General features: G+C 42.1%; 2 protein-coding genes across 4 annotated transcripts in view; one reads left to right on the forward strand and one right to left on the reverse strand.

The window, feature by feature from the left end:
• Nucleotides 1-14,273: 14,273 nt before the first annotated feature.
• Nucleotides 14,274-42,734, forward strand: LOC122545916 (procathepsin L-like). The gene is made up of 8 exons (XM_087976243.1): nt 14,274-14,376; nt 16,974-17,115; nt 18,632-18,754; nt 23,702-23,854; nt 28,842-29,057; nt 29,256-29,421; nt 38,180-38,285; nt 42,246-42,734. Exons 2-8 carry the CDS (start codon nt 16,975-16,977, stop codon nt 42,364-42,366), a joined length of 1,026 nt encoding a protein of 341 aa, XP_087832369.1. The 5' UTR covers nt 14,274-14,376; nt 16,974; the 3' UTR covers nt 42,367-42,734.
• Nucleotides 42,735-52,982: 10,248 nt separating this feature from the next.
• LOC122565183 (procathepsin L-like) overlaps nt 52,983-72,089 on the reverse strand; it is a 20,848-nt gene continuing 1,741 nt past the window's right edge. The window contains exons 2-8 of one of the 3 annotated variants that reach the window (XM_043720890.2): nt 69,293-69,421; nt 66,041-66,163; nt 60,991-61,149; nt 60,230-60,454; nt 57,401-57,569; nt 54,271-54,388; nt 52,983-53,670 (exon numbers count right to left, since the gene is read on the reverse strand). In XM_043720890.2, the coding sequence (XP_043576825.2) occupies nt 53,571-53,670; nt 54,271-54,388; nt 57,401-57,569; nt 60,230-60,454; nt 60,991-61,149; nt 66,041-66,163; nt 69,293-69,418 (1,020 nt within the window). In that variant the 5' untranslated portion in view covers nt 69,419-69,421 and the 3' untranslated portion in view covers nt 52,983-53,570. Of the gene's footprint in view, nt 53,671-54,270; nt 54,389-57,400; nt 57,570-60,229; nt 60,455-60,990; nt 61,150-66,040; nt 66,164-67,565; nt 67,739-69,292; nt 69,439-72,089 lie in introns of those variants that run through there. The other 2 variants (XM_043720891.2, XM_043720892.2) reach the window with 2 other exon arrangements.

The following is a 72,089-nucleotide window of genomic DNA, read 5'->3' on the forward strand; positions in this document are numbered from 1 at the left end:
TTCTCTCGCCTCTTGTAGTATTCTTGGATATCTCTGGTCAGGACCAAGAGAGTTATCCACCTTCATACATTTTAATACATCCAACATCTCCTCGACTATGATATGGACTGTCCCAAAGACAACATCACAAATTTCCCAAAGTTCCCAAGTCTTTTTCATGTCTTTCTCCATGGTAAACACAAAGAAATATGTATCGAGAACCTTGCCCAACACCTGCGGCTCTACACATACGTGTCCACTTTAATCCTTGAGGGGTCCTATTCTCTCTCTGCTTATTCTTTTTCCTTTAATATTTTCAAAATGCCTCTTTGGATTCACTCTAATCTTCCCAGCCAATACTATCCCGTGCCCCTTTCATCCTCCTGTTATCCTTCTTCACTAAACTCCTGTATTCCATGTATACCTCCTGGGATTCCCTTGATCCCAGCTGCCTATACCTGATCCATGTCTCTTCCTTTTTTCTGGTCAAAGCCTCAGTATCCCTTGTCATCCTGTGTTCCCTATTCCTGTTAACCTTGCCCGACACCCTCTCAGCAACATATAGACCTTGAACTCTCACTATCTCACTTTTAAAGGTCTCCCACTTGTCAGAGGTCCCTTTTCCTGCAAACAGATGACTTCAATTGTCCCCTGCAAGCTTCTGTCTAATTCCATTAAAATTCACCTTGCCCCAGTTTAGAACTTGAACCTCTGGACCAGTTTTGTCCCTTCCATAACTGTTTTAAAATGAATGTACTTACAGCTATTTCTATTACTGGAACACAGCATTGGTGGATCTATGCCATCCAAGCGGTCACAAGCAGAGTTATGGAGGTTCTGCAGGTCTCTGCCATTTTAGTGCAGACCGTGACAGTGGAACTTGGATTCATTGTACAATGCTGTCGGCTGGGGATCAGGCTCACAATGCAGGAATGGAGCTGAAATGCTTCATGAGGAAGACAGAGTTTTAAGCACTTTGTGACCAAGATTAACCTATGTGTTAAGTAGACTGCTTCACCAATTACTGTCCAATTACTGGCAATTAATATGGAATTTATATTTTGTAATAAACCATTGTGTGGCTATTAATTCAGTACTAAAAACTGGATTCTGGGTTCCTGATGTCAGAGGTTACATGAGATAGTACTTAATGTGTGTGTCTGGTTTAATTATTGTACAATAACTTTAAAAGCATGAATTGTGTGACATTGTTCTTTTAACAACTAGAGCTTTGGATTTCTACTATTTTTATAAAAACAAAGTTATACAGTCTCTACTGAGATTTTCATAAATGAGAAATTGCTGGCCCCTAAACAGAGGACACCATTAACAGCTAAAGGGAGAACCCAGAGGAGAGGCTGAGTGGTCAGAATAGAGCCACAGGAGCAGGAAGTTGATTGAATGTAAAAGATCAACTTGTAAATGGCATGACAGTAAAACGGACAGAAGTTAGAAAAAGATGCAGGTTAGGGCGAGCGAGGGAAGGGCATTCAAGGACATTTTACAATGTGGGATATTGGAAGGGCGGGATGTAGCAGAGCGAGCTGTTTGGCCAGTCTCGATCTTAGTGACAAGGAAACCCATGAGCTCTCTGAACATTATATTCACTATTGTCCCTTTGTTACATGGACAAACTGCCAACAGTCTGGACGTGTGAACAAAGAATGGTTATATGTTTGGGGCTTGTTGCACTACCCATTTCTTTAAGAAAAAAATCACACAGTCACCAACTAATTTCTGTGGTTTCATCAGTACGTGTAGAAATTATCTTATGGCTAAGACAGTGTGTGCTCACAAGTGTGAATGTGTGACTGGTTAAAGATTTCATCTTGTCCTTTACAGATCATAAGATAATTACAAAAGCTCATGTGGCCATTTAATTCACCTCAGCCTCCTAACCCCAGCAGGACACAGATGTTTCAAGGTTTTTAGCAATGCTACTGCAGTGAAAAATGTAAGGTTCTTACATTGATGCAACCTTGAAATCCTCCGTGGAATTTAATGAGCCCAGCAAGTTGGGGGTCGGTGATCAGGTAGAGAGTGTGGGATTCTGCCACTCAGTGACCTCCCTCCATTCAGGTCCAGAACAGGATGGCTTGCTGGCAGCCTTTCTGCCCAGGGCCAAATTGATGGTTTCAGCTCTCGGTTTAAGGGCCTAATTCTGCTGGTGCTGGTGATAACTAGTGCTGTGGAGGTGATTCTCCTTTGAAGGAAACAACATCCCCCCCCCCCCCCCCACCCCACACTCCCCTGCACCCACTACCATCCCAGCAAAACTACCATGTAATGAGATAGAATTAAGTAATGACCTCATACAAAACAATCCTGTCAGTGACAGGTCTCACAACATGATAGAATTGCACATTCAGTCTGAGAGTGAATGGAGGTCTGAAACCAATGGTTTAAATGAAATAATTACAAAGAGTATGAATACACAATTTGTGAAAGTGCAGTGGGAAAATAGGTTCGAAGATATGGTTGTAGATAACTAATGACAGACATTTGAGGAAATAGCTAGGGTTGGAAGATTGAGCTGTAGGGAGAGGTTGAATAGGCTAGAGCTGTTTTCCCTGGAGGGGTGACCTTATTGAGGTTTATAAACTCATGAGGGGCATGGATAGGATAAATAGACTAAGTCTTTTCCCTGGGGGAGTCCAGAACTAGAGGGCATAGGTTTATGATGAGAATGGAAAGATACAAAACAGACCGAAGGGGCAATTTTTTTACCGGGAGGGTGGTGCATGTGTGGAATGAGCTGCCAGAGGAAGTGGTGGAGGCTGGTACAATTGCAACATTTAAAAGGCATCTGGATGGATATATGAACAGAAAGGGTTTGGATGGATATGGGCCGGGTGATGGCAGGTGTGGTTAGATTGGGTTGGGATATCTGGTCAGCATGGATGAGTCAGACCAAAGGGTCTATTTCCGTGCTGTACATCTCTCTGACTCTATGCCATGTTCCTCACCTCCCTACACTCCAGGCCCTGCACCCTGAAGCTACAATCTGGGTTCCCATGCCCCTGCCGAGTTAGTTTAAACCCCCCCCAAGAGCACTAGCAAACCTCCCCCCAAGGATACTGGTTCCCCTCAGGTTCAGGTGTAGACCATCCTGTTTATAGAGGTCCCACATTGGCACCAACGACATAGGTAGGAGGAGTGCTGAGGATGTTAGACAGGCTTTCAGGGAGCTAGGTTGGAAGCTCGGAGTTAGAACAAACAGAGTTGTTGTCTCTGGTTTGTTACCCGTGCCACGTGATAGAGATTCGAGGAATAGGGAGAGAGAACAATTAAATGCGTGGCTTCAGGGATGGTGCAGGAGGGAGGGGTTCCAGTTTTTGGATAACTGGGGTTCTTTCTGGGGACGGTGGGACCTCTATAAACAGGATGGTCTACACCTGAACCTGAGGGGAACCAGTATCCTTGGGGGGAGGTTTGCTAGTGCTCTTGGGGGGGGTTTAAACTAACTCGGCAGGGGCATGGGAACCCAGATTGTAGCTTCAGGGTGCAGGGCCTGGAGTGTAGGGAGGTGAGGAACATGGCATCAATTTCCAAGGAGGGTGCCTGTAAACAGGGAAGTGGCTTGAAGTGTGTATACTTCAATGCAAGAAGTATACGAAATAAGGTAGGTGAACTTGCAGCGTTGGTTGGTACCTGGGACTTCGATGTTGTGGCTATTACGGAGACATGGCTAGAACAGGGACAGGATTGGCTGTTGCAGGTTCCGGGATTTAAATGTTTTAGTAGGGTCAGAGGTGGGGGTAAAAGAGGGGGAGGTGTGGCATTGCTTGTCAAAGATAGTATTACAGCGGTGGAAAGGACAATGGATGAGGACTTGCCATCTGAGGTAGTTTGGGCTGAGGTTAGGAATAGGAAAGGTGAGGTCACCCTGTTAGGAGTCTTTTACAGGCCTCCTAATAGTCCTAGAATCATTGAAGAAAGGATAGGGAAGGTGATTCAGGAGATGAGTGACAGTAATAGGGTGGTTGTTATGGGGGACTTTAACTTTCCTGATATTGATTGGGAAAGCTATAGCTCAAGTTCGTTAGATGGGTCAGTGTTTGTTCAATGTGTGCAGGAGAGTTTCCTGACACAATATGTAGACAGGCCAACAAGAGGTGAGGCCATACTGGATTTGGTTCTGGGTAACGAACCAGGCCAGGTGTTAGAATTAGAGGTAGGTGAGCACTTTGGGGATAGTGACCATAATTCGGTGATTTTTACACTCGTGATGGAGAGGGATAAGTGTGTACTACAGGGCAAGAATTATAGCTGGGGTAAGGGAAATTATGATGCGGTGAGGCATGACTTAGGATGTGTGGCTTGGAAAAGTAGACTCCAAGGCAAGAGTGTAAATGATATGTGGAACTTGTTCAAGGGGCAACTATTGAGTGTCCTTGATAATTATGTACCTGTCAGACAGGAAGGAAAGGGTCGTGCGAGGGAGCCGTGGTTTAATAAGGAATTGGAATCCCTTGTTGTGGTGTAAAATTCCAAGCAGTGGAATGTGGTGAAACGGTTAAAAATTATGTCCCAATACATGTGTGAATCTAACCGGAATGGAGGTGTTGCTTAGTCCCGTGTGAATCTTCTTATCTGTATGTAACCAGAATGGAATGTGTTTTTTAGCCTTGCTCTGCTGTTATTATCTGTATGTAACCAGAATGGAATGTGTTTTTCTGCTGTTCACATGAATGTTTATATCTGGAAAAGAGTATATCAGCCGGAAAAGTCTCCAGTTCGGTGAGTCTGCTCCGGGGTTACGTTTAACCGCCGAGCGTGGGTTGTTGGCAACCGCTCTACGAGAACTGACGGCTCCCAGTTTTGGTAACATGTAGAGTGAGTATAAGCCAGACCCGTTCTGGCGACGCTGCGGGGAATAAAATGCCCATATTCTAGCAGACTCGCCTCTTGGTCGTTTGTTCTGTGTCAGACTACTCTCCTACGAACCTGACCTTGAGAATTTTTTAAAACATTTGGCGTAGTCGGCAGGATCAATCGCAATTGAGGAGAGATTTTGATACAGAACAATGTTTTGGAAAAAGACTAAGAAACCAGAAGAACAAACTGTGGAGGTCCCGACCGTCCCGGGATGGCATGGATGTGGGCATGTACGTGGCAGTTTGTTTGAGAAAGGATCCCAGTCCTGCCGAAGAACCCCTTGCCTGGGGTACAGCGGAGGATGTGGGCATGTCCAAAAAGCTGAAGCGGAGTTAACAGAATTGAATGGGATTGAACTGAACTGAACTGAGTGGAACTGAAGTGAATCAAATTGAACGGAACAAAATGGAACTGAGCTAAATTGAATTGAAATGGACGGAACTGAATTGAACACAATTGAATTGAACTGAACAGACCTGAACTGAGCTGAATTGAATTACACTGAATTGACTGAACTGAAATTAACTGAAACGAATTGAACTGAATTAATCATAATGTAACACATGTATTGGGCCAAGCAGTGGAATGTGGTGTAAAATTCCAAGCAGTGGAATGTGGTGAAACGGTTAAAAATTATGTCCCAATACATGTGTGAATCTAACCGGAATGGAGGTGTTGCTTAGTCCCGTGTGAATCTTCTTATCTGTATGTAACCAGAATGGAATGTGTTTTTCTGCTGTTCACATGAATGTTTATATCTGGAAAAGAGTATATCAGCCGGAAAAGTCTCCAGTTCGGTGAGTCTGCTCCGGGGTTACGTTTAACCGCCGAGCGTGGGTTGTTGGCAACCGCTCTACGAGAACTGACGGCTCCCAGTTTTGGTAACATGTAGAGTGAGTATAAGCCAGACCCGTTCTGGCGACGCTGCGGGGAATAAAATGCCCATATTCTAGCAGACTCGCCTCTTGGTCGTTTGTTCTGTGTCAGACTACTCTCCTACGAACCTGACCTTGAGAATTTTTTAAAACACTTGTTAAATGGAAGAGGGCGGCCTATCTCAAGATGAGACGTGAAGGTTCAATTGGGGCGATTGAGAGTTATAGGGTAGCCAGGAAGGACCTGAAGAGAGAGCTAAAAGCAGCAAGGAGGGGACATGAAAGGTCCTTAGTCGATAGGATTAGGGAAAATCCTAAGGCTTTCTATAGGTATGTTAGGAATAAAAGAATGACTAGGGTAGGAATAGGTCCAGTCAAGGATAGTAGGGGGAAGTTGCGTGTGGAGGCGGAAGAGATTGGGGAGACACTGAATGAATACTTTTCTTCAGTATTTACTCAGGAACAGGGAATTGTTGTCGATGAGAATACTGAGTCACAAATAAGTAGAATGGATGGCTTTGAGGTATGTAGAGAAGAGGTGTTGGAAATCCTGGAAAAGGTGAAAATAGATAAGTCCCCTGGGCCTGATGGCATTTATCCTAGGATTCTCTGGGAAGCAAGGGAGGAGATTGCAGAGCCATTGGCCTTGATTTTTATGTCCTCTTTGTCTACAGGAGTAGTCCCAGAAGACTGGAGGATAGCAAATGTGGTTCCCTTGTTCAAAAAGGGGAGTAGGGATAGCCCTAGTAACTATAGGCCGGTGAGTCTCACTTCTGTTGTGGGCAAAGTCTTAGAGAGAATTGTAAGGGATAGGATTTATGCACATCTGGATAGGAATAATGTGATCAAGGATAGTCAGCATGGTTTTGTGAAGGGCAAGTCGTGCCTCACAAACCTTATTGAATTCTTTGAAAAGGTGACGAAGGAGGTTGATGAGGGGAAAGCGGTAGATGTGGTATATATGGATTTTAGTAAGGCGTTTGATAAGGTTCCCCATGGTAGGCTACTGCAGAAAATACGGAGATATGGCATTGAGGGTGAGTTGGAGGTTTGGATTAGGAATTGGCTGGATGGAAGAAGACAGAGGGTAGTAGTTGATGGCAAAGTTTCTTCATGGAGTGCCGTCACTAGCGGTGTTCCGCAAGGATCTGTTTTGGGACCATTGCTGTTTGTCATTTTTATAAATGACCTGGAAGAGGGGTTAGAAGGTTGGGTGAGCAAGTTTGCGGATGATACGAAAGTCGGAGGAGTTGTTGACAGTGAGGAAGCATGTGGCAGGTTACAGCAGGATATAGAGAAGCTGCAGAGCTGGGCAGAAAGGTGGCAGATGGAATTCAATGTAGCTAAGTGCGAGGTGATTCACTTTGGGAAGAATAACAAAAAGATGGGGTACTGGGCTAATGGTCGGATACTTGGTAGTGTGGATGAGCAGAGGGATCTTGGTGTCCATGTACACAGATCTCTGAAAGTTGCCACCCAGGTAAATAGTGCGGTGAGGAAGGCATATGGCGTACTGGCTTTTATTGGTAGAGGAATTGAGTTCCGGAGTCCTGAGGTCATGATGCAGTTGTATAAGACTCTGGTACGGCCGCATCTGGAATATTGTGTGCAGTTTTGGTCGCCATACTATAGGAAGGATGTGGAGGCATTGGAACGGGTGCAGAGGAGGTTTACCAGGATGTTGCCTGGTATGGAAGGAAAATCGTATGAGGAAAGACTGAGGCACTTGGGGCTGTTTTCACTAGAGAAAAGAAGGTTTAGGGGTGACTTGATTGAGGTGTACAAGATGATTAGGGGGTTAGATAGGGTCGACAGTATGAACCTTTTCCCGCGTATTGAGTCGGGTATTACAAGGGGGCATAGCTTTAAATTAAGGGGGGGTAGATATAGGACTGATGTTAGGGGTAGGTTCTTCACTCAGCGAGTCGTTAGTTCATGGAATGCCCTGCCAGTAACAGTGGTGGACTCTCCCTCTTTATGGGCATTTAAGAGGGCATTGGATAGGTATATGGAGGATAGTGGGTTAGTGTAGTTTAGGTGGGCTTGGATCGGCGCAACATCGAGGGCCCAAGGGCCTGTACTGCGCTGTATTCTTCTATGTTCTATGTTCTATGTTCTATGACTCTAAAGCATACTCCATTGAGAAAGAAAGATGTACCATCTTTGGTGAACTCGGGATCTAAGGATTGCATCCAACTGAAAGTAAAGACCTATAATGCCACAAAGATTAGTGATAGTCTGAGTAAAGAGAACATTTTAGAAACCAGATAATATGACTTTTGAAAAGGGAGAAAAAAAAAGTTAGAGGATTGCAACAAAAAAACGTAAAAATGGATAGTGAAAGCTTTGACACATATGTATAATGGGAAAGTATAGCCAAAGTGAGCACTCGTGTCTTGAGTTGAGGTTGGTAAATTGGTAATGGGAAACAAAGTAATGTCAGAGAATGAAACAGTATTTTAGATGTATTTTCACAATATAACATGGAAAAGTCAAGAGGGAGAGAGAAACTCAAAACAATCAAGATCACCCAAGCAAATGCGATGAGAAACCTAGTTCCCCTGTTCATGGGTGTTCTCTGCCTAATCAAGGGAACAGACATCAGGACACTGGTTTCAGCTGGAAGGAATTCCCCTCCTCTTATTACTTAGCCCTCTCCCTCAACTTGCTCTTCTGCCTGGCCCCTATTTCTATTTCCAATAACCCCACTCCTTGCAACTTTCACCCAAGTAACATTTGCCTCTAACTCAGGAACAATCAGCTCTCGCACTGTAGTACCAATAGTGGCCACATCTTCCTGTGGCACTGCTGGTACTGGTGAACTACTGATGTTTAATTTAGAACATAGAACAATACAGCACAGAACAGGCCCTTCGGCCCACAATGTTGTGCCGAACATTTGTCCTAGCTTAAGCACCCATCCATGTATCGATCCAATAAAAGGTCACCAAAGATTCTGACTCTACCACTCCCACAGGCAGCGCATTCCATGCCCACACCACTCTCTGGGTAAAGAACCCACCCCTGACATCTCCCCTTCCACCCTTCACCCTTCACCTTAAATTTATGTCCCCTTGTAACACTCTGTTGTACCCGGGGAAAAAGTTTCTGACTGTCTACTCTAACGATTCCTCTGATCATCTTATAAACCACTATCAAGTCACCCCTCATCCTTCGCCGTTCCAACGAGAAAAGGCCTAGCACTTTAGTGACAGCTTTCACGATGTAGGGTTTCTGCTTAACTGGAGCTTTATCAGACTTGAGGCTGGTGGAACCAATGCTTTTATTCCTACTTTAGTCTACTTCTTAACAACATAACCCAAAATGAATGGATGAATGTCGATGAAACTTGGTACACATGAGTTATGGCCCAATGAACGTTTGGTCAGTTTTAGTTATTAGTTTTTCACTAATATGCCAATTTAATTGTGGATTTTTTAAAAGAATCTGTTAATATCATGTAATAGATCACTGTTGTGTGTTTTAAAGAATTTACAGTGTTGTTTAATTTAAAATGTTGTTTGTTTTAGAATGATGCTGGATGTTTCAGCTGTGAAAATGAGAGGGGAGGTTTCATAGCAGGTTGTTAAATATGGATTAACATAAAGCTGTTCCAGTGCAATGTGAAGTTCTTGATAAAGAGACTTCTTTTTGTAGTTATAGAACATCAACCAGGCAGTCAAAGGCCTCAATGAAGAGATCCATCTGTCTAATAATATTGACACTGTTGATGAGCTCACACAGTATGGTCAGTGTATGTGTTCTGAGGGCTGTCTTCACTTGATACTTGCTGTACCTGATTTCTAACATTTTGTGATTCAGGTAAAGATGCCCAGGTTTCTCAGTACCACACATTCTCCCCATCAAATATTATTCTGCAAATGGCAACCTCATATTTTCCCATATTATGCTCCATTTGCCCAATGTAGCCCATTCACTCTTTGTATCCTCATCACAACCGAACCTCAACTTTCCAATCAATCTTTGTATCATTTGCAAATTTGGTTACAATACAGGAGCTGCCTTCCTCAAATTCAGCAATATAGTCGCTTGAGGCTTCAATAGTGATTTCTGCAGGGCTACATAAGTTACAATTTCTCAAGCTGAAGATGAGCAGTTTATCCCAATTTATCTATTACAGATCAGCTAACTAATCTTCTATTCTTCCTAATACATCTTCCTGAAACTTCAGAGACCTTACCTTGTACAGGAACCAATTTGTGAAATGTCCTTATTAAATGCCTTTTGAAAATCCAAATACACCATATTTAGTGGTATTCCTTTATCTTTCCTGTTTGATATATCTTCAACAAAGGACTCTACATTTTTGCTTGGTAGTATGGAATTTAAATGTTAGTAAAAGGAGACAAAATGTTGAAATGCTTCAACTTGTACATCTCAGAAGGGGGATGCAAGAATCAGGCTTGAATAAAGGGACACCATTTTATACAGCATGTGAACAAAATGCTGATTGGTTAGGTCATCATTGGCATGATGATGCCACAAGAGCAGTTATCTGTCAATCTTAATTCTCAGTCCAGGCAGAGAGATTCTATTGGGTCAGAGTGTTACCTCAGGGATATTGCAGTGATTGCCTGTCACCGTGAAAAAGGTGCAATGCATCCACAAATTCCTTTTGTTTTCCCTTCCAACTTCTGTGTGAGACATAGACAAACTTTTATGCAAAATAAGATAGAACCGATTGGTAGCAGGATTACTGATCAACATCATGGTCTACACCATATTCAGGTTGAGGTGCACAAAATTCTTTGGATTTAATCCATTTGTGCCACTATATTGCCTCCTCAGACAACAATATAACAGACAATACTCACTTAGAAGTGGTTTGTCAGCATAATTAAAGATACCACTAAACATGTGATAAATCTCTCTGAATATGTTCACCAGTGAGGCTCAGTGCAAGCTTAAAGAACAGCGTGACATTTTCCACTTGAGGCTCCTGCAGCCTTCAGGACTCATTATTGAGTTCGATAATTTTAGAAGCTGACCCCTTCCTTACGTGTCTTTGATCATACCATGGGTTGCTTTTAGCCAATTTCGCCCACTCAGTCTCCATTATCATCTCTCCAGACTTTCTTCTTCCCTGGCTTACTTTCAACCATCTTTTTGCCGACTTCCCTTCCTCTCCTCCCTCCTTCTCTTTCACCTTCTCTCTCTCTCCTGCTCTGCCTCTCTCTCTCTTTCTCTCCCTTGACCTATCTGCTCACTATCCCTCCCCACCACATCGTCCATCATCGACATAAAGATCATTTTCCCTAGATACCATCAGTTCTGAAGAAGAGTCACTGGATTTGAGATGTTAATTCTGTTTTCTCTCAGAAATATTGCCAGACCTGCTGAGTTCCTCCAATGATTTCTGTTTTAAACAATTACTCTCTGTTTCCAATCTGCATTACTGCTGGCCCTCTTATTCCAGATGTTATAATTTTGCTCACAAGTCTGTTGTGCAGCACAAACACCTTTTGAAAGTGCATGTGTAGCCCATCAACAACCTGCCCTTCATCAACCTGCTGTTATTCTCTTCAAATTCCAGTGAGTTAGTTAAATACATCTTTCCATTAAGAAATCCATGCTAGTTTAGTTAACCCACATTTGTTCATGTGACTGTTCATTCTGACCCAAACTATTGTATTAGAATATCCAGAATCTCAACATGACCTACAAATCTTCTCAAAGCTCACTAATTTGGATAGGTACATGGATGCGAAGGCTTTCGAGGAAATGGATCAAATGTGGGCAATTGGAACTAGCTGAGTGGGCACCATGGTCAGCATGGATCAAGTTGGGCTGAAGGGCCTGTTTCCATGCTTATTTCTCGATTATTCTATTGCTCTATAATATTCAAGCTACTGACATTAAACTGCTCTGTAACTGCTAGGCTTATCTTTACATCATTTTGTTTTAAACAAAGGCATAATGTTTGCAATTCCCTGTCCTTTGATGACATACTTGAGTCCAAGGAAGACAGAAACATTTTGGACAATATCTCTGCAATTTCCACTGTCACCTCCTTCAATATCCTTGCTTGTATTTCATCTGATTTTGGTGCCCTATCAGTGTTAATGCAGACAGTCTATCCAATATCTCTTTCTTATCGTTTTGAATTTCCTTCTGTCACCATAATCTGGGTAGTATCATCTTCCTTGGAACAGATGGAGATTTATAAAGTCATGAGGGACATAGGTAAGATGAATGGCAAGGGTCTTTGCCCTTGGAGGGGGGATTTCCAATCAAGGGTCATATCTTTCAGGTCAGAGGAGAAAAACTTTAAAAAGACATGAAGGGCAACCTTTTTTACATAGAGTGTTCCTTGTGTGGAATGAACTTCCAGAGAAAGTGATGTATGTGAGTAGAGTTACAACTTTTGGATTCGTACGTGAAGAAGAAATGTTTGGAAGGATATGGGTCAAGCACAGGCAGGTGGCACTAGGTTAGTTTTGAATTAAGGTCGGCCTGGACTGGTTGTACCGAAGGGTATGTTCCTGTGCTGTCTGACTCTATGACTCTATCGATGAAATGTATTAATATTATATCTTAGCTATGCCTTGTGCTTTCACATGTAAAATCTATTTTCTGTTTCTAATTATCCCCACTCCTTATCCCTCACTCCTTTTAATATGCCAGTAAAGCCTTTGGGATTCCCTTTTCTGTGAACAGCCATTCTCTTTTCACAATGGCTGTTATCCTTTAGGGAAGGAAATCTGCCGTCCTTATCTGGTCTGAGCCATACGTGGCTTTAGACTCAGATAAAGTGGTTGCACACGGGCAGTAAGGGAAGGGCAATAAATCCTAGTCTATGCAGCATGCCCATGCTCTGTAAATGAAGAAAAGAAATCCCACATTTGCCTTTTACTAAGTTGAACTCATGTCCTTTGCTGGTTTATAATTCAGTTTGAGATACTTTTATCAATGTACCTTTCCCATTCAAATATGTTAAGCCTCAGACTTTTCCAAAGTTTCCATAGACTTCATTAGGTTAGAGATGAGCTGAATGGATCTTCTCACTAACCAGATCAAATACCATTTTTTGTAGATCTGGTCTGATCAGGGATCTGTACAGTTCAAATCTCCTCAAACTTTTTTTTATGCTTTAACAGGATGAGGGCGTCGTGGCGAGACAGCATTTATTGCCCACCCCTAAATGCCCAGAGGGCATTTGAGAGTCAACCACTTTTTGTTGTGGGTCTGGAGTCACATGTTGGCCAGACCAGGTAAGGATGGCAGTTTCCTTTCCAAAAAGACATTAGTGAACCAGATGGGTTTCTCCAACAATTCACAATGGACACAGAGTAGTATTTCAGAGTCTTAATTCCAGATGTTTCTTGACTTCAAACTCTACCATTTGCTGTGGTGGGATTCAAACCCATGTCCCCAGGACATTACCTGGGTCTCTGGATGAACAGTCCAGTGATTGTGCCACTAAGCCATTGGCTCTCCTTGAGTTCACTATTTTATTTGTAAAGTTCAACATTGTGTTGACTAAATTGATCGCATTGGTTAGCTATGTTAACTGTTGAGTCTGGAACAGCTCAGCCTATTTTCTTCAGTCATTTCAATTACATTTATGTCATAAATATCTACCTCTCTCATCATCTATCAAGAGTGATTAGATTACTTACAGTGTGGAAACAAGCCCTTCGGCCCAACAAATCTATACTGACCCACCAAAGCGCAACCCACACACACTCCCCTACATTTACCCCTTCGCCTAACACTACGGGCAATAGCCAATTCACCTAACCTGCACATTTTTGGACTGTGGGAGGCAACTCACACAAACACAGGGAGAATGTGCAAACTCCACACAGTCAGTCGCCTGAGGCGGGAATTGAACCCGGGTCTCTGGTGCTGTGAGGTAGCAGTGCTAACCACTGTGTCACCATGCCATGCTGTGGACTGGAGTGCATTGTGAATACAACAATGACTAAATTGCAAAATTAAAGGTATTTTCTTTGTCTGAACTTAAATGTAGGGAAAGGAAGGAAACTGAGTCCAAAATCTTTATCTGGATCAGTTGTGTCTTTTAATTGAATTCATATCCAAGTATTTTGTCATATGTTACAACACTATCCATTTCAACTTTCTAACTTCCAAAAATCATAACATTAATTTGCATAGTTGTAAATTAACCCCAGGATTTTGTTTTATTTCTCTGACCTGCCCCTTGCAAATCTTTCATTATCTCTATCCACCCTGTTCTAATTAAATGGCACCAATTTTTTCAAAGCTTCTCTCATTTTTGTATGTAGCATTATTGCATAAAGTGCTTCATTGTGCTTAAAAAGTGGAGCTGTGAATTTAAGTTCCGTGTTGTGAGAAAGCCCAATGCATTGTCATTGTACGATGCAACATTTTGCCTCAAATATAAGAATGATTAATCCCATTATCTATAGCCAAGATATTGCATTCCTGTGAGAAAGCAATGTGGCTTTAGTGTTAGTGCTGACAAAAGAAGTCATTTACATAAACATAGTCCTTCTTGAACCTGTCAATCACTGACTATTTGCATCATGTTCAAAGGGGGACGATCCAAAACATTAAGATGTGGTATAAAATCACAGATCAGCCCACTCTGAGTACACTTCTTGAGGAAGACCAGACTAGAAGAAGACAAACTGTTGAGGTAAGGTGACAATAGGGAGACTATATTAACTATTTTAAGGCAAATATCATGCAAACTGATAGTAGAAGCAATTGAGAAGAAGTTACTAGTAATTTAACAGAGAATGTGATGCACACAATATAACGAGTGTGAACCATTCACTGATTTTTGGGGATGATGAACTACCCTGTGAATTGTGATCCACCATAACTTGCTCGATGTTTTGTGCCACTCTGCTGATGGCTCTGTATAAACAGCAGCTCATTGTGACCTCCCTCTCAAGTTTCACAAAATTACTGCACGTTTTGCTGTAAGTTAAAGCTAGCACTTAACAGAGCCAGGGCTTTTTTTTTAAATGAGGTGCAAATTCTTGAAATGCCATTCAATATCTAGCCCAAAATGAGAACAACTGAAACTGTTGGGTCTCCTTCTTTTCAGAAATTGTTCCTTAGAGATTTTTAAAACTTACAAGCTGCAAATGTTTTCTGTCCTTTATCACTTTCATTCTTGCTCAGTCGTTTTTGCTTTCTCTACTTTTCTGGACCTGATTTGACTCTTACTCACTTTATTTCCTCCTCCATTGTCCCTCTGTTTGTTGATCTCTAAGTGAATTCATCAGGAAAGTTAAGTTTGACCTAGACATTCCTATTTCCAATTATTTGCAGCACAAATAGTTTTTGAGCTGAACAATAACTGGGAAAAGTTAAGAGGAATAACCTATCCACTTACACCCATCATGTCCTGTAAGAGAAAGAATGAAAATCAGAAACAAAAACGGAAATTACTGGAAAGGCTCAGCAAGTCTGTCTAGTTTTGTTGAGGGAGGTCATGTCCGAACAACTTGATTGAAGTTTTCGACGGGATGACCAGATATGTAGGTGAGGGCAAAGCATTTAATGTAGTCAACTTGTACTTCAGAAAGGCTTTTGATAAGTTCACTTATGGGAGACTGATAGCAAAGGTAAGAGCCCATGGGATCCAAGCAAATTTGGAGGGTGATATTCTAGAGGTGTTTTTGTGACTAGAAACCTGTGTCCAGTGGGTTCCTCAAGGATCAGTGCTGGGGCCCTTGATGTTCATGGTATATACAAATGATTTAGATTTGATATGTAGGAAGGTTCATCAGTAAGTTTGCGAATAATTAAGAAAAATTTGAAGGTGGTAGATAAAAGCGTGGCCTTAGGTTACAAGAGGGTTTAGATTGGCTGGTTAGATGGACTGATCAGTTGCAAATGGAATTCAGTTCCGATATGTGAGAGACACTTGTGCAGGACAAATAAGGCAAGGGAATACACGATAACCAGTAGGAGCCTGGGAACGGCCAAGGATCAGAGGGAACTTGGTGTGCACGTTCATCAGTCCCTTATGGTAGCAGGACAGGTGGATAAACTGGTTAAACAAGCATCTAGGATACTTACCTATATTAGACAAGGCATAGAGTTTAAGAGCAGGGAGGTTATGTTCTAACATAAAACATTAGCTATACCACAGCGAGAGTATTGTGTGTATTTCTGGAATCCACATTACAGGAGGATGTGATTGCACTGAAGAGGGTGGAGAGGTTTACTGGGATGTTGCCTGGGCTGGAGAGTTTCAATTATTGAAGAGAGATTGGATGGGCTGGGGTTGTGTTCTCTTGAGCAGAGGAGACTGAGGGTGTACGTGATTGAGGTATATAAACATCCAAGGAACATTGACAGGATAGACAGAAAAGAACTTCTCCCTTTGGTGGAGAGATCAATGATTGGGGCATGACATAGATTGAAGATAAGGGGCAGCAGGTTTAGAGGGAATGTGAGGAAAATATTTTCCCTCAGAGGTTAGTGGATGCAGAACTCCCTCATAACATTTAAGGAGTATTTAGACGTACACTCGTGATGCCAAAGCTGACATGGCTATGAGCCAAGTGCTGGGATAATGGTCAGATGGTTGTTTTTGACTGGCATAGACTCGATGGGCAAAGGGTGTTTTTGTGTAGACTTCTCACCAAAGATTCTTCAAAACTGTAACAACAGTCAAGGTATCTTCAACCTCTCATCACAAACAATCCTTCAATCCCAATGATTAAGAAAGTAAATATCCATTGAACTTCCTGTATGGAAAGTATATTCTTCCTTTGCACGAGACTCAAGCTGTACACAGTACTCCAGGTACAGTCTCACAAAGACTCTCTACAATTACAGCAAGACCACTCTACACCTGTACTCTAATGCCCTTGCAATGAGGGCCAACATGCTATTTATCTTTCCCACTCTTTCAGCATTTAAGAGTCTATCAAGGTAGATATTCAGCCCACCTGAATTCTCACTAAACTCTTTACATTGAACTGATGCCATTAAATACTGCAGACCTGTCTGTGGTCTATTTTCTCCCAATATTGACTCTCTATCCTTTTCCTGCTTCCCTCTTGCCTTGACACTGTAGCTGCCATCTGCCCGTTGTCTTTTCCTTACTGTTCCAAATTGAATGGTGATTTCTACAGAGGGGGAGATTGAAAGGAGCCACAAGAAATTAGGAAGAAATGTAACATCCTAGTTTTAAAAATTTAATTGGTTCAGATGCAGATTTCACAAATTCTCCATTTACTGAGAATAAGGTTGAAGGTTTTGTTCCATCAGAATGCCCACCATGAGGTGCTCTCTGCTTGTGGACTGGGTTTTGGTCTCCATGTTGGCTGCAGCCACTGTTTCCACATTTGATTCAACATTGGATGAAGCCTGGATCAACTGGAAATCATTGCATGGGAAGCAATATAAAATGGTAAGAGCTGGGCGACTGCAGTTCCACTGGGCAATTCAAAGCAGAACTTGTTTCTCAAGTTTTAGACTGTTTTAGAAAGGCCGCTTTTTTGTGGTAAAACTGGTTTGTGCTCCCCAGGAAATGGCTGTATTTGCTTCATCTTTTATATCAAAAACTTCTCTTCAGTAATTCTTAACTCTGTGTAAAAATGAACGTGAGAATTATTTGCCTCTTTCTTAAGTTAATTTTTTTCCCTTTATTACTGTCACACATCACTTCTAATTGCTCTTTCTCATTCACCTCCTTAATTTGTTCTTTCTTAGTCAAAATTATTTGTTCACTCCTCTTTATCTTACCTCCCTCAGGCTTTCCTTCCTCCTCCTTTCTAGTATTTGAAAGTGCTGGCGTGATGATAATAATTCATTTATTTTGTCTTTTGCCCAAATTGATTCAATTGTTTCCACTGTGCTGAATGCATGCCTTCCACTGCTCCTGGGATTCTTAATTCAGAAACACTGACTTTCTAAAATATTAATTGAAAATTGATAAAGAGGCAGATGATTTGATGGTGAATGTGTGCAAATCCCAAAAACCCATTACAGTGTGGGGTAGTTGATTTCCAATCTAGATAACACATCTTCTAATCTGCACAGGTCCTCTGTACAGATGTAATATCAGTTCTGGTCACCACCCTACCAGAAGGATCAGAATTCTTTGGAAAGGTTTACCAGGATGTTGGCTGGCATTTTAGCTGTGAAGAAAGGTTAAATAGACTGGGTTTGTTTTCACTGGAATGCAGGAGGTTGAAGGGCAACCTGACAGAAGTTACAAGGTTGTGAATGGCATGAATAGAATGAAAGTATGAGGCTTTATCCCAGAGTTGGGGGGGGGGGGGGTGTCAATTACTAGGGGACGCAGGTTCACAGTCTAAGAGGAAAGTTTAAAAGAGATGCGCGAAGCAAGTTTGTCGCACAAAGAGTGTGAGTGGAACGTGTTGCCAGTGGAGGTGGTGGAAGCGTACACAACAGCAGCTTTCCAGAAACCTGGACGAATACATGAATAGGAAGGGAATAGAGGGATACGGATCCTGTAAGTGAAGACAGTTTTAGTATGGAAGGGCAAAGTGTGTCGGTGCAGGCTTGGAGGGCCGAAGGGCCTGTTCCTGTGCTACATTGGTCTTCGTTCTTTGTTCTTGTTCTTTGTTCTGAAAGTTAGAGCATTTTTCATCAACACTAAACAATTATTGTCAACAATTGGTGTAAAAATGATGTTCCTTGGATTTCCATAACCCACGTATGGAAAGCTTGATGTATATTCACTGTTTGTGGGCATAATTATAAATTGAGGTAATTAATTAATTGCCCGTGTTCCATCTGCATCTACCTGAATCTAGATTGTTTGTGTCTGAACAATCTTTACTGCCTGTGAGCTGGAGCCCATCAGTTCATGGTCAGAGTTCAGATGTAGCACCGTCTTTGTACTCACAGTGACAATAACAGTTGGGTCTTCAGTTGACTTGATGTAACCTTTATTTCAGGCTGAGGAGGCCTACAGAAGAGCATTGTGGGAGGACAATGTGAGATACATTGAACAGCACAACATGGAATATGCAATGGGAAAGCACACATTCACTGTGGGATTGAACCAGTTTGGAGATCTGGTGAGTATAAATGTGTCTGGGATCTGTCGTGACTGGTCACTGAACAAACACTTCACCTTGATAAATGGTTTAATTAGTTTGTATCACTGAAAGTCACTAGCTGTCAGCTCCTCCCTTTTATCTTACACTCACTGTGCCCCTTCTCATGTGTGTTTATTCTGAGTCTGATGCTGTTACAGAAGCATCATCAAGTCATACAGCACAGAAACAGACCCTTCGGTCCAACCAGTCCATGCTGAACATAAACCCAAATGCGTCCCACCTATCTACTGTTGGCTCCTATCCCTCCAAAACTTTCCTATCCATGTCCTTATCCAAATGTCTTTAAAATGCTGTAATTGTGCCCACATCCACCACTTCCTCAGGAAGTTCATTCCACACGTGAACCACCCTCTGTGTAAACTATTTGCCCCCATGTCTTTTTTTAATTTCTCTCCTCATACCCTAAAAATGTGCCCCTAGTCTTGAAATCCTGTATTCTAATATTTTTTGCCTTCTTTGCTAACTCAGTGAAAACACGAGATCACAATCTCAGAAGATACTGTCAGCTTTCCCTTCACATTTGGATGTAGCCATCTTCTGGCCCTGGTACAATTAAGATATATCAAGCTCTAATCCAGTGAGAGTCATTTTCAGAGTAGGACCAGCATTTAATTTACTGGTATTTCCTGAACAGGGAAAACATACTTTGTCTGAAATGAAATGTTCAATTTATTTTACACCAACAGAACATTTGTAGAGCCACATGGATATTGAATACAGTTAAAAATCACACAACACCAGGTTATAGTCCAACAGGTTTATTTGGAAGTACAAGCTTTCGGAGTGCTGCTCCTTCATCAGGTAACTAGTGAGACAGGATCATAAGACACAAAGTAAAAGATCAAAGTGTCATACAACTGGTGCGATGTATTGAACAAACCTGGTTTGCTGTTAAGTCTTTAATCACTTTGAAAGGGTTGCAGGTTTCGATTCATTAATATGTAAATCCCAGAACTTCTTTCAAGTCACATTCTTGAGTTAACTTAAGGTTTTGTTAAAAACAAGGTGACATCTCAGCTCAAACAATGCATTAAAGGTGTGAGGTTAGAGTCTGTCTGTATTCTAACCTTGAGTCAGACTGGTTATATTTCCAAAGTAGGAATTAATAAAATTTCACATGAACTGACTGTCTACATATTGTGTGCTTTGTGAACAAAATAGAATGTATCTGCAAATACAAATCTGCAAATGCAAATTCACCCCATAGACTTATCTGAGTGTGTGTGTGAGAGAGAGAGAGAGAATGGAGAGTGTGTCTGTGTCTGGGAGAGAGTGAGAGAGTGTGTGTGTGTGTGTATGTTCTTGGTAGTGTGTGTGTGAGTATGATGGAGTATATGACTGTGAAAGGGTGTGCACATGAGTGTGAGTGTGTGCGTCTGAGAGAGAGTGTGTATGAGAGAGGCTCTGCATCAGTGTGTGAATGTGATCGTGTGTAGAATGTGTGTGTGTATGTGTGTGCTTGTGTATGAGTGTGTGCCTGAGAGTGTCTCATGTAGTGGGGTCACCTGTAGTGCGACATGAACCCAAGGTCCTGGTTGAGGCTATCCTCATGAGTACCGAACTTGGCTATCAGCCTCTGCTTGACCATTCTGCTTTGTTGCACATCCCAAAGTCCACCTTGGAGAATGGTAATCCGAAGATCCAAGATCAAATGTCCCTGACCACTGAAGTGTTCGTCAACTGGGAGGGAACATCCCTGTCTGGTGATTATTGCATGGTGACCATTCATCCGTTGTCATAGCGTCTGCTGGTCTTTCCAACGTACCAAGCCTCAGGGCATCCTTTCCTGCAGCCTCTCACAAGCATTGACTCTGCTACACTTGTGCACACACTCTATCAAGCATAAACACACCCAAGCATACGCACTCTCACATGCACACATTCTCTCTCTCTCCCACACAAGCAGACGCACAGATAAGTCTATGAGGTGAATTTGCATTTGCAGATTTGTATTTGCAGACATTGTTTTGTTCAAAAAACACACAATATCAGTCCATGTGGCATTTTGTAAATTCCGATTTTCGAAATACAACCAGTCTGATTCAAGGTTGGAATACAGACAGATACTAACCGCACACCTTTAATGCATTGTCTGAGCTGAGATGTCACCTTTTTTGATAAAACCTTAATTATCTCAGAATGTGATGTGAAAGAAGTTCTGGGATTTGAATATTAGCAAATAGAAACCAGCAACCCATTTGAAGTAATTAAAGACTTAACAGCAAGTTAGGTTTGTTCAGTACGTCGCATTGGTTGTGTGACACTGTGATCTTTTGCAACAATTCCTGTGTTTAATGATCCTGCCCCACTAGCTACCTGACAAAGGAACAGTGCTCCAAAAAGTTGCACTTCCAAATAAACCCGTTGGAATACAACCTGGTGTTGTTTGATTTTATTTAATGTTGTCCCCCCCAGTCTACCACCAACACCTCCACATCATATTTACCATAGGAAATGTAGGATCCATAATCGTCTTTAAAAATTAACATACAGAAACCACAACAGCCATTTAATCCCCAATCGTTTACAATGTAATGTTCCTCAGTCCCCTCTTCTAGCCTGAGCAACTTAACTACTTCCTTTCCTTTCTCCAATCGACCCTAAGAACATAAGATTTAAATCCCAGAATCCCTAGAGTGTGGAAACAGTCCCTTCCGTCCCACAATTCCACATCGACCCTCTGAAGAATAACCCACCCAGATCCATTCCCCCCTACCCTATTATCCTAGATTTACACCTGACCAATGCACCTCACCTACATATTCCTGAAAACTATGGGCAATGTAGCTTGGCCAATTCACCTGACCTGCACATCTTTCGGCTATGGGAGGAAACCAGAGCACTCGGAAGAAACCCATGCAGAAACGGGGAGAATGTGCAAACTCCACACAAACAGTTGCTTGAGGTCGGAGTCAGACCCAGGTCCCTGGAGCAGTGAGTCAGCAGTGCTAACCACTGAACCATTGTGCCAAGCCACTACAAAAACATCAGCTCCTTATTTATCAAATTGCTGGGGAATGATTAGGCCATTCAGTCCATTGAGTCTGCTCCATCATTCAATCATGGCTGATCATTCCAATCTCTTTCAAAACCAACAACACCCACAGCTCCCTGGACTACACCTCCTCCCACTCCAATTCCCCCTTAAAAATATGATCCCTTACTCCCAATTCCTCTGCCTCCGTCGTACCTGCTCCCAGGAGGAACAATTCCATTCCAGGACATTCCAGGTGTCCTCTTGTTTCAAGGACCACACTTTCCCCTTCCAAATGATCAACAATGCCCTCCATTGCATCTCCTCCACTTCTTGAACATCCACCCTTGAACCACATCTCTCCAACCACAACAAAGATAAAGTCCTCCTGTCCTCACATTCCACCTCACGAGTCTCTGGATTCAGCACATAATCCTCTGTCATCTTTGCCACCATCAGTCAGATCCCACCACCAATAATACATTTCCCTCCCCACCCCATCTGCATTCCACAGAGACCATTCCCTCCGTGACTCCCTGGTTAGCTCCACGCGGCAACACACAGAATGTTTCAGGGAAATCTCCGGGTCAAACACACCAAATACCCCCACTGCCCTGTGGCTGACCACTTCAACACCCACACCCCCCAATCCCCCAAGTCCTGGCCTCCTCCACTGCCATCTCCTTCCAACCGCTGACTGGAAGGAGAACACCTCATCTTCTGCCTAGCTTGCTGTTAACTCTTTAATTAATTCGAATGGGTTGCTGGTTTCTATTCACTAATATTTAAACATTGACTTCACTGGTTTCCAAATCTCCCTTCACCCCACCTTATCCCAGATCCAACCCTCCAGATCAGCACCGCCCTCTTGAACTGTCTTACCCGTCCATCTTCCTTCCTACCTATCTACTCCAATATCTCCAACAACCTGTCAAAATCATCTCCTACCTGCATCCACTGATCACCACCTTTCTCCCAGTCCCACCTCCATGCCTCTATTTATCTCTCAGCCCCCTTACCCTCTACATTCGTGATGAAAGGCTTATGCTTGAAACTTAGACTCTCCTGCTCCTTGAATGCTGCCTCACCTGCTGTGTTTTTCCCGCACCACACTTTTTGACTCTGACTCTCCAGCAGCTGCAGTCCTCACTTTCTCCTGATAGTTTCTCACCCCTGTTCTCCTGCCTACTCTCTGTAACCATTGATCCCCTTACTAATCAATAATCTATCTCTGCCTTAAACACATTCAATGACTTGGATCCACAGCCTCCTGTGGGAATGACTCACTGCCTCTAGCCGAATAAATGTCTCCTCCTCTCAGTTCGACAGGGTGGCCATTTGTATAGGTCCAGTCAGTGGACCTGGGATTCCTCCTCCCACTGTGCACCCAACCCAGGAACACAAGCAAGGACCTCATTCTCTCAGCAAGCTGTGTCAGAGAGTCATAGAGATGCACAGCACAGAAACAGACCCTATGCTAACCAGATATCCCAGCCTAATCTAGTCCCATTTGCCAGCACTACGCTCCTATCCCTCTAAAACTCTTCCTGTTCATATACCCATCCAGATGCCTTTTAAATGTTACAATTGTACCAGCCTCCACCACTTCCTCTGGCAGCTCATTCCAAACTTTAACTTTTTCTTACCAAAATGCACTGGCTCACACTGACCCATACAGAAATGAATGCGCCAGGTGGATGCTCAATTTGCAAGTTTGTTAATGGTTAATTATATCATATTGCTCTCTTCATGAATATAAGCCAATTCATCCAGTTTGATGTGATCAGCAAATTTGGAATTTGTACTTTCAATTTTAGATTTCAAATCATTCATATAAATCTTGTGGGACATCTTCCCATCTGAAACCTACCATTATTCCATGCTTTCTGATACTTCTAATCTATTAATAATATTTTGTCTTGATTTTCTAGACCACGGAGGAGTTCAATCAGCGTTTCAATGGATTTAAAGAAAACGAGATTGATCACACAGTGTGTGAACCCTTTGCAGCAACGAATCATGTTAAATTGCCTCAGAGAGTTGACTGGAGCACAAAGGGTTTTGTCACTGGAGTGAAGAGCCAGGTGAGATTAGACAGACTTCATACAAACCTTACTCAAGGCCCATGTAGAAAATCCCCAATCTATATTATTAGCTCAACATGGAAAACAATGGCATGGAAATGTGTAAAGAAACCAATAAAAGAGTAGAAACTTCAATGTGGTAAATTGAGTAATGCATTTCTAAACCTTTTTTACATGGAGGGAGACAAATTCCAATGTTCTTACTCTCTCAGATGTGTATTGTAGACATATATTTGGGTTTGGAAAAGGAGGAGAAGGTTAGGATAAGAGTTAAGGGATAACTCGCTATGTCCCAGGGATCAGAAATTCTCCCCTTCTCCCATTCATGTGGACATTCTCTCCCTCTCCTGCTCACAATCACTCTCTTCTAGTCCCACTGTGAACCCTCACTCACCCTCCCTTATTTCCTCATTCCCTCATCCACGCTCTCCCTCACTAACTCACACAATACACGACTTCTTACTCACACAGGTACACTGTCCCTCTCTCTCATACATACACACTCCCTCACACTCACACGCCCCCACTTACCCTCCCTTAAGCGCGCACTGTTTCAAACTCACACATACTCTCTTTTACACACTCACTAATGAGCCTGTCCTGATCAATCTTGGGAGGGACATGGCCTCTGAGTGCAGAAGCGTCTCTTCACAGAGTCGTCCACTTGTACTTCCTGTGTTTGGACCAGACAGAACTCTTTGGTGGGCCACAGTATTGGTCAGACTGGTCTCAAGTAATAGGACCTGTTAAAAGGCGATGATAAACATTAACATTCTTAACTGGTCTGACCTACATCTGCCTCCAGACCCTCTGGGCAATTAGGGATGGGTAATAAAGGGTAGTATTATTTAACTGGGACAGTATGGATTTCAGTGAACATTCCTGATCTCTGCCCGATTTGTGTAAAATATTAACAGAAGTCCTGAAGATGAGTTTAAACAAATAATTTCTGTTGTTTCTCTGAGGTTTCCGACAGTCTTCTGCGAGTATGGTGAGCAATCAGAAAGGCCCTGTCCTCCCAACCCCATCCACCAGACCACAATGTCACAATTTGGAGATGCCGGTGTTGGACTGGGGTGTACAAAGTTAAAAATCACACAACACCAGGTTATAGTCCAGCAGGTTTAATTGGAAGCACACTAGCTTTCGGAGCACAGCTCCTTCATCAGGTGATTGTGGAGGGCTCAATCCTAACACATAGAATTTATAGGAAAAATTTACAGTGTGATGTAAGTGAAATTATACATTGAAAAATTGATTGTCTGTTAAAGCCTTTCGTCTGTTTGAATACCATAATAGTTTCACTTCTTTCATATGTAAATCACAAAACCTTTTTTTAAAAGTTGCATTCTCGGGTTAGCTGTTAACAATGGGTGATAGCTCGACAATATGTTGAAGGTGTTAGCCCCCTGTGTTCTCTGTCTATGCCATGATGTTTAGATTGATTATAATATAAAAAGTGAGATAACAGAGTTTTACATGAATTCATGCAATTTTTGAGCAAAGTCCAATGTAACCCTGTAAGTACAAATTCACCCTACAAAATATATGTGTGCATGTGGGTCTTTGTCTGTCTGTGTGTGAGACTGTCTGGTTTAGGGGTGTGAGTGTGAGAAAGTGTATGTGTGTGTGTAGTGAGTGTAGAGTGTCTTAAATCTGTAACGGGGTGCATGTGTGAGTGTGGGAATGTGTGTGTCTGTAAGGGTGTGTATGGCTGTCTGTGTGCGTGTCAGTGTATATGTGTGTCCTTGTGTATGTGTGTATAGGAGTGCCTGTGTGTGTGTATGTGTGTGTATAGTGCAATGGTGATCACCTGTAATGTGACATGAACCCTAGGTCTCGGTTGAGACCCTCCCTATGGGTACCAAACTTAGCTATCAGTCTCTGCTTGGCCACTTTTCGCTGCTGCCTGTTCCGAAATCTGCCTTGGAGAATGGTTACCCGAAGGTCCGAGGCCGAATGTCCTGGACCACTGAAGTGTTCCCCAACTGGGAGGGAAAACTCCTGTCTGTTGATTGTTTTGCGGTGCCCATTCATCCGTTGTCATAGCCTTTGCTCGGTTTCCCCAATGTACCATGCCTCAGGGCATCCTTGCCTGCAACGTATAAGATAGACTACGTTGGCTGAGTCATGTACAAGGGGAACACTTCAGTGCTATAGGACATTTGACCTCGGACCTTTGGGTGACCATCCTCCAAGGCGGACTTCGGGACAGGCAGCAGTGAAAAGTGGCCGAGCAGAGACTGGTAGCTAAGTTCGGTACCCATAGAGAGGGTGTCAACCGGGACCTTGGGCTCATGTCACAGTACAGGTGACCACCATTGCACTATACACACCCACAGACAGTCCTACACACACACACACTCACTCACATACACACACACACAGGCACTCCTATACACACACATATACACAGACACACATATACACAGGCGCGCACACAGACACCCACACACACTCTTACAGACACACACACTCCCACACTCACATATGCACCCTCTCACAGACTTAAGACACTCTACACTCACTACACACACACATATACTTTCTCACACTCACAACCCCCAAACCAGACAGTCTCACACACACAGACAAAGACTCACATGCACACATATATTTTGTGGGATGAATTTGTACTTGCAGGCTTACATTGGACTTTGCTCAAAAAATGCATGCATTCATGTAAAACTCCGTTATCTCACTTTTTAGATTAGAATCAATCTAAACATCATGGCATAGACAGAGAACTGAGACAGAGGGGGCTAACACCTTCAACATATTGTCTAGCTATCACCATTGTTAACAGCAACTTTTAAAAAAAGGTTTTGTGATTTAAGCATGAAAGAAGTGAAACTATCATGGTATTCAAACAGATGAAAGACTCAACAATCAATTTTTCAATGTATAATTTCAGTTACATCACACTGTAAATCTTTGCTATAAATTCTGTGTGTTATGATTGAGTCCACCACTATCACCTGATGAAGGAGTGGCGTTCCGAAAGCTAGTGTGCTTCCAATTAAACCTGTTGAACTATAACCTGGTGTTGTGTGATTTTTATCTTTGTACAGTGTCACAAGGGTGTGTGTAGAAATGGAATGTGGTGCCATCTGGTGGCCAGGAAGAAGATCTGCAATTGTTGCAGTCAGATCTGTGGGCCCCTGGCTGGTATGCACAAACCAACACATTAAATGTCTGAGCAGAATTCGAAGCAAGAAGAATAATGGAGGTATACTCAGCTGTCAGTTGATAGACACCCTCGAAAAAGTTTGACACGATTAATGAAGGACAAGTCGAATTCTGTTTGGGTCTGATCCTCTTGTTGGAGCACTGTTATTAGATTTTCTTTGCTTATGGACTCCTCTCTCTCCACAGCTCAAAACTAAATGTTGAAGCGGAAGCTAAATACCATGGATCTTCAATGAAAATTGTTTAAAAATCAAAACCATTCCACACATCACGCAACAGCTATAGGGCAGTTAACACTTTAGATCAATAACATTTCCCAGAAACTAAAATGTTCTGCCTCCTAAATGCTCCATGCTAATTCCTTCTCTCTTCATAGGTACTGCCAGACTTGCTGAGTGTTTCCACCAGGTTCTGTTTATTTCAAAACCAACAACTGTCTATTTCAAATAGTTAGAGAGCATGGGAAAACACTACAATTAAGAATAACTTAAAATCAAGTCTATGTGCTTTAATTCATGTGATTTGTGGTTGACTGCAGAAAGTCTGTGACCAGTGAAGGTTCCTGTCTGTCAGGTAATCTTGCCGAGTCCCACCTCCCAGTGGTTGGAGACGTACCAATATGTCTGGGCTACTTTTCACATGAATGTAGGATTTCTTCTGGAAGTCACGTTTGAGAAAGATTGACACTGAAATTGGCTTAGCTGAGCACGGGGTCTGGTTTGCTGTAGAGAGACACCTGCATTTACTAATGTTAATAGAAGACTAGATTTTTCTGACTGCCACGTTAACAGGTGAGTAGGTTTTTACAGACTGTTACTGAACGAGCTTTCCCCAGACTAAAACACGGCCATCCAAAGTTGGTTAAATTGTTCAGGAGCCAGGGGTTTTGTTCTCATGACTGTGCTCCTGGGTGAATCACTTTAGTTCACAAGATAGTTTCTATACTAACACTTCTGACACTTATCCATTTGTATGAGATAAATGACCCCAATCGTGCCCCTTGCAGCACATTAAGCTCGAATAACACTCTGTTCCGAAATTGCCATCTCATCTGTTGGTCTTTTTTTATGTCTGTGGGCTGCAAGGTCACAGTGCAAAGTGTGTCACATGGGAGAGTTACATAACCTCTGTTCTGGTTACAGCTGATTGAAACTTTCCTTCCTTTTACTGTGCTGAGGATTTCCCTCTTATTTCCAGTCTCTAACTAAAGTGGAATAATTGTAAAACAAAGGACCTTTTACACAAACTTGACATTTGAGCTATCTTTGGCAGAAGGAGATTGGTTAGCGCAGTTGGCTGGATAGCTGGTTTGCAATGCCGAATAATATTAACAGCTTGGGTTCACTTCAGCCTTAGCTGAGGTTACCATAAAGTATTCTCTCTATGCCTCCCCATGCCTGAGGCCTGGTCACACTCACATTAAACCATCTCTCTCTAACAAGGGAGCAGCCCCATGGTCTGATAAGACTCGGACAACTTTACTGTTACCTTGGCACAGTCCCATCCTTGAAATGTACATAATAAAAAGGTTTTGATGTGAGAATGGCCTAATGAAAAGGCTCATTCTAGTAGCAGGCGGTATCACAGGTTTATTTTGGTATCGTTTACAGCTTGTAGTTTAACAGAGAAAATCCCTGAATCACTCTGTTAGATAAAATCAATTAAATGTGTGGTTTACAAGTGCCACTCGTGAGAGTTAAGAGGCCCACATGGTTCAGAGCTTCCAACAGGTTAAATACTTATATGTTTCCATGTAGATGATAACACAAATGTTTGTCTACTCTCTGTCATTGTTCAGGGACGGTGTGGCTCATGCTGGGCTTTCAGTGCAACTGGATCACTTGAAGGACAGCTTTTTAAGAGAACAGGAAAGCTGATTTCTCTGAGTGAGCAGAACTTGGTTGACTGTGATTGGAAAAGCTGTAGCTGTTGTGGTGGACATGTACATAATGCTTTGGAGTACGTAAAACAAAATGGTATTAATTCAGAACTTTCCTATCCCTACACAGCCAAGGTAAGCTTTAAATTAATTCATCCTTTTTTCTGAAGCATCTCATTACTTACTTAGCTGTCTCTTTTTAAATTAAATATTGAGGTGTGAATGTTGTTTTTTTATAATTTAGCAAGGTGAATGTATCTCATTACTTAATAAGTTGTTTATTTTTAACTTAAATATTAAGGTGTGAATGTTTTGTTTTTTAACATACTTTAGAACGGTAAATGCCACTTTAACAGAAGTGATATTGTCACCCGTTGTGCGTGTGTGAAATGCATTCAACAAAATTCTGAGCATCAACTCGCTGCAGCAGTGGCTCAGGTTGGACCCATTTCTGTTGCTATCGATGCAAGTCACAAATCTTTCAGTCTTTATAAAAGCGGTAAGAAACAAAATTCATTCACGCTTGGAATACTGTTCAAAAGTAAAGATTTTTCATATTCAATGTGCTATCCATTTAGAAGATATTTGCCATCATCGTTTTAACCACTTAGTAAAGCAGGACAAAAGTTCATGGGAATGTGTTGGAAATACAGTTTTTCTTATCAAAACTCAGAGTGCCCTTGTCATTCAAAACACAAATCTCTCATTTGCTCCCCCCAATTGGTGAAATATTCAGTGGGACTTCCCATGATTCAACGCTAAGAGCGCTGCTGCTTTCAGTCTGCATTCGTGATGTGGCCTCAATTTGAAGATGACCTGAAATGCAGTGAACAATCCAAAAAATGGCTTGTTGTTGGTAAATCATCACAAGTTGCCTTTAATTGAGCTACTTATTAGGCAATCCTACAGACAATTAAGTACTGAAACAATGATTTAATGTTTGTTCCATGTAGCAACCAAGATAAGATCCCTCAAGTAAGCAAGTTAATCCTCATAACCTGACTTGGTGACTATCAGATATATGGTGAAGTCCGGCCTGGATTCCAAGCAAAAGTGTCTGTCTCTGGAAGTGTCCAGGGATTGATCCTTGTACAGTGTTGTTCTTCAAAGGTCACTAAGGTGGAGTTCTGGAGTTTGATTCTTTCACACATTTTCGTCCTTCAGTCTCTGTGGGCTCATATTAACAATTTTAAAAAATGTCCTTTCATCCAAATTACTGCAAGTCTGCAGCTTGCCTTATTATCAGAAGTAGCTTCTTTGTTCCTTGTTACATTTGGTATTAACTGTCTGTTCGAAGACACAGCTTTCCTGTAGTTAACTCCTTCAATTCTTCTGCATGACAATCAGTTGCCCTTGTGACATAAAGCATCCAGTTTCTCAAGCAGGCACCAAAGCAGTTTTATCGAAATAATCTTGACTCCCTCCTTGCCAAGACTTGGTGAACTCATTTATAAGTTTGTCCTTGTCCTTTAATAGTTTATTCCAGACAGATTTATTGCTGATTCTTTCTACATCGAAGTTTATCTTTTGTTGATTCATTCTATCCATGAACAGCGACTAAAGTTCTGGAGTCCGTAAAACTTAAAGAGGAAATGAGTTAAAATGAAATGGAGACACCAGGCAGATGAAATAAAATACACAAAATGCATTTTCTTTAGAAGAATGAGAATAGACTGTGTCTACAAAATAAAGCTGTTTTGAAGAGAATAAAGAAATAGAGTCTTAGGGTGTTTATCCATTAATTTCGAAGATGGCAGACAAGTTAAAAAAAGAGTTGTTAAACACATCATAATCCTGAGCTTTATGAATAAAGGTATAAATATGGTGAAATAGAAAGAGACTCTATCTGTGATGCATGTCAGATTACATTCTTAATCAAAGCCAGGAGGCCAAATATAGCAGGTTGAGAGAGAAAATGAAGAGGGAAATAGAATTGCCAAAGACAGACTAAGTTCACACACTTCAATAATTTCAGTCCGAGACAAAATCTGAATCAGTAGTGTCCTTTATTTTACTCTTGCAAGAGGACGTGATGTCCACTGTCTACAAGGCAAGGGACACCCACACCGAATTCAATTAATACTCGATATTTATATAATTTGGTTTCTTTTTTTTTTCATTGCTCCTCCCCTGTTTACATCTTCCACTTCCCTAAGACTGGCCCCATTACTCCTGTTTATCTCTTGCCGTATCCGGCCTTGTCTGTGACAAAATGCTTATTTCTGGCCTCACAAGGCCGTTTGACCTCATCCCGCTGTGGGTCATTGTTAGGCATATCCTTTCCTTACCATCATCTACTCCCTCCATCTGTGCCTCCCCTACCATACTGATCCTTAAGACCCTTTTAAATGGGGTTTGTTCCTGTGTTTCTGTAAAAGTGGGAAACAGATGTTTATACCTACTGTTTGTACAGGCGTATCTAGCTTAACCCCCTCCCCTCACAGCACCTTATTTATTTGTCTGTAACATCTACCATTGTTTGCAGGCACATTTCATTCTTGCATGTACATTTTAGCTCATACAAAAACAATTATGTATTTCCTTCACATAGTTTCCATTCGTGTTGACTCAGCTCTTGGCTGAAACAATTATATACTGGTGTGAGTTAATTTACCTTGCATAAGTAAATATGATTGCAGAAGTAACACTACTTTACCTATATTCCACAATTTCCCCTTTTTCTTTAATTATCATTTGTTACCTTCTGCATTTTCCTGATGTCACTTCCAAATTGATGAGCATCTTACCCAAAATTTCATTTATTTTGGAAATCTCCCTGAGGTCACTTATTCCTTCTTTGTTTAACAGGTAGAGCCCTTCTCTCCGAATGCTCTTTAGGGGCATTTATTTCATTAAGGTCGTCACAATCAGTCTCTGGGTTAGCCCTCGTATACAGGGTGTGATACAACAGCCAATAGCCACCAATACCCCTGCTACTACTCTCAGGGAAGTAAGGATGGAAACCACCACCCCATTCAATTTTCCAAAGCTTGATTCAAGCCATCCTGTGAGAGATGTGTCTACTCCTGACTTCTCAGCCAGTTCCTCTGCTAAGGTAGTCAATCCCCTTAAGGCCCAAGTAATTGAACCAACAAGCACAGTGTTATTAGGAATAAAGGTACAACAGCTTCTTCCTAACATCACACACACACACCCTTTTTCTGTTAGAATTATATCAAGGGCCATTCTGTTTGCCCATGCCATCCTACTTGTCGCATCAAGTTGTTCTGATATTCCTTTAACCGCACATCTCTTGTATAATTTATGAATCACTGTTGATTAAAGAAAATGGAATTTATCCAATCTACATTTTTATTAATTGTTACCCACCAGAAGAGAGCTTACTCAAAGCCTGCTGCAATCTGGTTGCGAACCTTGAACTCATCAGGTACCCCCCCCCCCCCGGGACTCCTATAGAGTCTAGATAAATCCTGCCATCGAAAGAGGTGTCTAACAGTGATCTCTTACTCCTTCCATTTTTCTCTACTATCTTTTCCTTTACAAATGCCAGGGTAAATGGAATTGCCAATTGTACAATTGCACATATCCCTCTCCAATCTGGAGGTAGGGTGTGTCTCAATATTTTGCCTCCACAGTACCACCATAGATCCGCTCGGGGAACCTATAGTGCTGAGTAGTTCCCTCCCTTGTCCGTTTCGGTGACATTCTTAATGTCTGTACATAATTTCAGCTCCCCGAAATCTCTGAACCGATTTGTACCTCGTCTACGCACAAACGACATGTGATTTCCAACTGCAGCTGAAAACGTAGGGGGGGCTTTTAAGTCTTTCTTCTCCAAGGGAGGGAACATCAGAGATAGGGAGGCACAGTTCCTATCATTCCATGCAACCTCATCCTGGTACACGGCTATCATACATTTCATGCCCTTCCTGTCTCGCTTCCACCCGAGCGGAAAGGGAACCACCTTGGCCACTGGCCTACTGGGGGCACATGCATAGCAATTGCTCTTGTTCAGATTTTTTACAGTATACTTTACCCATTCAACCCAGGCATTTGCATCCCTGTACCCAGTTTCGATTTCAATGGTCTGTTTCAAGTCCTTTATCTCTATAATTTTTATTACTTTATGATCATTGGGAGGGCTGAAAGGTTTTATCTTATTATCCAGTAGTTCTGCCCATTTTCCCTGTCCTATGCTAATTCGAAAACAACAGCCCAAGAAATCCTTCCCATTTGCTTTCATTTCTATCCCAAATGTTTCATCTAATTGTATCTCATAGGTTCCCACCCCCCATGTGGTTTTCTTTATCGTTAGGTATATTGGGTTACAATCTTTATCGGGACAATCGAGAGCTGATCGGAAGGGGGCCCGGTGTATTGTGACAAGACCATTATGCCAAGTACCATCCCCAAAGGACTTATGATGTATCTCTGAGCTGCCATACTGTCTCTGATTATCTACATCCCCACAATTTACTAAGCTACATGCATCAGGTCTATTACTTGCGGATTATCAGACTTAGGAACCGTTAATAACACATATGAAAATAATGTTTGACAAAATCCCAATATTAAGAGAGTTTGTATCATAACCCTAAGCATCCCCAGCATTCTAAAAATGGTGTTGAAGCACCAAAAGATTTAATATACAATCCCATAGAAATAATCCCGCGCTCGCATCGCCACTGTACAATCAGTTACTCAAAGTCTCTTTAGCCTGAGTTTCAGTGGTTCTTGCTGTTCAGCTGTTCCAGACTTCTTCCTCAACTGGAGATTCTACTGGCCCTTTGATCCGAGTGTAGTCCAGCCTTTTTCTGCCATTCTTATCGCTGTTTCAGGGGTCAAAAGAGCCTGGTACGGCCCTTCCCAGTCCGGTTGCAATTTAGTCTCTGTCCATGATTTTACTAAGACCCAATCTCCCGGTCGAATCGGATGAACAGCGGGACAGAGTCTGTGCCAATAAACCCTGTTTCCTGAGGAAAGACAAAGAGGAGGACAAGCCCAGAATATACTTCTTTAAGAACAAATCTTTAGTTTCTGGGATTGGCAGTGGCCAGAGATAGGAGCTTCCCGAGGACCTGAGACAGTAGGTATTAGGGAATAAACCACCGCTTCCTGTGGATTCAGAGCTGCTTCTTTCGTTACCTCATCAGCCAGTAAGGTAGCTTTCCATTCTTTAATTAACAATGAACTAATGCAGTTATGTTTTAAATTAACCATGAATCAATATGACAGGTCACTGAGACTGCGTGAAGGGATCCTGCCAATTAATATTGATTTAGGCTAGTACAATTGATTTATTATAAATATTAATTATTAATTATATATTGTATAAATATAAAAATCATTATCTGTAATTCAGGGTGGAAATGCAACAAATGACCAAAACATTTTTAAAACTGTAATTGCGCAGTTCTGTTTGTTTACCAGTCAATTCTGCTTTCTCATTCTGTTTCTGTAATTGTTTTGCTCGAGCACATTCATTTTTAAGAACCTCAACAGATTCCATAGCACCATTTGCAGTTAATTCAATCCCTATTTGGTGGCAGTATTTTGTCATGAGCGCAAAACTGATTCTTCGTGCCTCTCATCACAAAACTGTCGCCATAATCCAATTAACTCTTTCGTTCCCCCTGTCTTGGGCTTAAATTTTAAGGATGACCTTGCTGCCCCTGTATCGACTAGGAAAATTATGTCCTCTTTGTAAAGTCCCACCTTTAAATTTATCAAGGGTTCCTGGTGGGTCCCCGGGGGCAGGAACTCCTGACACCTCTATTTTCCATCAAGGTTCATAAACGGTACTGCCTTTACTTCCTTTTTCAGATCTGGACACTCTCTCTTAAAGTGACCCGTCCTTTCACAGTAATAACATCCTGCCTGTGGGGATTTCCACTTCGATCCTTGTTCCCGTCCACTAGACCCTTAACATCTCCTCCCTGACCATTCCGGTTTCTTTCTCCTTTTAGTTTTGTCCTTTTCTTTATTATCTATTCAGCCGTGGGCTAGCATTATTTTTGCCTTTTGTTTCTACTTCTCAGGTTACGTTGCCAGATCAATTGCTGACCCGATTTAACCAAATGAACAGCCTTAGGGCCACTTAATGGCTGTTCTTCATCACCCAATGTTTTATTTAGACCTTGAGAATTTTTTAAAAGAAATATTGCAATATTTCTTGCTCCCCATAACTTCAAATACCAATTCATCAATTTATGCTTGACTAACTTTAAAGCCTGTTCCTAACTTGTAAATATATATTTATATATTATACATTCATTTATTCAGTATTCAATATTTAAAATATAAAATGCATACAATTCCCAACTTTGAAATCCACTATAATTACCCAGTTTTAGTCCCTTAATGTAAATCCAAAATTAGTTTTCTTAAGTAGTCCTGACCAATCATTGCTCAATTACAATGCTATAGGTTGTGAAATAATCGGAGCTGCCTTAAAAGAATTTGTCTATTCAAGTTTAAAAAAAACTTCTAATGCATGAACAATGGCCGAATCCAAGGTCACAGATATTAACCATAGGATTTTTTTTATTACAATCTAATGTTGAACTGAAACTTCAACTGTCCTCCATAAATCGCTTTTATGTAAGGATAAAAGAGATTAGTTAGAAACTGATAGTGAGGCAGTCATGACCTGTAAAAAGAACAGGAGTTATCATTTTATTTTCATAATCACTATAGAATCCTTAACCTTAAAAGAAATCATGTTAAGTTTCCATAATAAAAACTGTCCTGGAACTCAAGCTCTAAGGAATAAAGCACAAACATTCAATCACCAATAAACAAATGTGCATTCAAACCAAATCACAAAGGGTTAAACTTTCTACCAGCTGTACAGCTCTTTTCACTCTCTCTCTCTCACACACCATATCTCACAAACACTTCCTGAGCTTCCCGCAACAACATCTCTGGGTGCTCCTCGCTTCAGCCCTCTATCTTTTGAATGATTCTGGATGTCTGGCCATGATTTAGTTACAAAGTGTACCCTCAGTAGACCTTCAGCCACTAGCCCTTCTGACTTGAAGCATAATCTGATTCCTCCTGATTGTAAGGCTGTTTTTCATTGACATACAAATTCAAAGTCTTCATCCGACCCGTACTTTGGCCAGAAGACGGTGGGACAAAGAATGGATTCCTTAGTCCATACAAAGCAACAATATTTAATCACCCTTTTCCCTTGTACAAGTATTATTTTTCCAATTCCACAACATCCTGCCCAACGGACTTTCTGGAGGTATGTTGTAAGGAACCCCGCCTCCATTTCCATTGCCTTTTTCTTCTTTTGTTCTCCCAGAGGTTTTTCCTTACGCACGGCACAGCCCATATTGAATTCCTTCGTTAGTCCCTTATTAACTACTAAACTCAATCCCAGCCACCAAGGCAGTACTTAAAAGTCAATTTTCTTACCTTGATCTGTGTACAGAGTTGTCTGGCCCCTTTTTGCTGTATTTCCTATCAACCTCCTTTCACTGTCTGATTCAGATGTCTCTCTTGTGGGATTCGTACCAGTCGCCCAAGGGAATGGACCAAACAGGGACACGAGACCGCTCCTCAATCGGGAACGGGACGCGTCTTCCCAGTGTCCAGGGCCAGCTACTCCCCCCAACGATGAAGAATATCCCGGACGAGCCCCCAATTGTGAGAAACAAAGTTCACTCACTTCAATAATTTCAGTCCAAGACAAGATATGAATCAGTAGTGTCATTTATTTTACTCTTGCAAGAGAGTGTGGTGTCCACTGTCCACAAGGCAGGACACACACACACTGAATTCAACTAGTACACAACATTTATGTAATTTGGTTGCTATTCTTTCATCCCATTGCCCCTCCTCTGTTTACATTTCCCACCTCTCTAAGACCGGCGCCCATTACTCTTGTTTATCTCATGCCTTATCCGGCCTTGTCTGTGACAAAATGCTTATTCTGGCCTCACAAGGCCGTTTGACCACATCCTGCTGTGGGCCATTGTTAAGTATATCCTCCCTTACTTATGACCTTATGACCTCATTACTTCTTGATTGTGGTTTGTTCTTGTTTTTGCAGAAGCGGGAAACACATGCTTATAACTACTGTTTGTACAGGCGTATCTAACTTAACCCCCTTCCCTCACAGTATTGTCTGTGACCCCCTCCCCTCTATTTGTCTGTAACATCTATCATTCTTTACAGGCACATTTCATTCTTGCATGCACATTTTAGCTAATACAAAAACAATTATATATTTCCTTCACATAGTTTTCATTCTTGTTGACTCAGCTCTTGGCTGAAACAATTATACACTGATGTGATTCATTTACCTTGCATAAGTAAATATGATTGCAGAATTAACACTACTTTACCTATATCCCACACTTACTAACTATATCTCCTATGTTCACATCCAAATCATTGATATAAATAATGAAAAGTAATAGACTTAGCACCAATCCATGTGGCACTCCACTGGTCACAGGCCTCCAGTCTGTAAGGCAACCCTCCACCACCACCCTCTGCTTCTACCTTCGAACCAGTTCTGTATCCAAATGGCTTGTTCTCTCTGTATTCCTTGAGACCTAACCTTGCTAACCAGTCTCCTATGAGGAACCTTGTCGAACGTCTTACTGAAGTCCATATAGATCATGTCCACCACTCTACTCTTATTAATCTTCTTTCTTACTTTTTCAAAAAACTCAATTAAATTTGTGAGACATGATTTCCCATGCACAAGGTCATGCTGCCTATACCTAATCAGTACTTGCCTTTCTAAATACACGTAAATCCTTTCCCCCAGGATTAAGTCCAACTACTTGGCCACCACTGATATCAGACTCACCAGTCCATAGTTCCCTGGCTTTTCCTTACCACCGTTCTTATGTAATGGCACCACGTTAGCCAACTGCCAGTTGCCTGGCACATCACCTGTGTCTATCGATGATACAAATATCTCAGCAAGGGGCCCATCAATAAGTAAACCTAAGGGCTTTTTGCAAACATATGAAGCCAGTGATAAGAGGTGTAGGTATAAACAAAAGGATATCATCTGATGAAACTCCTAACACAAAGGTGCCAATCTTAGCCACCACCAGAGTTGCAGGCCCTTTTCCTGACTAATTACTGACAGATCCGAAAAAGGATCAGTCAAGTTAGCCACAGTCAATTTAATTCAGCTCCAGTTAGGAAATCAGAATGTTCTATTTGATTATTACCTTATCAGTTACTCTGCAACTTCCAATCCTGGGAATCTTCTGAAACATGTTTAAAATTAATTTCTTGCACAGATAATATATTTGTACTCTTTGCAGGTATTTATTATGAGCCAAACTGCAGCAGCACAGAACTTAATCACGCAATGCTCGTGGTTGGATATCAAGATGATCAACAGGGGAATTATTGGATTGTTAAAAACAGGTAAACCCACAAAAATATTCAGAAACACATAAATGTGTATTAATTCGCACTGTGTTTAAATTAACTACAATTACATTTTTCTTTTTAAATATTGTATCTCATTGAGTCATAGAAAGGTTTATAGAATCATGCAGCATAGGAGCAAGCCCTTTGGCCCTCCATGTCTACACTGACCAACACACACCAAACTACACTAATCCCATTTACCTGCTCTTGGTCCATAGCCGACTATGCCCTGGCATTTTGAGTGCGTATCCAGGTGTTCCTTAAATATTGTAAGTTCCTGTCACAAGCTCCCTCTCAGGCAGAAAATTCCATATTTCAGCTACTCGTCCGATGATTTTTGTTTTTACAGATATCCCCTAAACTACTTATTGCTTAAACATTTTGACATCTGGTCTTACGTCTGCCATGAGGAAAAGATTCTCACAATCTGCCCTATTTTCTATACCACAATCAGCTCTCCCCTCAGTCTCCTCTGCTCCAAGGAAAACAAACCCAGTCTCTCCTCATAACTGAGGCTTTCCATCCCAGGCACCATCCTGGTGAATCTCCTCTGCACTTTTTCCAGTGCAATCACATCCTTCCGATGGTGTGGTGAGCAGAACTGCACTCAGTGTTCCACCTGTAGCCTACAAATGGTTGATAGGAAGGAACCATACCTGTACTGGTTTTGGAGTTTAATGTTTTCAGTGTGGGTTAGCACCAGGACTGCACAGTGTGTGTTGTTACCTTGCCTCCTCATTTCCCTGTTCCACTCCGGGATTTGTGACATCCCCTCCTGCCCTAAACCAGGGGTGGGGAACCTGTGGCCTTAAGGCAGCATGAGGCCTTCCAGGCCATTGTGTGTGGCCTTTTGAATGAATCCAAATTTTGCAGAGCAACTATTTTACTTTTTAATAATATGTTTTTTCATCCTTTATTATTTTTATTTTAATCTTAAAATGAATGTGTTTAACATACCAGAGAGTAAAAGAAAATTCAATGAAATAATCCTCACAGACTGACCGCCACAATTAAAAAATTGTTAAGTCATAAGGGCTATTTCGACACCTGCTATGCTCATGATTTAGTTATAATGTGACTCTAGAATGTACGTTATCTTCCCCGCCTGACTGGCACCACTACTGCCCGAGGCTGGTTGGCGAGTCCCTGTGGGTATCCAGTATGCCAATGTTTATCAACTTATGACAACAGTGCACGTGGCTTTGCAATAGAATACACATGTCTTCAGTGACATGCACGAGAAATGCTTTCTTGCTTTTCAACCACTTATTGCTGCGAATCTACATTCTCCTACTTAACCAAAATCAAGACGCCTTTAAGGTCACAAATGACGGATACCCATCTGGAGGATCAGCTAAAACTGCAGACCTCCATGCTGCAACCAAATATTCAAATGCTTTCCTACAAAAAGCAGTCACAACAAGGTCATTAAAAGTTTAGTTAACTTTAGAATTCACATTTTTGTTTTAGTTGGTTAGTAGATAGTAGTTAGGTCTTTACAAAATAATGTGAATTTTGAAGAATATATAATTGACGTTTCTCAGATGCGGCCTTATTAGATTACAACTAACATAATGCGGCCTTCCAACATGAAAAGGTTCCCCATCTCTGGCTAAACCATCCATTGAACTTCCAGCACTTATCCAAACCAACCCAGGCTGTAACAGCCACTGGCTCCCTCAGAGAAAGAAATAGTCTCATATTTCGAGTACAACATGACTTTGTTACTCTTTTTAATTGTTGACAGAGGGAAAAAATGAGTGGAAAGGATTGTAAAGATGCATAAAACAAAAGATAAAAGCATTACTGATGCTGGAAAAGGAGGGATTGAGATACAAAATAGGTGGCTAATGACAGGTGTGAATTGAAGAAAATAGGTCAGTCCTGTTGAAAGCAAACAAGACATGGGGGTTGGTGATAGGGGGAGGGAAGTGGTGCAGAGGTGGTCGAATCAAAATGGAGGTCAGTGTTCACACCTTGAAGCTGATGAATCCAATGTTGAGTCCTGAAGGCTGTAAAGTGGAAAATGAGGCTAGCCTTGAGCTTCAGTGGAACACTGTCACAGGCCTGAGATCAAAATATTAGTTCAGGAGCAGGATGATGTATTCAACTGGCAAGAAGCAGGGAGATCAAGATCACCTTAAAGGTGGAAGTGTTCTGCAAAGCATTCACCCAGTCTACATTTGGTTTGGCCAATGCTGAGCAAACCATATTGTGAACAGCGAACACAGTCGGTTAGGTTGGAAGAAGTACAAGTGAATTGCTACTTCATCTGGAAGGTGTGTTTGGGGCCTTGAACAGGGAGTAGGTAAAAAGACAAGTTTTATACCTTTAGTGATGGCATGGGATTGTGCCAGGGCAGGGGAGAGTGTGGTGACATGGTATACAGAAGGGCTAGGAGTGATGGAGAGGGGGGATTGGTTCCAGTGGAATGCTGATAGTGAAGGGGAGGGGAAGATGTATTTCCCTTTTGATTCCCAAGATTACTACTGCACTTGTATCTCAAAGGTCCATGTAGATGGAAAGAAAATTTAAGGGAAGGCTGTCTTCCCTATCTCATTATAAAGAGAAGATCCTTCTGTGACCATCCCAAGCAGCTGACCATGTCCAAGCCCCTGAACTGATATCAGGGATTGCCCTGAGGTTTCATGCAGAGACCCCCCCCCCCCCCTCACTGACTGAAAGCTGTCACCTTCCAGACTGAGACTGCTGACAATCCTGACAATCTGCTGGTGGTGTGTGTGAGTGTACGCTAAATCAGACAGCAGAACTGTGAGCCTTATGTCTCCGCATCCAGGGAGGCTCAGAGTCAGTGAGCACGAAGAGAGTCCTTTTAAGGTACCACTCGATGGTTTTTTGCAATTCATTGAAATGTGGTATCAAATCTCGATGGATTTCAATGGGACTTCCTTGTCCCGTTGCTTTAATGACTGAAGAGAGAACATGTGGCTCAATAGATCTCTGGTTAATATTCCAGTTGGGGGAAGGTGAGGTCTATCCAAATGGAAAGCCAATTCCACTCAATCCAACAGGCTGCCTCTGTGAAAGTAGGTTTGGGAAATCTGATTAAGTATCAAACTTGTATCAAACTTGGTTCTCTCTTCACATCCTGATATCAGAAATGATGACTTTGTAACAAGTTCTTCCTCCTTGCATTTCCGTTCAGCCATCAAAACTCAGTCTTAGTCTCTGTAGGAGAAAGTGAGGACTGCAGATGCTGGAGACCAGAGTCAGAGTGTGGTGCTGCAAAACCACAGCTGGTGAGGCAGCATCCGAGGAGCAGGAGAATCAACGTTTCAAGCATAAGCCCTTCATCAGGAATGTCGATTCTTCTGCTCCTCCGATGCTGCCCAACCGGCTATCACACTCTTCGACTTAGTCTCTGTACGCTTAATATCCAATTCCAACTAATTATTTTGCACTGTTTCCTCATCTCCTACAGACATTGAAACCACAAAGTAGAGCTCAACTGATCAATGCACCCTACTTTAGGATGTCTAAATTATTTTTGCCCTTTACAATCTTCAAGGTGTCTTGTACATCTCAATGAAGGTGATGACATTTCAATGAAAAATCACAATTACTTCATCAGTGATTTGGATGATATTCTTGTTTCCTTGTAAACATGGGACTTGGGCAAAAAAGAGGAGGGAAAATGATTGAGAAAAATGAATTTAAATGATTAATCTTTGTCACCGTTTACAATAGCAACCAGGGTGTATAAGCATCTACCTGCTCATACCCTGAGCTGCTTCTTCTGAACATTGTGTCACAATGAGAACAACAAGGCCCAGGCAGACACTCGAGTGAAGCACTGAGTGTGAGTGCTACTCAATGTCCAGCTTTGCTCTTTGGTAAAACTGTAATCTGATGTTGAAACGTTCAGTTAGTTAAAAGTTCTGTTTAAAGGTGTATTTGAGTGGAAATCTAACGTAGTGCTGTCTTACATTTTAGTCATGGAACAGATTGGGGCATGAATGGCTATATCAAAATGGCCAAGGACAGGGGCAATCACTGTGGAATCGCTCGGGTGGCACTTTACCCTGAGATGGAAACCTCAAAGTGCCAACGCTAAAACCCACCAAAAGGAATCAATTGCTTGCCTGGTGCTGCTGATTTTCTGTCTAATCTTAATGAGTATCTGTCTTGCTGCATCTCTGCATTGATAATGCTGCTTTAATCACTTCTGGATGTTCCAAATGTCGTTGATTAATGAAATACATTATGAAGAGTAGTCACAGGTAAAGAGGGTGAAAATCTGTTTTCAATAAATGAAACATAATAAATGCATATGCTTGAATAGTAAAGTAAACAGCAAGGTCATTGCCCGTTGTGCAGGGAATGACTACATTGTCTAACATTCAGGTAATGGCCTGAAGATGTTATTTGTGCAAAGCATTGAATATAAAGTGTGACAGCAATCAATTTGTGTGTCTTAGTTTTTTCTTAAACATTGGATTGCACAGGAAATTCAACAAGTAGTTTTTCAGTAAATCAGACTGTGTTACTTACATTCCATAAGAGGAGTAATTCTAATTTCATCCAAATAGTTCCATACTCCTACATCCCATTTCATTCAGCCCACCAGCTAACCACTTCTGGAGTGTTAACATGCCAAACCCAGAATTTGTTGCACTCACCAACCTCACAACCTTCACTTTAAACATTTGACTGTTCTATTGTAGTTGTGCATCTATGTCCATTTTGTTCCCATCCTCATGATTATAAACACAAAATTACTGAATAATTTTCAAAATCACAATATAAACCGATCCAATTTTTCAAGTCATTCTGTGCACACATATTCTTATATAGCAGGTAGTACCCAATCTTTTATTTCAACATCCTTCCTGAGAGTGGAATGCACTTTTACAAAGAATTACCCCAACTATATTTATTGGAAGGAATTACCTTTCATGGCTTCAGTTCCATTCCAGCGCAAGTATTTCTGGTGTCCCTTGAGGGTCTGTCCTTGGCTTTCCCCCCTCCCCCACCTATTTCTAATCTACTTGAAGCCCCATGATGATAACATTGACAAATACTGTTAAATTCCACTTATACACTGAAAGCAACTAGATTTATCTCATCAGAATGTTTCTCAATCCCACCACTGTCTTTAATTCATCAGATTTATTGCAATACAGGAATACAGAGCTATCCTCCAGCTAAATATTGCGGTGTCCAAAATATTGCGGGCTCTGCCACAATCTTGAATTCAGAGCCACCAATTCCTTCCCTCTCCCTGACTGCTGTGAAATCAAACTGTACTCTTCTCAATCCAGGTGTTATATTTGACTCCAAGCTGTGCTTTTGCCTGCACATATGTGCTAAGCTCTGTACTCCTATTGCCACTGCCTGACTCACCCAATTGAGCTTCTGCTCATCTGCTGAGACTGTCATCCATGTCTGTGCCTTCTGGTTTGCACTGTTCCAGCACACTCATGGCTAACCTTTCACCTTGTATCTTCCATCACCTTCAATTCATCCAAATCCCAGATGCTTATATTCTGATTTACGCCAAATTCAGTTCATATATCAGTCCTGTGCTCATTGACAAACAGTGGATTTTGTAAATCAATGTCTTGTTTTTAAAATTCTGACCCTTATTTTCAGATCTCTCTCTGCCTTTGCCCTTTGCTATCTCTATCCTTCACTCCACAACCCTTCAATATATCTGTGCCTCTCCAAGCAGGGTCTATAATTTAGAAAGATATTTATAGGTGTTTCACAGGATATGATTGGACAAGAATTGACTGCAGCTAGTAGTGGACATTAGGAGATGTGGCCAAAAGCTTGGTTCAAGGGAATTCTAGTGGCTGGAAGCCTTTTGACTGCTAATGGTAGGGCTCTGTTATAACCCTGGAGCAGACTACTGAATTTACAATACCATCTGTCCAGGGACTTGTAAGTTTACTCTTTAAAAGTAGACTTACTAAGAGAATATATCCACACAATTTCATGGTTTTGCCCAAAAGCAATAACCTTTACTACACAGCATTAGAACTGTAACATGGTCTACATCCATATATAAAGGTACAGTTGCAATGGTGCACCATAGTCCTAGGGGACTGCACTGATTCTAACCTACGAGGTTCTTGAGTGATGCTGTTTTCCTGGGCCACTCAGGAAAGCCTTGGCTGACCCAATATAACCAGGGGATTAGAATCTCCTCAGCTGAGGACTGACTCCAAGCACAGCCAACAGGAAGAACTTCAATTGGACACTAATTGGACATTTGAGTTCATGTGAACTAATACTGAGATCTTTGATTTTAATGTCTTACATTACCTTTCTTTATTCTTTATCTCTTGAATGCATTGATGTTCCATGAGCCATTGCTCTGTGTTTTGATGCAGTAATAAACCCAACTTTCTCTTAATTATAAAGAATTTGCTGCTGGTTATTTTAAATGGCATTTCACAAATAGGATTTGGGGCAACTCATCATAATCTATCTTTAAAGGGAAATAAAAAGCCAGAGAGATAATTACAAACAGTCTCAGTTATAGATTGAAGAGAAGAACAGTAAAAATAATTCAATTTATTTCTCCCTCTGAGCCATGATAGTTGCTGATGATTATAATTCTTCACTTTTGCCAATCTGACCTTGGAAGACCATGTCAAGAGCCATTCTGTCATGGATTGTAACAATAACTGTACGGCCTCACCATTGCAATTTCACCCTGTCTGTAAACAGTTACTTTTCCCACCTGGTCCTGTCCTTATATGGCTCTTGATTCTAATTTTGCTCAGCTGTGGATGTAGGTTTGCTCACTGAGCTGGAAGGTTTGTTTTCAGACGTTTCATCACCATATAGGTAACATCATCAGTGAGCCTCCGGTGAAGTGCTGGTGTTGTGTTCCGTTTTCCGTATATGTCTTTAGGTTTCCTTGGGTTGTTGATGTAATTTCCTGTGTTGGTGTTGCAATTTCCTGTGTTGCTGATGTCACCTCCTGTTCTTTTTCTCAGAGGGTGGTAGATGGGATCCAAATCTATGTGTTTGTTGATGGAATTCCAGTTGTTTCTCGGAATTCTCGTGCATATCTCTGTTTGGCTTGTCCTAGGATGGATGTGCTGTCCCAGTCAAAGTTGTGTCCTTCCTCATCTGTATGTAAGGATACTGATGATAGTGGGTCATGTCTCTTTGTGTCTCCTTGATGTTCATGTACCCTGGTGGCTACTTTTGTTCCTGTTTGTCCAATGTAGTGTTTGTTGCAGTTCTTGCAAGATATTTTGTAAATTACATCTGTTTTGCTTGTTATCTCGACTTGTGTCTTTTAAGTTCATTAGCTGCTGTTTTAGTGTATTGGTGGGTTTGTGGGCTACCATGTTACCCAGGGGTCTGAGTAGTTTGGCAGTCATTTCCAGGAATGTTTTTGGTGTCGGGGAGAGTGGCTAGAGTTTCTGAGCATGTTTTATCTTGTTTGAATTTGTTGATGAGAAATCAGCGGACAGTGTCCATTGGGTACTCGTTCTTTTTAAGTACGCTGTATCGGTGATTTTCCTCTGCTCTGGGTAGTTGCTCTGTGCTGCAGTGTGTGCTGGCTTGTTGACACAATGTTCTCATGCAGCTTCATTTGTGGGTGTTGGGATGATTGTTTCTGTAGTTCAGTATTTGTTCCGTATATGTTGTTTTCTTGTAGATGCTGGTTTGAAGTTTCCCATTGACTGTTCGCTCTATTGTGACGTCTAGGAATGGCTGTTTGTTGTTGCTTTCCTCTCTTTTGTAAATCTTATGCCAGTAAAGATATTATTGATGGTCTTGAAGGTTTCCTCTAAATTGTTTTGTTTCGTGATGACAAAGATTCCATTCACGTAGGGGACCCAAGGTTTGAGTTGGATGGTTGGCAGAGCTGTTTGTTCGAGTCTCTGCATTACTGCCTCTGGTACGAACACTGGCACTGGGACAACACACCCATCCTAGGTCATGCCAAACAGAGACTCACACGAGACTTCCTGGAAAAATGTCATTTAACTGGAACTCTATCAACAGACACATCGATTTGGATCCATCTACCATGAATGGGGCAGTGAGGGGTTGGGGTATGGGACAGTGAGGGGTTGGGGTATGGGGCAGTGAGGGATTTGGTATAGGGCAGTGAGGGATTGGGGTAGGGGGCAGTGAGGGATTTGGTACAGGACAGTGAGGGATTGGGGTATGGGGCAGTGAGGGGTTGGGGTATGGGGCAGTGAGGGACTTGGTATAGGGCAGTGAGGGATTGGGATGGGGGCAGTGAGGGGTTGGGGTATGGGGCAGTGAGGAACTGGGTATGGGGCAGTGAGAGATTGGGAATGGGGCAGTGAGGGGTTGGGTATGGGGCAGTGAGGGACTGGGTATGGGGCAGTGAAGGTTTGGGGTATGGAGCAGTGAGGGACTGGGTATAGGGCAGTGAGGGGTTGGGGTAGAGGGCAGTGAGGTGTTGGGGTATGGGGCAGTAAGGACTGGGTATGGGGCAGTGAGGTGTTGGGGTATGGGGCAGTGAGTGGTTTCGGTATGGGGCAGTGAGGGGTTGGGGTATGGGGCAGTGAGGGTTTGGGTATGGGGCAGTGAGGTATGTGGGTATGGGGCAATGAGGGGTTGAGGGGCAGTGAGGGATTGGATATGGGGCAGTGAGGGACTGGGTATGGGGCAGTGAGGTGTTGGGGTATGGGGCAGTGAATGGTTTGGGTATGGGGCAGTGAGTGGTTGGGGAATGGGGCAGTGAACGATTGGGTATAGAGCAGTGAGGGGTTGGGAATTTGGGCAGTGAGGGACTGGGTATGGGGCAGTGAGGGGTTGGGGCAGGGGGCAGTGAGGGATTGGGTATGGGGCAGTGAGGGATTGTGGTATGAGGCTGTGAGGGGTTGGGGTATGGGGCAGTGAGGGATTGGAATGGGGCAGTGAGGCATTGGGGTATGGGCAGTGAGAGGTTGGGTATGGGGCAGTGAGGGGTGAGGGTATGAGGCAGTGAGGTGTTGGGTATGGGGCAGTGAGGGTTGGGGTATGGGGCAGTGAGGGATTGGAATGGGGCAGTGAGGGATTGGGGATGGGGCAATGAGGGGTGTGGGTATGGGGCAGTGAGGGGTTGGGGTATGGGGCAGTGAGGGGTTGGTGTATGGGGCAGTGAAGGATTGGGTATGGGGCAGTGAGGGGTGTGGGTATGGGGCAGTGAGGGGTTGGGTATGGGGCAGTGAGGGATTGGGTATGGGTCAGTGAGGGGTGTGGGTATGGGGCAGTGAGGGATGGGGTATGGGGCAGTGAGGGGTTGGGGTATGGGGCAGTGAGGGATTGGATATGGGGCAGTGAGGGACTGGGTATGGGGCAGTGAGGTGTTGGGGTATGGGGCAGTGAGTGGTTTGGGTATGGGGCAGTGAGTGGTTGGAGAATGGGCAGTGAGGGACTGGGTATGGGGCAGTGAGGGATTGGGATATAGAGCAGTGAGGGGTTGAGGAATGGGGCAGTGAGGGTTTGGGGCAGGGGGCATTGAGGTGTTGGGGTATGGGGCAGTGAGTGAGAGGGACTGAGGTGGCTGGGAGTCAGTGATGTCAGCAGCTGGAACAGCACATGGCGTGAATTCCTGTTTCTATTCACCGTCAGGAATGACAGTGGAAATAAATAGTCACGGGGTTAAGTGGCAATAGCAATTGCTGGTTCACCAGCATTACATTTGCATTTAATTTACTCAGAACTCCCTTTGTGGGAGAATGTATGATCCCATTGTGAGCAAATTGATAAGTAACAGTGCGCTACAAACCAGCTTCTGAGAGGGTTTTGATTCTGCTTTCATGGGAAATGAACTTTGCTGTAAAGACCAGAACTTGATCCCTTCCTGTAGTTTCCCTGGAAAAGGTGGTAGTGAGCTGTTTTCTGAATCACTGCAGTCGATCTGATGTTGGTACGTTCACAGTACAAGGGTATTAGGGCAAAACTTCTAAGTTGTTGACCCAGAGACAGTGAAGGAGTGGTGAGAGAGTTCCAGGTTCGGTGTGTGACTCAGAGAACAGCCTGTAGGTGGCAGTGTTCCCCAGCATCTGCTGTCCTTCAATTTCTGGATGGGAGAGGTCGCAGGTTCATAGTTGCTGTCAAAGAAACCTTTGTGATTCCCAGCCGCACATCCTGTAGATAACGTGTACTACTGATCCCTCAGACAGGAAGATGGAGTTGAGGATTATTACATCAGCTCTGATCCAATTGAATGGCAGCACAGAATCAGTGGGCTGAATGGCCTGCTCCTATGTCTGAGAGTTTATGGCCTATTGGGATGAATTCAATGTTTAAGATAGTAAATGGGGTACTGAGTAAACGATATGCTATGTCCAGGATTGTGCTGAGCATTTTGAATAGAGCACTCATCCGGACAAATGGAGCGTATTTAATCCCAATCCTGATGGGAATGTTGTAGATTGTAGGGAAGCTCTGGGGAGTCAAGCAATGAGTTACTTGCTGCAGAGTCACTGGATATTAACCTGCTTTTGTAATGACAGTATTTATACGGTGGTTTCAATTAAATTGTTTGTCAATAAAAGCCCCCAGACTGTTGATAGTGTCTTGGGCATCAGTTTTTTAGAATGTCAGGGGATGTGAGTCAGTGCAGGGGGTCCCGGTCTTTAAACAGAAGCTTAGGAGAGCAGCAACCCAAGAGACAACAAACCCAGTGTAAACTTGTGAAACTCAATTCACAGTTGATGAAGTGGATATGCCAATGAAAGCCAAGAGACTGATGGAGTTGGATGTCTAAGGATAAGTAAATGAGGTGAACAGCCAAGATCCTTTCCCCGGGGTAGAGGAGTCCAAAACTAAAGAAAATAGGTTTAGGGTGAGAGGGGAAAGATATAAAAGGGGCCTAAGGGGCAACGTTTTCACAAACAGGGTGGTACGTGTATGGAATGAGCTGCCAGAGAAAGTAGTGGAGGCTGGTACAATTGCAACATTTCAAAGGCATTTGAATGGGAAGAGCCAAGTGCTCGCAAATGGGACTAGACTAATTTAGGATGTCTGCTCGCCGTGAATGAGTTCAACCGAAGGGTCTGTTTCTATGCTATGTACCTCTGTGACTCTAAATCCAATGAGTAAGAAGTATATATCAGTCCAATGATCCAATCTGACTGACTGACTGCTATATCAGTCCAATGATCCAATCTGACTGACCGACTGCTACATCAGTCCAATGATCCAATCTGACTGACCGACTGCTACATCAGTCCAATGATCCAATCTGACTGACCGACTGATCTATCAGTCCAATGACCCAATCTGACTGACCGACTGATCTATCAGTCCAATGATCCAATCTGACTGACCGACTGCTATATCAGTCCAATGATCCAATCTGACTGACCGACTGCTATATCAGTCCAATGATCCAATCTGATTGACCGACTGATATATCAGTCCAATGATTCAATCTGACTGACCGACTGATATATCAGTCCAATGACCCAATCTGACTGACTGATATATCTGTCCAATGATCACCTGACAGGCCCAGACCAATCTCTACAAGCTGCTGGTTAGGAATTACCATTTTAATCAAGAAACATTTAAACTCAGTGAGGTGTCAAGAAATTTGCACCTATCCAGTGTATTCAAAAGGAACAGGTACCCAATGAACACAGTCTACCGATTTCTCAGCAGCAAACCCAAACAAGCAGATACAACATGTCCACAAACCCTAGCCACTCTCCCCTACACCAAAGACATCTTAGAAATGACTGCCAGACTACTCAGACCCCTTGGCATCAAGGAAGCCCACAAACCCGCCAACACACTAAAAAACCAGCTAATGAACTTGAAAGACCCTATACAGACAACAAGCAAAACTAATGTAATTTACAAAATACCTTGCAAGACTGTAACAGACACTATATTGGACAAACAAACAGAAAAATAGCCACCAGGATACAGGAACATCAACTAGCCACAAAAAGACATGAACCGTTCTCTTTCTCTACAGATGAGGAAGGACACCACTTTGACTGGGACATCATATCCATCCCAGGCCAAGCCAAACAGAGACATGCATGAGAATTCCTAGAAGCATGGCATTCCAACCAGACCTCTATCAACAAACACATCGAGTTAGATCCCATCTATCACCCCCTGAGAAAAAGAACAGGAAATGACATCACCAACCCAAGGAAACCTAAGCACATAAATAGAAAGCTGGCCATACCACCAGTGCTTTAACCGGAGGCTCACTGATGATGTTACCTAGTATGGTGATGAGACATCTGAAAACAAACCTTCCAGCTCAGCGAGCAAACCTACCATCCAGAAATTTATATCTCTTGTTTCGCTGACACTTGCATGATAAATGTAACTAGTTATATAATTCCCCATATGGCATGGGAAAAACTTGCAAAACCTCCTTTGAAAACACCTACTAAACCCCACAGCCTCTACCACTGAGAAAGACAAAGGGAGGTATTGGATGGATCCAGAGCATAGAGACTGTGTGATTGGAGAAGGTGACTTACTGTCACATTCCCAAGGACAATGGGAATTTGGTATGCTTTCCTTTATTGGTCAGAGCATTGAGTATACGAGTTAGGAGGTCTTGTTGCAGCTGTACAGGATATTGGAATATTGCATGCAATTCTGGTCTCCTTCCTATCGGAAAGATGTTGTGAAACTTGAAAGCATTCAGAAAAGATTTACAAGGATGTTGCCAGGGTTGGAGGATTTGAGCTATAGGGAGAGGCTGACCAGGCTGGGGCTGTTTTCCCTGGAGCATCGGAGGCTGAGGGGTGACCTTATAGAGGTTTACAAAATTATGAGGGGCATGGATGGGGTAAATAGGCAAAGTCTTTTCCCTGGGATGGGGGAGTCCAAGACTAGAGGGCATAGGTTTAGGGTAAGAGGAGAAAGATATAAAAGAGACCTAAGAGGCAACTCTTTCACAGAGAGGGTGGTATGTGTATGGAGTGAGCTGCCAGAGGAAGTGGTGGAGGCTGGTACAATTGCAACATTTAAGAGGCATCTGGATGGGTATGTGAATAGGAAGGGTTTGGAGAAATATGGGCCGCTGGCAGGTGGGACTAGATTGGGTTGGGATAGCTGGTCGGCATGGACGATTTGGACCGAAGGGTCTGTTTCCATGCTGTACACCTCTATGACTATGACAATCTGGGATAGGCAATAATGCTCATATATCTTGAATAAACTTCTAAAGATCTTACATCTAATCCCAATCACCCATCATCTTGATGACCAGCACGTGTTCTTGGTCAGTATTAAAATTCTTGCAATTATTTTCAAAACTCCCCACAACTCTACGCTCCTTATCTCTGTAGCTTTGTATAGCCCACACCCACTGAATTATCCTCCACCTCTGCCCTTTTGAAAATTCCTCTTTCCTCATCTCGCTCCAACTGCCTTGGAGCTGAGCGATCGAGATGTTGTCCCTCATTCTCTCCATCTCTTTATCATTCTCTTCCCCTTTTGGTTTCTTCTCCTTTAAGAAACCTCTTACAACCAGCCTCTTTGATCCTAATTGTACCCAATATGGCTTCATGTCAAATGTTATTCGATAACATTCCTGTTGCAGCATAGAGTCATACAGATATACAGCACAGGACCAGATCCTTCGGTCCAACACGTCCATGCTGCCCAGATTTCCGAACCTAATCTAATCCCATTTGCCAGCACTTGGCCCATATCCTTCTAAACCCTTCCTTTTTATATACCCATCTAGATGCCCTTTACATGCTGTAATTGTACCAACCTCCACCACTTCCTCTGGCAGCTCATTCCATACACGTACCACCCTCTATGTGAAAACGTTGCCCCGTAGGTCTCTTTTATGTCTTTCCCCTCTCGCCCTGAACGTATGTGGCAACATGAAGGATGTCTTACCCAAATTGAAGGCGATGCATAAATAAAAGTTGTTGGAGAAAACAGCGTAGTGATGGTGCTGTGGCTCTAAGAGGTTATTTTGTCCTGGTTCTTTTTGAAGAGAGGTTGTAAGGCAGAGGCACAGAGCAGCCAAACAAAACCACTGGAGGAAACAGCTTGTGAGGCCTTGGGTTTTTTTTAAAGTCAGAGCAATAGAGGCAGCCTGACTAGGTGTCGCCACCTCTCACAGACCAGGATTCCCAGGTTTTTTTAGATTTTTGGTTTAGCTTTAAGCAGTTGTTGCTGTGGGCTTGAGGAAGTAGAAGCTATCTTTTCCTTCTCTCTTGGTTATAGCTAGAAGCTGGGGGCTCACTCTGCTGCTGGATTGCCTGAGGGACAAGTCTGCTTTTCTGAATTTGCCTTTTTGCTCAGGGTGTGTGTTTATAGGATGTTACTATATTGGAACAGTTCATTTGTAACAGTTAATGTATCTGTTATTCTGTTAATTTTTTCCATTCGAGTTAAGTTATTCTAAATTCCTCTTTCTTTGGTTGTACTTCAACTATAATGTTTAAATAAATTGTATTTTGCTTAATGTCAAGTAATTGGACCAGTTGCATTACATCAGGAACACAGCAAGTCACATATGCTCTTAAAGTAAGAAAACATTAGGGTCTAGGCTACCTTCTTAAAACAGTTTGTGGGGGTCTAGTCTCTTCCATAACACATAGCGTAAGTAGTCTAGAACTGACTGGTGTACAATTATTATGCCTATCTCCAATGGAGCATCAAGCCATTTTTTAATAACTGCTGTAAGATATTGTGCTCTTTGTTTCCCTTTTACATCTTTAATTTCCATATGTATTGAGAGATCACACATGACAAAAAGAACTGCAATTTATTTACTGGATATTGTTTCTGGTTGGGCCAATGTGTAGAAAGATTCCCAGGATCGGATATCAACTGAACCTCCAATCTTACCAGGTAATTCTATGTTTTAACAGTGTGTAAATTACCCAGGAGTGCCAATGAAAAGCATTTTATTTTGTTGTGACTGTAAGCAATTACTGCACTGGCATTCAGACCAGAAATCATGTGCCATTTCTACAGATCTTTGCCACAAGCCCTTCAGTATCAACTTCAAGGCTAAAAGTAACTTTGATGCTTAATTTAGACGTTTACAGTCCAATATAGCAAGTTTTATTCAATAAAAAACTGAAAGAACTGCAGATGCTGTAAATCAGAAAGAAAAACAGAAATTGCTAGAAAAGCTCAGCAGGTCTGGCAGCATTTGTGGAGAAACAGATCCATTCTGAGGAAGGATCACTCGATCCGAAATGTTAAGTCTGAGTTCCCTCAGTTTCCTGTTACCACTGATACGATGGTGAGTTATGTCTTGTAGCAACTTCCGAATCTGGTCATGATTGTATCAAACCCAGCCATGACTGGGACTGCCTGACATTGCCATTACACCAGAGGATAAACTGCAAAACTGGCAATGCCACATTGATTCTTCATGTCTTTAGCAAGAAGCATGTACCCGTTGATGCCCCAATTCTTTCCCCAGCTGGAGAAACAAAAACAAATTTGCGTTAAATTACTGCATTGTCCTTGTATTCAGGCTAATGGCTCCTTACAGCAATAAGACCAAGTGAAAAATCTCACTGTACATTCCTAGGAGTTGAGTTTGGGAGAGGTCCAATGTGATAAATCTGATCTCTTGATCGAATGTTAGACCCAATCATCCGACCTTTTAAAAAGTCTGTTATCAGATAAATTATTTGAATGATTTAAGCTTTTAAATTGTAGTTTATCTAAATAGGAAGAAGGCACAAATAGTACAATTCACGTTACGTTTCCACTGAAGTGGAAATCCATTGGCTTTCCTACACTGGGTGAAAATTTTACCTGTCCATGCACTCTATCACTAATACCATCTCAAAACAAGTACTGTACGCGCAGCCCTCTCACAAGGAGATCCAAAGGAAAAGATTTAAGGTTTTCCCTCCCCAGGGTAATGAATACTTGATTCACTAGTCAGTCCAACATGAGTATAGACCCAATTGATTTTTTTTACATGGTTGGTGAGCACTCTGATTTTTGAGCCTAATTCTGAAATAGAAGCCCTCAGGACAGAGAGTATTGGAATATATTGTGTGGGAAGTACCTGTTTTTAATAATCCAATAATTCTGTGCAGTTTCTCCTTGACCATGAGTTCCATATCCCACGATCAGCACTGCATGATTCACCTTGGTAGTGCTGCACTTGTTATCGTGATAAATCCCTGTATGGAAATAAGTTTAACGAGATGAAGAGCCTGCAATAAATGTACCTGGGAGACTCTATACCTTATCTCTGATTACTTTCCCTTGAAAATCAAGTTTGGCTCTTTTTGTCAGACTGGACCATGTGCAATACAGCACACGGGATGGCCACCACATGCCTGTGAAGATTAGAGTGATGCTGGAAAAGCACAGCAGGTCAGGCAGCATCCGAGAAGCAGGAATATCGACGTTTTGGGCAAAAGCATTCCTGATGAAGGGCTTTTGCCCGAAATGTCGATATTCCTGCTCCTGGGATGCTGCCTGACATTCTGTGCTTTTCCAGCACCACTCTAATCTAGACTCTAGTCTCCAGCATCTGCAGGACTCACTTCTGCCACCACATGCCTGTGCCTACTGTATGGTAGACATATCCCGGAAAATCCTATTCCCTTGCTTTTTCCACAAAGCACCGTGACATTTTCTTTCCTTCAAATATTTTACATATATAATACATTTTTCAATTATTCACAGTTATTTATGATGCTACTTCCATCACTTTTTCAGCCAGTGCATTCCAGGCCATAACAAGACGCTGTATAGGAAATAATATTTCATCGGGCCATCTCTGGATCTCTAGCCAGTTACCTCAAGTCTGTGTCCTCTAGTTGTCAATCATTTTTTTCATAATTTCTCCTGACTCACTCTATCAATGTTTATGAATTTGAACACCTTTTTCAGACCTCCTCTTAATTTCCTCTACTTCAGAGACTGTCCATTTTTCCAGTCATTTTCCATAACCTTCTTTGCTCCCGGGCTGAGAACTTCCCTCGAAAGGCTGACGTTTATTAATTGTCCCTGTTGCCCTTGAGAAGGAGGTGGTGAGCTGCCAAATCGACCTGCTGGAATCTAGACTCGTCCCACAGTGTTGCTGGGACTGTGAAGGAGCAGCGAAATGGTTCCCAAACAAAATGATGTAAATTTAGAGGGGAATTTGCAAGTTCTCCTTTATCTGCTGCCTTTGCTCTTCTGGGGGTTAAAGGTCACAAATTTGGAATGTGTTGCCAAAGGAGCTTTGGTGAATCGTTGCTGTGCATCTTATTGATGGTTACCCCACAGACACCATGTGTCAATACTGCTAGAGTGGTGAATGTTTAAGGCGGTGAATGGTCAGGTGATATCAAATGGGCTGCTTTTTTTCTGGATGGAGACAATTTTATTGAGTGTTGGAGCAGATTCAAATGGGTCAAGAGAAATCACTCTCATCTAACATCACGATGGCTCAGTGGTTAGCACTGCTGCCTCACAGTGCCAGGGACCTGGTTTCGATTCTAACCTCGGGTGATTGTGTGGAGTTTGCACATTCTCCCCGTGTCTGTGTGGGTTTCCTGCGGATGCTCTGGTTTCCTCCCACAGTGCAAGGATGTGCAGGTCAGGTGAATTGGCCATGCTAAATTGCCCATAGTGTTAGGTGCATCAGTCAGAGGGAAATGGGTCTGGGTGGGTTACTCTTTAGAGGGTGGATGTGGACTTGTTGGGCCAAATGGCCTGTTTTCACACTGTAGAGAATCTAATCTACAAATAGGCTCTTCTGAATGGACTATAATGTGCTCTGCAACTAAGTTATCCTGGCAGAACCTGAATTATACATTGATGAACAAATTATTGTGAATAAGTATCACTCGGTTGCACTGATGACACCTTCCATCACTTCGCTAATGGGTTTATAATTGACCAGATTGGATCTGCTCTGTATTTTTATGGACATACCTGAACAGTTTACCATTTATTGGGCCAGAACAGCTTGGTTAAGGATTTGACTCATTCTGGAGCATCTGTCTTTACACCTGGCATGTTATTCCTGCTTGTTATCTTTCCTGTGTCTACTGAACTCAGCTGTTTCTTTGATATCAAAGCAAATTAAGTGAGTTGCCTGAAGATTGGCAGAGATAATATTGGGAATATCACAAGGAGCCCCAAACTAATCATGTATTCAGTTTTCCCAAATGAAGATAGTTGTGCACTCTTCAATCTTCTTTTCTATATTGTGACGGGATTGATTGTCACTGAGGATGGACATGTTTGTGGAGTTTCCTCTAGTTGTTTAATTGTAAGCACTATTTGTGACTCTAATCAGATCCATTTGTTGTGAGATGGCCCAGCTCAGACTGTGGCATACCATGTTTAACCTGCAGGTAGTCCTGTGTTGGTGATACAGCTAGCATTCCCTCATGCACTCCTCAGTGACTCACATGGGACCCCTGTCTTGATGGTAATGTTCAGGTGAGGGAGCAGTTTGCATGGAATACAATTCTGTAGCCAACTGCATTTTGATGGATGCCCAGATATCACCTGAATTCCATTTATCATGATGGTAGTTCCACAGAATGCAATGAACGATATCATCAATGTGGAAATAAGATTTTATCTTCACAATATGTTGTATGGTGGTTACTCCTTTTAGAACTGTCATAAACTGATAAATCTGCAGCAGGTAAATTAGTGAGGACAAGATCAAGGTTTCTTTTCCCGCTTGCAGATTCTTTCACTATTTACCACAAGCCCAGTCTGGTAGATATAACCTTCAGGATTTAGCCAGTTTAGTCAGTAGTGCTGTTATTAAGCCATTCTTAATGTGTTCCTTTTCTGTCCTAAGTATCTCTTTCAACTATGCAAATTATGATGCACTGATGACTGGCAAGACGTTTCCTTGCCCAAGTTTGACCTATTCCCGTGATTAAAATTAATGTTCAGGACTCAAAGGGTTACCCTTGACTGAATGTATACCACAGTGCCACAAGTGAGCTCTGGCAGTGGAAATGATGTAGCACTGAAAGTAGCCATTTAGCCCAGAAGGCCAATATCAGATCTTTGGGAGAGCTGTCCAATTCATCTCATCCCTTGACTCTTTTCCCCATAGTCCTGTAAACCTCTGCCTGACCTTGTAAGTTTAACAAGGCACAAGTGGGTACCATGGTGTGCACACAACGTCCCTCTTTATGTGTAATCACAGAATTACTTTGTGTAGGCCTTACCTGATTGATAGAACTGGAAGGATAGTTGAGCTGCATCAACTCCAACTGATATGGGTCCAACTGAAGCCACTGCCATTGCTAATGCAGGCTCACTTCCCTGGCGAATGGTTTTGTACCCAGTACAGTTAGCAACACTGTGCAGGGGATTGTACCTACAAGACTGCTTATCCTATAACATAGAGAATAAAATTAACAGCCTGTAGTGTATCCTGACATTTTGATTTGAGCAGACTCTCTAGAGCTAATGCCTCCAGATATTTCAGACAACAAAGACAGCAACAACAGGTAACTAATTTTAAAACTAACTCTAATATGCAAATCACTTTGAAACAGTTTCACAAATGTGTGCAGATCGTCCAATGGGAGGTTAAACGGTGGTGGTCAAAGAGATGGATTTTAAGGTGGGTCAAAGACAGTGAGAGTGTCAGGAAAGCACAGGGGCTTAGAGGAGTAACTGAAGAGAATCAGACACAGGGAGCTGAAAGTACAGTGCCCAGTAATGGAGCAAAGACAGCAAAGGATTAGGAATATGAATAGGGGAGATGGTGGCACAACAGTAATGTCAATGGACTGGTAATCCAGAATATAATGTTCTGAGGACATGATGGATATAATTTACCATGGTAGATGGGAAATTTGAATCCAATACATATCTGGAGAAAAAGGTAAAGTAATGGCAATCGTGTAACCACTGCTGATTATTGTAATGTGTTTTAGGAAAGGAAGTTTGTTTTCCTTAACCAGTCTGGCCTTTATGTAACTCCAGAGGCACTGCAACGTAGTTGTCTCTTAACTGCCCGTCTGGGCAACTCGAGATGGGCAATAAATGTTGGCCTACCCAGCAACGCCCACGTCCGTGAACAGATAAAATACAAGTATTTGCAGCTCTGGTAGATTTGCAATATTGTATGATTAATGAATTCACCATAGGATTACATTTAATCACCTACAAAAGCTGAGATGTGCCCATGTTGTTTTTAAAAATTCTCAGAAAGACATGGTGGTTCAATGGTTAGCAATGCTGCCTCACAGCACCAGGGATCCAGGTTTGATTCCAGCGTCGATGTGGGTTTCCACCGGGTGCTCCAGATTTGACCCACTGAGCAAAGATGTGCAAGTTAGGTGGTTTGGCAATGCTAACCTGCCCATAGTGTTCAGGGATGTATTGGTTAGGTGCATTAGCCATGGGAAATTCAGGGTTACTGTGATAGGGTGAGGGATGGGCCTGGGTGGGACACTCTTCAGAGGGTCAGTATGGACTTGTTTGGCCGAATGGCCTGTTTCCACATGGTGGGGATTCCATTCCCCACTTCCAAAGCGGAGCTGGGTGGCCACTTCGGGAAGCCTTGCAGAGACAATCGTACAGAGCCCATATCTAGTCTGGACCAAGTGAGGATGGCACATTTTCTTCCCAAAAAGACAAATCAACCAGTTCAGTTTTTATTACAGTCTGGCAGTTTTCTGTGAACTTTCACCAAAACTAGCTTTTTAATTGCCAGATGTTTAAAAAGATGGATTGAAATTCCCAAAAAACTTTGGTGGGACTTGAACTCATCGTATGTTGCCCAAACCTCAAGATTACTTATCCAGTAACTGAGCCATTAAACATATATTCAAGTGTGCTCCACCAACTAATTTAATGATACCTTATGATGAATTGGTCATTTGGGGTGGGGGAAGACGGAAAACTGGGGAAAGGAACCATTTCAATTATTTTCTCATTCTGAATGAGAACTGTACCCAGCGTGGAACTCAGGGGTATGTCTGAACAAGGTGGGCAGCACGGTGGCACAGTGATTAGCACTGCTGCCTCACAGCGCCGGAGACCCGGGTTCAATTCCCGCCTCAGGCGACTGACTGTGTGGAGTTTGCACGTTCTCCCCGTGTCTGCGTGGGTTTCCTCCGGGTGCTCCGGTTTCCTCCCATAGTCCAAAGATGTGCAGGTCAGGTGAATTGGCCATGCTAAATTGCCCGTAGTGTTAGGTAAGGGGTAAATGTAGGGGTATGGGTGGGTTGCGCTTCGGGGGGGCGGTGTGGACTTGTTGGGCCGAAGGGCCTGTTTCCATACTGTAATGTAATCTAATCTAGTAATCTAAGGTCAGCTGGAAGAAGAGGTTACAAGTATATCTTGTTTTACTAATTGGGAACAGTTGGAGCAGGAGATGTAGAAAGATATACAAGAAACTTTAAAGTGGGATGTGGGAGGACAGATTTTTTCTTTAGTTGGAAAATCATCAACTTTAAATTGTTGCTGAGGTTGAGAAGAGGTTTGCAGAAATGTTGAAGGATTGAGTGCTAGCTAGAACTAACATTGTGAGAAAAAAGTAACTCAGTGTTTGAAGTACTGTAAGAGACATGGCCACTTAGAGTGAACAAGGAAATCGGATTAGGTTTGGTCTGCTCTAGCCAAGAGCTGGTACAGATAGTCCCCTCTCTGTGCTGTTACCTGTTTGGTTCTATTGTTACTGTCAGGCAAACCTCCCCATGACAGGAGCATTTGTTAAGTTTGAAATGTGAGAAGAATCTCTGTTTCCCCCATCAGCTCCATGCACCCCGAGCACGTGCAGGTATTAGCAAGCTAACATGGTACAATTGATATGATCTGGTTGTAAGTGAGCAGTAGGATATTAGGATTATAGGGAGCGATATTGAAGTAGAGCAGTATCTTACTTACAAGTAAGACACTGACGGAAACTGTAATGAAACATGTTAAAGCTTAAAAAAGTTATTGTTATTGGTGGAATAAATTATTGGAATAGCTTTCCTATATTACTGACTGATATAATTATTAATGTGGATGCACAGATAATAAACAATGAAAGATCTTACTGTTGCGGTGTAAGGGTAGGAAGTTTCGTTTTCTATTCCACCATTGCTCTGTATATACTTAAAGGCTTCTTCCACCAGTCCACCACTGCATCCTTTGTTACCATGTTGTCTGGAACAGTCGACGAGATTCTGTTCACTCAGTGAGATGAGTTTATTTGTCTTCCTGTAGATCTGTCCCTCCAAAGATCCAGTTGCACTAAATGCCCAGCACGAGCCACAGTGACCCTGATAATGTAGTAAACAAGGTCACCCTCTGTTTTATTTAGTTACAGATCCATTTAAACCATGATTCAATATTAATGTGATTCAATTTTGTATCGTAATAACAATAAGCCACAATTATTTCAAGAAATACTCCTCACCTATCACAATGCTGGCAGAACAGTAACACAATATGTCAATGAACAAAGAGACCATAATGGATTCCAACAAGGAACTAGCAGGAGTTTTGCCAGTATTAGGAATTGGAGTAATTAGGAATGCATCAAGCATATACTATAGCTAGATTAGCTGAATGGACCAGAGGTCTTTTGCCTGAAAGTACAATTTTAAATTCACTGCTTGGAAGCAGTGTGACTTAAATAAAATTTCCAATGAGATAGAAGTGTACATAAATAACAGGAACAGTTTACTTTTTTGAAAAGAAAGCTCTGACATTAGAACATCCAACTCTATTCAAAATATCTTACAGTATGACTGGGCTTTGATTCAATTAACCCAGTTGGACCTGAAAAACTCTCTTTAAAGATACTTATTTTCACCTGATTCTTCACTTCTGTGACATATCCATGTCTACGCCAATCAATGGTCTGAGGAATATCTATATCGTCATGCTGGTGGAGTGGCTCTTCACTGGGAGCTGGGCTCTGTGGGTTTCTTTGAATTAATCCATTCATGATTTGGTTGAATTCCTCACTGGTCTGAAGAGTAAAAGTAAAATAATGAGGATACTCTTTCTATTTCCATGCTTATTTCAAAGAAAGGATAACTTACATTTAGATAGCATCTTTTGCAGCATTGCAGTGTTCAAAAGGTTTTTTTTATAACCAATGAAATACAGTGGAATTGTAATCACTGTTGTAATTTAGGAATCAAATTCCATCAAGCTCCCACAAACAGCCATGCAATGACGGCCAGATCATTTGTGTTTAGTGAGATTTGTTGACAAATATTGGCCAAGACAATACTGAGGACTCAACTGCTCATCTTTGAAATGGTGCTATAGGATCTTTTAGGTCCACTCAAGACAGGTTAGTTTCTGGTTAACACTCCATCCAAAGGACAGCACCTCCAACAGTGCAGCACTCCCTGACTCGAACACTGCCCTACCAATGTTATTCTCCTAAACAGCCCAGAAACCACTTTGCAAAGGTGATAGAAGCAACAAATTAATCAAATGATTATCAGATTACAGGAGGCCATTCAACTGTTTGTGTCCAAAAAGCTAGTCCTCTTTCCCTTTCTCTCTTTTCAGAATTGCCCAGTTTCTTTTTGAAATCTATTATTGAATCTCTCTCCACTATGATCTCAGGCAAGTGCATTCCAGATTCTAATCACTCATCACACACCCCCTCATAAACAAAACATTTTTCTTAATGTCACCTGTAGTTCCTTTGCCAACCTCTTCAATGGGTCCTCCGGTCCTTCACCTTTCTATTCAATAGGGAACAGTTTCTCTCTATCTCCTCATCATTTACAGTAATTGTCTCAAATCCTTCTCTGAAGCAAATCATCCCAGCCTCATCAATGTATCCTCATAACTGAATCCTCTCATTCCCAGAATCATTTCTGCAAACCTTTGCAGCGTTTCCTTTCTAAAGCACAGTCCCTAAAACCGGGCACCAGTCATTTCTTACTATGATGGACGATGCTCCTTGTTTGCTACAAGCTTCACGCTTGTGACTGTCAGTCAGACTGTAACCATTATTGAGTTTTGGGGATGAATGGGATGCTTCATTTAAAAGCTTTGGATACACATGGAATATTGCCTCAGCAAAATTGCAGACTGAGGGCCACTTTCGGCAGCAGATACACAGAGAGCCCATATGACACCTATAAGGAGATTAATACAACCAGTGAAGTTTCAAAAGTGAGTTTCCAGGATATTGCCCCCAAAACCATCAATCAGTGTTAGCATTGTGACTCTGGAGTTTGTTGAGAACTCCATATGCCTTGGTTCAACTGTCATCAGCAATCGCTTGATGCTGTCAGGAAGACATACATTTACATAGTGCCTTATTTCAACCTGGTCATTAAAAAAGCTGCAACACCAAGCTAATAAAGAGAAACTGGAATGACAACAAACTGACTGAGGACACCAAAATGTGAGTCTGGCAAGCCTCAGTCCTCAGCACTTCTCGAAAGGTAGTGTGACATAGACACATACCATCGGGCTTAACAAAAGGAGGAGCAGTCTGCACCTTCACTGTTGCAGACATTTCTTTGGCATCTCTTCGCAGAACAAGGTCGCACACCCAACAGTTCTGGAGTGAGCTAATTCTATCAGCATTCATTGTTAAGTTAAAAACAACAGCACTGGCTCACCTACTCACACTAAATGGTCATCTACCTAGGGACCTTGCGTAAGGTGAGTTGGCCATAGGTTCAAGACCTGATGGATTCCCATTCACCTGCTACAAGGGGAGCAAGGAGATGACAGTGCAGAGCCAGCTGCGAGTGAATCATTGACAGCTTTGAGCTCTGGGGAGCCACTGGAGAGGAAGGGAAAGCTCAGTTTCCTGAGCTGAAGGCACAAAGCAAATAGAAGCCAGGGAATCCTGCACCTTCTCAGCCTCATCTTTGGGACCAATTGTGATAGAGACTGCCATCCTTGCACCAGGCCCCTGATTCACATTTGGTAATACTTCACACAAGGTTGACAACTAAAGCACAAGATGTTGTTTCATGCTCATTGGAGGATTGGAAATTAGTGGGCATAGTTTAAATAAAGGGCCGCTTAAAAATGGAGAAGAGGAGGAACTTCTTCTCTTTAAGAGTCAGAGTCTTTGGGATTCTCTACCCCAGACAGCAGTGAAGACTGTATTACAGAATATATTCAGGGTTGAGTGAGGTGGATTTTTGATTTAGCAGTAAGATGGAGTTCAGGCCGTGAGTAGATCATTAATGATCTTACTGAATAGTGATCCAAGATCAATGTGACAAATGACCCACTCCTGTTCCTCATTGTTATTGTCTTATGTAAAAGCTGTCAGAGAAATCACTGTATACTGAACTCAGGCAATATTTCAAGATTATGGGGAATATGACATTGTTGTCCCTCTGAAAGGCAGTGTCGGACCAACGTGGTTAGGGTAACCCTTCATAGCCATTGAAACTTCATGTGTACCCTGATTCCATCCCATGTTGGGTTTGATCATTAGCATCAATTAGAGGGAAGTTCAGCTTGATTCAGAGGAACCATTCTAGCTGACTACTAAAGAAAGAATTTTGCCTGCATTTATGTAATCAACAGATCAACAAAGCCCCAGGTAAGGCTAGAGGTTATAAAAATAATAAAAAGACAAGACTTTGTCACATTTGAAACAAATGTACTGGCACAAATAGAAATAAATAATTACAATCTGATACCCATTGCAAAGGCATGGTTACAGGATACCATAGAAACATAGAAAATAAAACCAGAATTAGACCATTTAGCCCTTTGAGCGTGCTCCACCACTCAACAGGATCATGGCTGATCAACTCACTACCCTGTTCCCAGTTTCTCCCCAAACCCCTTGATCCCTTTAACCCTACGAACTATACCTAACTCCACCTTGAAAACATTCAATGTTTTGGCCTCAGCTGCTTCCTGTGGCAGAGAATTCTACAGGCTCACCAATCTCTGAAGATTTCTCCTTATCTCAACCCTAAATGGCCCATCCTGTGTCCAGAAACTGTTAGATGGGTTCGAGACCTCCGTCTCATTGGGAACATCATTCGTGCATTTACCCTATCTAGTCCTGCTACATTTTTTAGGTTTCTATAAGAGCCCCCTCCCCATTCTTCTGAACTCCAGTGAATAAACTCCTCACTAATCCAATCTCTCTCCATATGTCAGTCCTGCCATCCCAAGAATTTGTTGTACTCCCTCCATTGCCAGAACATCATTCCTCAGATAAGGAGATCAAAACTAGACACAAAATTCCAGGTGTGATCTCACCAAGACCCTGTACAATCCGGATCTGAATATTGAAGGGTACATGATATTTCAGAAGGGCAGAAAAGTTGAAAGCACGGCTTTATTAAATAATGACAGAATAAATGCAATAGAGAGATGGATGCCTATGTTCAGGAAACCAGCATATAGAAGCTGTTTGGGGAGAGATGAGAAATGATAAAAGCAAAAAGTCACTTATGTGAGTGGTGTCGAGGTCCCCTAGCAGTAAGCACGATTAGGTGGAGCATAAAGGAAGAAACAATGGTAGCCTGTCAGAAAGACAAGGTGATAATCAAGGAAATTTAATCTACACGGAGATTGGATAAATCAATTGGTTTGTAGTAACCAATATGAGAAGGTCCTAGAACACTTTCAGTGTAGAGTCTTTGAATAGCATATTTCTGAGCTAAACAGACAGCAGGCTATACTAGACCTGGTATTGTACAATGAGACAGGATTAATTAATGGTTTCATAGTGAAAGCGCCCCAGGTAGTAGCAACCGTAACATCATTGAATTTTAAATTCACTTTGAGCAAGAGTCCAAGACTACCATTTTGAACTATAGGAGAATATACAACAAGGAGTTGTTGTTTAAAAAAAAAGTCACCCATTTAAGACAGAGTTGAGTTATTTTTTTACTGACGGTTGGCCACATGTGTTTAGAACTCTCTTCGTCAAAAGGTAGTGGAAGCAGAGTTGTTGAATATTTCGAAGGCTGGGGTGGATAGATTATTAATTAGCATGGGGGTGGTACATTCACCTCAGAGGTTACTGGGGATAAATGGGTGAGGGGAGGTAGGTGAAGTAATCAGATCAAACTTGATCTTATGGAATGGTGGAACTGGCTCAGGGGGCCAAATGACTTATTTCTGCACGTCTTTTGTATGTTTGTATGTAATATTTAATCAATCCCTTCACATATGAATTGAGCTCAGTGGTTAGCACTGTTACCTTACAGCGCCAGAGACCCGGGTTCCCTGGGCGATTGTCTGTGTGGAGTTTGCACATTCTCCCTTTATCTGTGTGGGTTTCTTCTGGATGCTCTGGTTTCCTCCCATAATCCAAAGATGTGCAGGTTAGGTGAATTGGCCATGCTAAATTGCCCACAGTGTCCAGGGATACATCGGCTAGGTGGGTTAGCCTTGGGAAACACAGGGTTTCAGGTTGAGGGTATGGGGGGTGGGTCCGAAAGAGATGCTCTCTCGGGCATTGGTGTGGACTCAATGGGCCGAATGGCCTGCTTCCACACTGTAAGGATTCTATCCCAACCTATGAATGGCATTTAAGTATATTCCTGTTGTTTAGATAATAACAAAAGCTGTTTTGAGGAAATGTATTCTGCACAAAAAAAGTCCCCCCAAACAAAATAAACAAATGACTGAGTAGCTACTTTGCTTTCGATGGTGCTCCTTGACAGAAGAATGTTGACCATGTCACTGGAAGAACTTCCCGTTCTTCCTTGAGAAATGCCGTGGAATGGATTGAGCGGGTGACTGGGTTTATGGCCTCATCTAAAAATTAGACCCTTGCAGTTCCCGAGTGGGCTTGAGCTCACAAGCCTCTGTATGAAACACTGCTACAAGCTCGATCGCACTGTCACTGAAGGTCGGGTGAGAGTGACGGAAATATCTGCTTTGGATTTGATACTGACCATATCACCAAAGTGATTCATCTCCATACGAAATGTGTGATTGCCCATCGAATACTCCAGGTTATGTTGATTGATTTGTTGCAGATTCTTCTCCCATGTTATTCTCCTCCAACGTTCTTCATTCTAAATGTAAAAGCACAAGAAAAACCATTGCACTTTCATAACCTAAGACTCCTGGAAACTTGACCAGGATAATCGATCTGACACAGCACAGGAACAACTGGGAGTGATCAGAAACTAGCCGTCTGGTTAAAGTATTCAGAGTGCAGCTGAATTGTTAGTTTGAAATAACTTGGTAAAATGAGTAAATGGAAATTTACTAAAGATGTGTTACAGCTGCCAGCTGTATAATGGATAGTGAGGGCTTTCGGTACCACAACTATGGAGAAACCCTTCCTGTTAGAGGACCCACAGTAACAGACTGTTTAATGCCTCAATCTGCACTGCTGTTCAATTTGTGACCTAACTCCATAAACACTGCCTCCCTCAATAACTTGTTAAAACAAAATCTACCAATCTAAGAGTTAAAATTAACGATTGACTTAGCATTAATTTTTATGTGCGGAAGAGAATTCCAAACTTCTATCACCTTTTATTAAAAGGTTCCCTTATTTGACTCTTGAGATAGGCACTAACATTTAAACTATGCCCCTTTAATCTAGTCTTCTAACTAAACAAATATTCTCTATCTCTATCTACCCTGTCAGTTCCTTGAAATATCTGATATCTTTCTGGTAATCTATACTGCACTTCCTCCACAGCCGTTATATGTTTCCTGAACTTTGATGTTCAAAAATGCTCAGGTTTTGTATAGCTGTTGGATAGCTTCACTCCCTTGCATTCTAGCCCTGTATACTCAAGCTAGTTTTGAGATTTCAATCTTCTATGTAAAGGCCGTTCTGCTATAACGTGTGTTTCGTTAACACAAATTCACTATAACTTGATTGATGAATTTGGGACACTATTTCTGAAGCGTGAACTTTTAAAATGTACGTTGACTGTAACACAATTACATTGCCAACACTTTAAGCGCTGTTTCTAAAGCACAATTTTTCTATAACATGGGGTTTCACAAGAACACAACCATCGCATTTTAGAAGAACTTCCTGTACCTGGACCCTTGAGTATTTGTGGATGTTCAAAATGTCAGCACTGTTAGGCAGCAGTTCTAACCACTGAGCCATCATAGCATCCAATTGATGAGCTAAGGGATGAGGAAATGCTGGGGCCTGTTACAGACTCAAAACATTCTTATATCGGAAGCCCCAGACCATAATTTTACAATTTGCTTCGGTAAGTGTACAGTGAAAATTACCCGGAGTAAGATAGCTACGTTGACTACTAGATTTTAAAACAGACAAAAATTTATTCACAAAATTACATAATGAAACACAAAGAACAGAATAAAGAACCCTGAGAGAACTCAGCCTATCCAACTGACTTAATTATGCTGTTCCGAATACACACAACAGTCCCAATAAGCAAACTCCCTGTAAAACCCAGTAGAAATGGAACACATGCTTACGGGTTAAAGTTGAAGGGCAGACAAGAGAGAGAGTTCCCACATAGCTCCAGGTTGAACTTCCAAGTTCACGACTGAACTAAAACTGCTCAACTCAGCTAGAGAGCTGACCACTCCCCATTCACTTTACAGGTCACTTTTAAAACATTCTAGGAGAAAGTGAGAACTGCAGATGCTGGAGATCAGAGCTGAAAATGTGTTGCTGGAAAAGCGCAGCAGGTCAGGCAGCATCCAAGGAACAGGAAGAATTGACGTTTCGGGCATGACTTCCTGAAGAAGGGCTCATGCCCAAAACGTCGATTCTCCTGCTTCTTGGATGTTGCCTGACCTGCTGCGCTTTTAAAACATGATCACTTTGGCATAAAGTCTCATCTGTTTACATATAAACAAATCTCAAAATCCTTTTCATCTCTGTACCAAACTATTCTGATTGGAGCTCGGCCTGGTTTATTACTCCTCTGAAAAAAATCAAGGATAGAGTCTCCTTGAGCCAAGGAACAGCTTTTAGAAAAAAATGGACTAGCTTTGTAACAGACTTATTTTTGTCTAAAATTAATGGCTATATCTTTGCCTGCATTGAAATCCATTTGCCTATTCACTCAATCTATTAATATCTTTCTGCTTTTACTCTTCCATTTATACTATGTGCAGTCTATCTTGGTATCAGTGGTAAACATGAAGATGTTGCTTTGATTAGATTAGATTACTTGCAGTGTGGAAACAGGCCCTTCAGCCTAACAAGTCCACACCGACCCACCGAAGCACAACCCACCCAGACCCATTCCCCTGTCTTCTAGTTTGTTTATAAATATGTTGATTAATTAGGTTCCTAAGACAATGCCAATGTGCATACTTGCCAGGTGTCAAATTATCTTGTTTCTTGAAATTTTCTCGAGAACTACTTCTATTTTCAGGATTACTTTACATTCTTGCTAACCCCTTGAATAAGAGAGATGCTGGGCAAAGATTCCAATACCTAAGTGTTATTTTTCAAGCTATTTCCAAGAAGCTGTCCTACCAAGGTCACTTTTCTCATGCATTCATTTAGCATTGTCCTTATTAACAGTGAGCGACCTTCCCACACAATTCAGCAGTCAGCTGAGGTGAAAGGAGCCCGCACTGATCATTCCCCAGGCAAGGTATTTGAACACCAGCTGCACGCCATTTTTAATGCTGCAAGCCAGGAATTGCCTTTCTTCATCTACTGATGCAACATTTTTCTCTGGAGGTGTTCCAAAAAGGGAATCTGTAATTCCGCTTTACAGAGAAGGACCTGGAGGTGCTGGCAGAGTAATGGAGGGCCAAACTCTTTACCGTGCACTGACACGAAGGCCACAGCACCAGATCGAACCAGCCAGCACCAAGGTAGCAGCCCAGACCATCTGTATCATCTGTCCAAGGATGTGCAGGCAAGGTAGATTAGCCATGGGAAATGCAGGGTTACAGAGATAGGGTAAGGGGTGGGTCCATTTGGGATGCTGTTTAGAGGGCCAGTGTGGACTTGTTGGGCTGAATGGCCTACTTCCACACTGTAGGGATTCCATGATTCTATGATCTGTCTCATCTTCTGCATCACTCCATGCATTCCAATGATGGAATAGAAAGTGTTTGAAATCTATAATATTTTGCTGACAAGCTGAGGTTTTCATTTTATTTTACCAAAGAAGAACACAAATCAAATATTGATTCCTTTTCCAACTTGGGTGCCTCCTGTGTTTTCTGTTTCTTACCTTTTCATACTGTTTCCCATGAAATAATGTCCACTTTATCCAACTTTCATCCAATGCAGGGTCAAAGGTGAATGAGGAGACTTCAGCCGGAATCCAAGTCATCAGAACCAGAAAGATCTTCATCATTGGCTATGGAAGAGGTGATTCTGCTTTCAGACATTATTAAGGTCAATCATTATTCCTAAGCAGTCTAGTACTTTTATGTTTATTCAAACCAATTCCACTGTCTCCCTGATTCTAAGGCTCATCCATTATATTTATTGTAAAGATATGAGCTAAGTCATTAACATCCTGTTAACTCACTCAGAGTGAACAAGGCCACATTATAGTCAGTGGTCTTAAAGCTGAAGGCCTGGCAATTACAATCAGAGATACTGGACAGACCAGAATTAGAGGAGCACAGATATTTTGGAGGATTGTGGGCACTGAGCAGATTTCAGAAGATGTAGTGATTGTAACAAGGTCAACCAGGTGGATCTCATAGGATATGAGCTCCCAGATTGGTCCACTCAGGAAGCCCTTGCTGACAGATATATACAGGAGTGTCAGAGATTCTGTTCAGTCTGAGAGCTGGCTCTGACGGAGCTAGATCAGTGTCAAGGACTCTCCATGTGTGAATAAAGGGTGACTTGGTGATGGGATAGTGGTCTCTGTGGGTTAGAACAGAGGAGAGAAATTGTTGAGTGATCAGAAAAGATCAGAAATAAATATTGAGTCATGTAATGGGGAAACTGCACTTGATTAAGGACAGGGCTAATGGTTGAATGGGACTTTGTGTGTGTAAGGACTTGGGCACCAGGTTTTTGATTCACTGTCAGTTAGACAGTCTGACCACTCGTGCTGTGGAATAGTCACATCTCCAGGTAATATTCAATTTCAGAGCTTTGAGCTTATGATGTTTCACTCTGAAATTGTATAGAACACCTTCATTTGATTGTGCATTCCACTTCAAGCAAAACCATGGCATAAAACCTAACAGTTTAAGCCTTTGGTTATTTGACTTGATATCTCTCCAGGTGGCTCAGTTTGCATATTATGATGCTCTTATAAAACCCCATGACATAAATTTACTTTGTAGCTATGTTTGGAAACTTTAACAAGTGTCTGTTAATGAGTCAAATAGTGAACTGATCCAAAAGAGAAAACCACTAAACTACCAGACTCTTATGGCTTTTACAAAATTCTTTGTCAGGATGTGACATTTGCTGGTTAGGTAGAATTTACGAACCATTCTTGAGAAGGTGATTATAAGATGGAATTGTTTGGAGTTGTGACGCTAAAGATGGTAAGTTTGAAGGAAGATTGAAGTGAAACACCCTTGGGTAATTACAGCACCAGGATGGCATAAGTGAGCTCTCGTCATTCTGCACAAATGAACCAATGCACTTACAGGTCGCGTAAGGTCAATGAAAGGAGGCAGTTTGCAACTTTGACCTTTGCCCTGCTTTGCAGTGGGTGGAATAACAATAGTTGTGGGTTTGGTGACATTTACAATGTAATCAGATCATTTTCCATGAAGTGGCGTTTTCGTGTCAGTCATGTTTCTATTGAGAAATCTAAAAGGTCCAAAGCAAAGCATTGAATAGAAATTGAAGAAAACAGGAGAAACCCAAGTGAATCAAGAAAACAATAGATGTTTCCCTGGTTGAGGTTGAAGTGTTGGTAAATTAGATGAACAATGGAAGGTTGAGAAAGAAGGAAAGAGAATATTTGAAAACACATTACGGGTAATGAAGTGTATTGACCGTTTTGATGTTGGAGAATATGGGAACAAATTTGTGCAAAGTCCAACAAACAGAGAAAGTTTTAATCAGCAACATAATCAAGGCTTGTGGGGAAAAGAACAGGAAAGTAGAGTCGAGGATCATCAGAAAATCAATGAACTGTGGATACTGGCAATCAGAAATTGCTGGAGAAACTCAGCAGGTCCGGCACTATTTGTGGAGCGAAAGCAGACTTATCGTTTTGGGTCCATGCCAGCTGTGGTCTCATTGAATGGGAGAGCAGAGTCAATGGGTTGAATGGCCTACCTACTACTTCTCTTGTATCTTATGGCCTTACAGAAGCAAGGCAAGTGACCAGATGAAATGTTTTTATGTGATAATGGTACCCATTTCTACTAAGCCACCTCCTCTACTCTTTTTTAAGATATTGCTGTAGAGTATTTTACACCAGATTCAGAGTCAGAAAGGGCGCAGCTTTAGCATTTTACCCAGGAGGCAGCATATCTGACAATGCAATATTCCCTAAAGTGTCAGCTACATTCTACAAATGAGGCTTGAATCCTCAACATTTTGTCTCAGAGGTAAGGCACGGTGGCTCAGTGGTATGCATTGTTGCCTCGCAATGCCAGGGACCCAGGTTCGATTCCAACCTTGGGTGACTGTGTAGAGTTTGCACATTTGCCCCATGTCTGTGTGGGTACCCTCCAGGTGCTCTGGTTTCCTCCCACAGTCCAAAGTTGGGTAGATTGGCCATGTTAAAGTGTCCAGGGATGTGCTGGCCAGGTGGACCAGCAATGGTGAATGCAGGGATAGGATGGATCTGGGTGGGATGCTCTTCAGGGGAATAGTTTGGACTGGATGGGCTAAATGCTAACAATATAAGAGTGTTTATACTCAGAATGAGCTCACACGTAAGAGAAATAAAGGTTTTCTGTATTGTCTTCATCTGTACCTACTTTTAACCAGCTTTCTTTGGGAGTGAAAACAGGGAGAAAAGCTACTCTTTAAAACCAAACCCAATAGCAACGTGGGACTATCAAAGATTTCCTCACAGACAGCTGAGCCTTTAGAAG

The sequence above is a fragment of the Chiloscyllium plagiosum genome, unplaced genomic scaffold (assembly GCF_037043375.1).
Source record: "Chiloscyllium plagiosum isolate Xiang-an unplaced genomic scaffold, Cpla_swu_hap1 HiC_scaffold_28, whole genome shotgun sequence".
Lineage (NCBI taxonomy): Eukaryota > Metazoa > Chordata > Chondrichthyes > Orectolobiformes > Hemiscylliidae > Chiloscyllium > Chiloscyllium plagiosum.

What these genes read in the sequence shown, in the direction of transcription:
- LOC122545916 (XM_087976243.1), top strand. Translation starts at nt 16,975, where the DNA reads ATGCCCACCATGAGGTGCTCTCTGCTTGTGGACTGGGTTTTGGTCTCC. An exon ending in ATGGGAAGCAATATAAAATG is followed by an intron (nt 17,116 to 18,631) that starts GTAAGAGCTGGG and finishes CCTTTATTTCAG; the next exon opens with GCTGAGGAGGCCTACAGAAG. An exon ending in CCTATCCCTACACAGCCAAG is followed by an intron (nt 29,058 to 29,255) that starts GTAAGCTTTAAA and finishes AACATACTTTAG; the next exon opens with AACGGTAAATGCCACTTTAA.